This window comes from Myodes glareolus, chromosome X (genome assembly GCF_982192425.1).
Source record: "Myodes glareolus chromosome X, mMyoGla1.1, whole genome shotgun sequence".
Lineage (NCBI taxonomy): Eukaryota > Metazoa > Chordata > Mammalia > Rodentia > Cricetidae > Myodes > Myodes glareolus.
The window spans coordinates 54,850,759-54,922,152 of record NC_142053.1 but is presented as its reverse complement, the minus strand read 5'-3'; the positions used below and the strand labels follow the sequence as shown (position 1 = coordinate 54,922,152).

The 71,394-nt window shown below is 44.7% G+C and overlaps 1 protein-coding gene across 2 annotated transcripts; it reads left to right on the top strand.

Moving 5' to 3' along the window:
• The first annotated feature begins 16,756 nt into the window (after window positions 1-16,756).
• On the top strand, window positions 16,757-68,237 carry Drp2 (dystrophin related protein 2). Of its 2 annotated transcripts, XM_085684970.2 has the most exons (24): window positions 16,757-17,141; window positions 35,385-35,562; window positions 38,326-38,449; window positions 39,589-39,752; window positions 41,761-41,917; window positions 42,767-42,887; window positions 45,074-45,342; window positions 45,716-45,862; window positions 46,297-46,375; window positions 48,458-48,518; window positions 48,819-48,880; window positions 50,363-50,437; window positions 51,419-51,620; window positions 51,833-51,918; window positions 52,843-53,000; window positions 53,317-53,483; window positions 55,305-55,416; window positions 57,959-58,095; window positions 58,405-58,470; window positions 58,688-58,753; window positions 59,515-59,658; window positions 61,214-61,451; window positions 63,703-63,823; window positions 64,338-68,237. In XM_085684970.2, exons 2-24 carry the CDS (start codon window positions 35,495-35,497, stop codon window positions 64,460-64,462), a joined length of 2,949 nt encoding a protein of 982 aa, XP_085541096.1. In that variant the 5' UTR covers window positions 16,757-17,141; window positions 35,385-35,494; the 3' UTR covers window positions 64,463-68,237. The 2 variants fall into 2 exon arrangements, with proteins under 2 accessions (XP_085541096.1, XP_048273924.1); XM_048417967.3 differs by lacking the exon at window positions 38,326-38,449 and having other exon boundaries at window positions 16,758-17,141.
• The last annotated feature ends 3,157 nt before the right edge of the window (window positions 68,238-71,394 follow it).

The window sequence follows — 71,394 nt, the reverse complement described above, 5'->3', positions numbered from 1 at the left end:
AGGCTAGGCCAGTCATCATCCTGTCATGGAGTGTGGGGCTCTAATTATCTATATACAGCCAACAGCTAATGGGAAGGAGAGAAAGTAGTCAGTGTTTTAGTCACTGGTAAGGCCCCATTGCTTCTGTAAACATGTCCTCACCCATGCTACTGTATGCAACTCTAATGAAACTCACTGAGTCTCGTAGACACACACAAAAAAAAAACGGCAGAAGGGGAGCTGGTTGAAAAGAGGAAAAGGAATGGCAAAGGTGGGAAGAAAGCAAGAGGGAGCAGAGGCCCGTGAATGTGATTGAAATGCTTCCTACCCATAAATGAAAATGTCATGATGAAACCGGTTAGTATGTATAATTAATGCATTTCAATCAAAACATTAAAAAAAAACTGTGTCCAAATAACTTTTTTTCTCTTTATAAGTTAACTATCTCAAACAATTAGTTACAGCAACGTGAAGCTTACTAACACAGAAACAACCTCTCCTGGTCTGCTCTTTATTTTCAAAGCAAAACACTGCAGCAAATCGGTTGTCGGATTGTAAAGATTCTCTGAAGGCATGCGCAGTTATCAGCATTATCTCCACTTGTTAGGGTGTATTCATGCAAAGAGGTGTACTGGGAACGATTCGGGTAACAGAGATTAGCAAGGGGCCATTGAGGAGCTGCTAAAGTGAGATTCGCTTGTTTTTTGGTAAGAAGATTGCATTTCAGGTTTATTAGTTATAATGTACTTTAAAATTACAAGGCACTTTGTAGCCAATTTTCAGTGCAGCTGTACAAATTGACATGGACTTAAAAGTAATGAGGCCAGGCTGGAGCAAGCCAGCCAGTGAGTAGAAAGTATAGCTAGCCACTGAAATGAGAAAATGATAAATAAACCTTGGAGCCCAGCACAGTATTTTTCTGAGCATCTCATTTAGTGCTCTTCTATATCTATTTTCCAGAAGGCCTTGGTTTCCTAGGGAAGCTGGGCAGAGTCGTGAAAATCTGAGCTGTTTTATGGCATGTGGGGGCCGCTGTGCAGTGCACTGCTGAGCAGGGGCAGCTTTGCCCCAACACTCCTTGGTTCTGCCATGGCCTTACCATACTGCTCTTGGCACTCTCCTTTGTGCTGTAGTTAAGGAATAGAGCTCTTCTTTCCCTGTCAGTCAGGGACGGTATTAGCCGTCCTTGAGTTTTGATTTGCTGGGGCTGTCTGGATGGCTTATCGGTTAAGCTTATAGAGGACCCAGGTTCGATTCCCTGCACCCACAACTGTCTGTAACTCCTGTCCTAAACGATCTGATGTCCTCTTCTGGTCTCCGCCCGCGCCATGTACACATATGGTGCACAAGCTTACATTCAGGGAAGACACCCATACCCATGAAAATAAGAAAACAAAACAAAACAAAAAAATTGGCTCGGTGTTTAGAAATGTTTTATCACAAATGAGGTCCTTCCTGATGTGTTGTCAGGCCCTACCAACCTAATAATTCAGCTGGTCCATATTGTAGATGGCCTAATAGGCAGATCAGTCACATGTTCAGAAATCCATCTATATACTCTAATTAAAGACTACCCCCTCCAAAAAAGAATTGCTATTTGATATCTCATAAAGGAAAGGGTTAACTGTAGTATAAAAGATAGATCCTGTATATTGATTATAGAAAAACTAGGAATTTTATGCTTGCTGGTGAGGGTATAAGTGGTACAAACACTGCTCAAAAACCTAGCAATTCTCAACATAGACTTATCATATAACTCAGAAATTCTTTTCCTTCTTTTCTTCTTCTTTTCCATTTTAAACGCTAGTGATGGGACCCAGGGCCTGACACATGACAGACAATTGCTCTGCCACTGAGCTACATCTCTAGCCCTCATCTGTTCTTTTCTTTAAGGCAGGGTCTCACTGCGTAGCTCTGGCTGGTTTGGAAATGACTGTGTGAACCAGGCTAATCTTGAACTCGCAGAGATCCATCTGCCTGCTCTTCTGGGGTAACAAGTATGCACGCCCATGCTCAGTTAATTGATAATTCTGAATTCTTTTCTTATGTATAGACTTGAAAAAAAAGTGAAAACAATATTCTCAGCACTTCGGAGGTTGAAGCAGAAAGGTGGTGAGTTCAAGGCCAACCTAATTTACATAGAAAAACCCTGTTAGCAAAATAGTGGAACCATGTGTCCACACAAAACTTGTACATGCATGTTTGTCATAACTGATGAAAGGATGAGTAAAATGTGGTCTACTCAGGCTATTCCTATTGGTGTTGGTTGCCCATCCAAAATTAATGGTAGACTCCTGTTGCTGAAAACAGTGCTCAGTTTGCTTACAGGACACAGAGAGATGAAGCTGTACTGACCTGGAGGTTTCCTCCCTGCTGCCTAGTTATCACACTGCTGTAGGACCCAGGGGGAGTTTTAAGTAACCAAAAGTCTTATCCCCTGTGAACTACATACAATAACAACCAGCCTGCTGAGATATGCCCATGGATAGAATAGTGGCACAAATGTAGGGGCAACCAACAGCTTCTGAGTATTTAAGGCTTGCTCCAAAGTAGAGAACTTATGGGTGATCCTATAAATCTGACCAAGAACTCATGGTGGAAAAGGTCCTAGACCCTAGGTGAGAGCTTGTTACTATTGTTCTGCTAATCAAACATGGTCTCAAGCTGTCTTCTGATTACTTGTCATTTTAGAATTCTACTTTTATTAGTTGGTGTGGTGGAGGCAGGAAGATTGCCATAGCATTTGTGTACAGGTCAGAGGACAACTTGGGGCAGGCAGTTCTCTCCTTCTACCATGTGGATTCTGGGGCTCAAATTCAGGTCATCAGGCTTGGCAGCAGGTACCTTTACCTGATGAGTCATCTTACCAGCCCCCTCCAACACTCCATTAAAATCTTTATATTTAAGTCATTCTTCCAAATCCCTAGGTTAGGAGAGAATTAAGGAAGAGGAGGCAGAAAGAATGCAAGAACCAGAAGATGGGGAGGACCTGCTACGAAGCAGAGACTTTTGGATATGACCTGGTCAATGAGCTCAAGGACGTAGTACAGCTGTTGTCACATGAACACGATGGGGCTAGTCAACATCCACCAAGGAAGGAGGAAGGGAAGGGCTCATTAACATCATCAACAGTTATTGGTGGTGGGTGTAATGGGCGTCCCTTTCTTTAGTGGTGTAGCCACTGGTAAGTTGCCTGTACTCCTATCAATAACCTCCCGCTCATGCAGGCAGCTGTGTTTAAACACGGTAGGTCCTACAGAAAAGAAAGATATGGAAGGAGGAGAAGGACTTGTTGGAAATAAGAAAGGTTTCCGTGGGATAAGGAGTGAAATTAGACCAAGAAATAGTGAAAAGGATTAAAGTTCATTACATATGTGCATGAGACTGTCAAAGAATAAAAACAAAGAAAAAAATGTGGTATGGTCATACAATGGATTATTATTCAGCTGTAAAGGAATGAAATACCAATACCCTGGTACAACATGGAAGAATGTTGGCAACATTATGCTAAGTGAAAGAATACAGACACAAATGTTCACAATATGTATGATTCCATGCATGTAAAATGTCTGGAATGGGATACTCTATTGAGACATAAACTGAAATAGTGGCTGCCCAGAGCTCCAAGGAGTATGGAGGGCAAGGGAAAAGGACTGATGCTAGGTTTGGAGATTTTGGAGAGGGTGGTGGATGAAATGTTACAAAGTTGTGCAAACTAGAGCAAAAGAGGAGTCTTTCAGTGGGATATGCAGAATTTAGTATAATATATAAAAATACAGTACAGACTTAAAATAAAAATTTCCTAACACATGCTTTTTAAAAATGTACCAAATTTATTTTTAAAGAAAGTCTTATTTTATACTCAGACCTAGCACCATTACTCATTTGTATGAGGTATACCTCATTATAGTTTTGATCCTGTTTCTGCTGTGTGAAGTGTCATGTGACCCCTTACTGAAAGATTGCCCAGCCAGATAGATGCACTCTGGAGGCTCATCCAGGGGGATCTCTGCAAGTTTAAAGTCAGCTTGGTCTGCATTCCAGGTTGCTGTGGATTTCAGAGTGAGATCCTGTCCCCCCAAAAAATGAGCAAGATAGACAAGAGGGAGGGTGGAAGAAGGAGAGAGGGAGAGAGGGAGAGAGATGGAGCGGGAGGAAGGAAAGACTGGTGAATATGAAATCTCCTTTTTCTGTGACCTGGACCTCTTTCCCACTGATAGTTATTAATTTATAAAGATTTTTTTATCCACTCCGTTTAGTTTGTGTGTCAACTGAATTGAAAGTTTCATTTAAAAATTTCAAACAAACAGTTTGATTGTAGTGATGGTTGCCTAACCCTAAACACGGAGGAAGCCATTGAACTGTGTGGCGACAAGAAAGGATTGCAGTGCTAATTAAAAAGCGGGTTCTGATGTCTCTTTTAGGCTGTTTACAGGTTATATTATTTTAATTTGAACACTACATGGGTGTTTAGGCTTTGCACCGTTATCTCATTGTTGCTTGGAATTCCTAAATATTTTGACCTGAACCTGCCGTCTATCTGTGCAGTGTGCATATATATCACATTGGATCTTCCACTTTTGTTTGTTGTTATTGTTGTTGTTGTTGTTTTTCAAGACAAGGTTTCTCTGTAGCTTTGGAGCCTGTCCTGGAACTAGCTCTTGTAGACCATGCTGGCCTCCAACTCAGAGATCCGCCTGCCTCTGCCTCCTGAGTGCTGAGATTAAAAGCATGTGCCACCATGGCCTGGTCAGGTCTTCCCCTTTTGAAATCACTTGCTCTGTGTCTCAAGTCTGGTAATTTAAAGGTAAGTGAGAAACTAATGTGTGTGGTGTGTGCCCAGTGAAGGCAGCCCTTACATTTTGACAGGTGCCTTCACTGGAAGCAAGGGATTAGTCAGGAACTGCCGGCACTGTGGCAGGGCCAGTTGTGGGACGTAATTTTGATGAGTCAGCCTTCCTCAAGTTATACTCAGGAGGTACCTACTGACAGTCCACTCCTGTAACATGTATCTAAGGTTGAATCCAAGAATTCAATCGAAGGGCCAATGTGGTAGCTCTGAGTTTGGTCAGTTACTGGCAAGGCAGGAATGTGTGGAGCATCCTTTTATTACTGACAGTTTTTCAGGCTGCAGCTGTCACATTGGCTCTACATGTAGAGTTTGCTACTACATGTAAAAGACAGACATCTCTTGTCTTTTAGACCCAGTCTTGCTTATTTTCCCAAGGCAATGTCAGGTTTTAAAAGCATTCTAGAAAGGGTCCTTTACCAGTTGGTAACCAAGGCATTTGCTAGATGTCATGGCAGTGCATGCAATCAAGTGTGCCAAAAATAATAAAATGATGTCTTAGGACATGCCCCCCCCTAACATTATGAGCTTGCCTGGCAGTGGGCGAGAAATGAGAAAGAACATCAGCTTTGAAGTTAGATGGATTTGGAATGGACTCCAAGCTTGCCTTTCACATAACCTCGTGGAATTGCAGTTGCCTTCTGTGTAAAATTGGGGATAACAGTCCTTACCTCGCTGGAGCGCTGTAGGCATTCTGAAAGGTAGCAGATATCAAGTGCTTTATGCTGTGCTTGGCACAAAATATAATCCTCTAAAATATTAATCCCCTTCTCTCAAATGCTTGTGCCTGCCTTGCCTCATCCGCCTGAGCACTATGAAAGCACAAATCAATAGCAGTTCTGTGTGGCCCAGAGAGCCTGTAGCTCTCACTGAGTTGTACACCTTATCCTGGAAGCTCACACAGGAACGCACATATGTTTAACAGTCTGGGCTGAAAGGTGGATACTACGAAGGATGGTCTGAAACTGAATGCTTAGCGCTGTAGTTGAAGAACTATAGTATCTGATCCATGCTAGAAGTAGGGAGCTAAATACGTTCCTGGCATGCTCTCTTGGCTGCTACAATCTGCTGAGGGTCTTTGTGTCCTCTTCCGAGAGGGAAAGCGCCAGGACCTTGAAACAAAGGAAATAGTAACCTCTTATATTTGAAAAACACTTTATGATTTCATATAACTAGGTATATACCTACTCTTCTCTTGGATTGTCCACCTAATGAGTGAAGTAAACAGGGCAGCTATTACCTACTTTTTGGTGAAGGATCAAAAAATCCCAAGGCTCAAAAGGACTAACAGTAATTTCGTAATAAAATTGGAGTTAGAACCTTTGTCCTTTGACTGCTAATTCAGTGTTCTTTCTACCGCTTTAACTGTAGATTGAGTGGTTTGGGTCTAAAGAGAATATATTTGAGAACATAAATAGAACATACTATTTGGTTATGTAACATCCCAGCTGCTGGGTCTGGTTTAGCAGAAGAACAGGAAAAGCGGGTGGGAGGTAGCCAAGTGTGTAAAATGAGTTCAGCATCTTGAGATGTTCAGCAAACCCCAACGGAGTGCTTGGGGTACTGACTGGAATGTTAATTCACCCTTTAGTGTATTGTGGCTTTGCATTAGTCTTTACCAAATCCAGTGACAAAAGCAAGCCTTCTCAGCCTTGTGACACTGTCTTCCTAAACTTACAGTCACTCTCCCAACTTGTTGATTTCTTCCTCGATGCTATATATACTTGATGAAAATCCCTCCCTCCTGTGCATCTCACTCCTTCTCCCATTTCGATCCCTATTAATCTTGACTGTCCCAAGATGTTTTCCATCTCTCTGTTTCTCTGCAAGCCAATTTGATTTTTACTGCATGGGATTTCCATTCCTCGGAAAGAATTCCTTCTGTAAGAATAAAATATGTCAGGAGACATTTTGCAGATAATAAATGACAATTTACAATTATTTTTTGTCCACTGCAGTTTTAGTCCTACTTTTTCACTTTTCTGGCTTACCTGAGACCTGGGAGTTCTCTTCTCTGATGATATTTCTTCCCTCCAAAACTGGCTGTGTGTGGGAAGTGCGTGGCGTGTGTCAGGGGACTTTCTCTAGTGGGTGGCTATGCTTTCCACTTCCCAGACTACAGCAGTCAGCAAACTTCTCACTCTCTCATCTTTTCAGGCCACAAGGAAAGAGTGAGTAGCCATGAAGGTATTGAAGATAATAAAAAGAGATGGAGACAGAGAAGGGAATAGAGACAGGGAATGAGGGAAGCAGGAGAGTGGTATTTAGGGGTGATGCAGAGAGAATGTGTGAGGGCATGGGCATTGACAATAAAACACTGTGAGGTCAGGGATATTGATATCAAGGAAAAATGAATTTTGGTTTACCTGGAGATGATGGAAAAGACTAAGAAATTATGAGGAAGAGAAGTTTGCATAGGGACCATAGACCTATTCAGCAAAGAAAAGCAAGGATTTGCTTATACAAGTGCCTGGCATTGCCTGTTTAGGAAGAATAGAAATGATTTGAAGTAGTACTGTGGTAAAGTTGGTTATGGAGTCAATGAACAGGTCCATGGAATGGCAAAAAGGAATGGAAATAAACTACACTAACTTTCCCATGCCCAAAGGCCAAAAAAAAAAAAAAAACAAACACAAAACCCTACAGTCAAAGTTTATTTCGCCTTCAGACACTTAGCAAATAACCAGGTTAGGAAGAAATGTTAAGAAGAAAAGTAATACGAAGAAGAGCCATCCAGGGGACTAAGACACATTTTTCTATGATGGTGCTAAGTGCTAAGTGCCCATTTTTCCACCCTCAGCCCACTGCCCTGCTTTACACCCTCATCAGTTAGAAACTACAACTGCATCCCAAGCTCTTGGCCTTTTTCTCTTTTGGTACAGCCTTCACTCTGCTCACCATTCCATTGTGTTCATGTCTCATTAGCTACCTCACTTATTTGACTATGAACAACCTGAAAGTCATTTCATAATTTTTGGTATGGCCCTGTGGTGCAGCAGTGTATGGAAGGCCCTCAGTAACGGTTGTAACATGAGGGGGACTGTTTGTTGGGGGTTTTTCTGTCCTCCCACCAGGTCCCCACAATTGTTTAGTTCCAGAGAAAATCACCCACACAGAGGACTCCGTAAGTTATAAAGCTGATTGGCCCATTAGGTCAGGCTTCTTACTGGCTAACTCTCACATCTTGATTAACCCATTTTTCTGATCTATGTTAGCCATGTGGCTCAGTACCTTTGTCAGTGGGGCAGCTCACATCCTGCTGCTCTGGTGGTCTGGGAAGGAGTGGCGGAGGAATCAACTTCCTCCTCCCCAGAATTCTCCTGCTCTCCTTGCATCATTTCCACTTCCTGTCTGGTTTTCCTGCCTACACCTCCTGCCTGGCCAATCAGCATTTATTTAAACCATGATTGACAGAATACAGACAATTCTCCCGCACCACTTCCCCCTCTTTTTTTAAAAAGCAAAGAAAAATATCCATAGTCCATTTTTTGGGAATGTGGGCGCAGTATTCCAGGCTACTTCCTGCTGGTTGGGCACGCTGATAATCTTATGGGGACCTAAAGAAAATTTAGAGTTATGATCAAGTCCTGACTGAAGTATCCTGTGAGTCTTGATCATCTCAGGCAGCAGTCTTGAACCTGTTCTGGATGAAGAACTCAGACATCTGGGCCATCTATTCCTGCCGGAGATTTCTCAGGTGGTCTTCCTTGATCAAAGATGATTTTTCTTAACTCTGAATAAATCCAGAGCCTCTCATTTTCTGTGGAAACAAAAGCAAAATCTCTTCTCCAAAGTAACATACCTTTTGACTTCAATTTTGAAGTCAAGATATTTTCAAAATACCTATCTTCAACATTTATAAGCAAATATCTTTTAGCAGCTGTTGCTCCTTCCTCAGCATTTAAACAATTCAAAGAGAGCATAATAGCATACAGTATCAAGATTCTCTCTGTATTTTCCATCTTTACATGGCTTTATTTTAACCTCTATTTCTTTTATTTTTACTTTTAACTTTTGGCTTTTTGAGACAGGTTCTCTGTATATCTTTGTCATGGAATTCCCTCTGTAGACCAGGCTATCCTTGAACTCCCAGAGATCCATCTGTCTCTGCCTCTCCAGTGCTGGGATTAAAGGTGTGTACCACCACACCCAACTATTCTCTTTCTTTCTTTTTTATTTTAAGGCTTTAAACATTTTTTCAAGCCTGCATATATTTTTAACACACTGTAAACCATTTAGAGTTTTTTTTTTTACTCTTTGAATCTCTCCTTACTGTATACCTCTCTTTTTGTGACCACATGGGTCTTTAACTTGCTAAGGAATATGGTGAAGACAACACTGAAAAGCTCTTAAGGCATTTCAAGGTCCTTGCCAGGAAGCAAGCTGCAACATTGTATCCATCAGAACAGCCTGCTTGAAAGAGTCAGAGTTTTCCCTGGCAGGACGGCCCAGAAAGCCGGCATTTTAAAGCGGAGAGCTTTTTTCCTGCTTCAGCTGAGAACTGAAATGCTTTACTCTAGTCTTTCCCAAGCTTTCTCAGGCTTTCTGTGGATGCAGTTATCCACGTGGGCACCATTCTGTAACATGAACTGGCCTTGCAAGTTTGTGTTTTCTGTCCCCACCTGGTACCCCACAACCGGCAGGCCCCAGAGAAAATCAACCACACAGATCTCTATAAGTTATAATGCTGATTGACCCATTAAGTCAGGCTACTTACTAGCTAACTCTTACATCTTGATTAACCCATTTTTCTGATCTATGTTAGCCATGTGGCTCAGTACCTTTTTCAGTGGGGCAGCTCACATCCTGCTGCTTTGGTGATCTGGGAAGGAGTGGCGGAGGAATCAACTTCCTCCTCCCCAGAATTCTCCTGCTCTCCTTGCATCATTTCCACTTCCTGTCTGGTTTTCCTGCCTACACCTCCTGCCTGGCCAATCAGCGTTTTTTTAAAACATGATTGACAGAATACAGACAATTCTCCTGTACCAACTGGTTGTGTGAACAAAAGCCACTGGAAGTAATACTGCTAAAAACAAAATCTGATCATATTACCTTCTTTGGTGTAGGAAGTCCTTCTGTATAAATGTTGTTTTTATTGGTTAATGAGTAAAGCTGTTTTGGCCAGTGACTTGGCAGAATAGAGCTAGGCAGGAAAACTAAACGGAGTGCTGGGAGAAAGAAGGTGGAGTCAATGAGAAGCCATGTAGCCACCTACAGGAGACACCCGTGCCAGAACCTTGCTGGTAATCCACAGTCACCACAGTCACGTGGCAATACACAGATTAATAGAAATGGGTTAATTTAAGATGTAAGAGCTAGCCAATGACAAGCTAGAGCTGACAGGCTAAGCGGTGATTTAATTAATACAGTTTCTGTGAGATTATTTCTGGTCTGGAAAGCTGGGAACAAATAAACAGCCTCCCCCAACACTCCTTGCTAAAAATTCTTAATTCCTTTTTAGTATAGGTTTCCATTCCTTCTATGGCCCAATCTGTGTGCCTTCATAGCTTCAGCTCCTGCTGGAACCTTCTCCCTTTTCACACCTGCAGATCTATCTTAAACTTATGTACTTAACAAGCACTTGCAGTCCCTTAGCAAATCATGCTCTTTGGCATTTGTATTCTTATACACACCTTCTCTCTACCTGAAATGCCCTTCCTGCCCTTGTCTACCCTGTAAAGTATGGCTCAGTGATACTAGAGTGGGCATCACACATTTTCTTTTAGCTACTGATGTTGGGTAAAGTCAAAGCTTGTGTGTGGACATGTCCTTCTTTGTCCGATCACCTCAGAAATATAATTGACTAGGCTGTATGCTTGTTCTGCTTGCTCCAAATTTTTATTGAGGAAAGTAAGTTTTTGACATTCAAATGGCAAAGTGGACTTACTGTCCAGTTGTGGTGTGATGGTAAGCAAACAAGCTGTCTCCCCTGAAGCATAATTAGAGGCTCTTTTCATTCCAACTCCCCCGGCAAAACCAAAACCCTAAACCTTCCTTCAAATATCCCAAAAGATCAACAGCAGCAAGAAATGAGCCTTCACTGTCCTAGGAGACAACATAGTCTCCACAACTCCCAAGAACTAAGCAGGTAGCACAGGGAGAAGATGAGAGTAGTGGGCAGGGTAGGGATCATGGCAACCTGGGAAAGTCACCATAATATTTCCCCGTTTATACCCCAGTCACAGTATAAACCAAGTGATTGTTGGACCAGCTCAACTTGGCACTCCTCATTCCTAAGAATGATTCCTAAGGCCACTTATATCTCTAACCTACCAAAGAAGAAAAAATAGTTTGACTAGGTAAAATAGCTTGAGGGAAAGCATGGAAGATATAGAAGCTCTCCCTGGAATTTATCTGCCCTTGCCACACTTGTCTCAATGACTTACTAAGCGTGACACTGGATTAGACCTTGCATATAAGCATCATGGTTAATCGTGTAAGCATTTGCCAATGTGGTCTAAGTTAAGCCTTAGATTCATAATTTATTAGTTATGTGACCTTGGACTTGCTTGGGTTATTTCTTAATGTTACTGTGTCATAATACTCGTGCTGTAAAGTAGAAGTATTAATAAAAACTATTTGCTGTGAATAGTAACTGAACAAAACAATGCATATGGGTCATACCTCATTTATAGTAAATGCTTATTTAATTAATACTTAATTAATTAAATTATTTAATTAATATTATAAATATAATAATATTTATAATAATTACTATCATATAATTGCATCTTAGGTGTTCCCAGCTGTGATGGAAATATTGTCAATAGGATTGAGAATCACCTAGTATAATGGAAAAATTAAAAATGCTGCAGGATCTCCGGCAGTAGCAGGCAGCAGAAATGCTGCAGGTCCCCAAGCAGTGATAGTGGGTCATGTGGCGGCAGGCAGGGGGCAGCAGGTCCTGAGAGCAGCCAGTCCTAGGCAGGGACTGCAATGCTCCTGGTCTCTGGAAGGTGGCTGGTCTCTGGAAGGTGGCTGGCCATGCGCCAGCGGGTGAGAAACAGACGGATAAGCACGCCATTCAGAGTGAGGTTGGATATTTATATAGTGGTTATGGAAGGAAAGGAAAAAGAACAGAGAGGCGGGAGTGGGGGGGGAACCAAAGCTGCATCTCCAAGAAGGGGATTGAAAAGAGAGAACTCAGGCTGGAAGCTTAAGATCAGCCTGTCTCAGTAGATGGGGGAGGGAATGGGCGTGGCTTGTCCCTTAAAGAGACAGAGCAATCATTATACCTAGGAGACAAAACTCGGGATGTGCCTGTAAGGGAGTTTCTAAATGGGGCTAACTAAAGTGGGAAACTCAATCTTAAAGATGTAAATGATGCCATTTCATGGACTGGAATCCAGGACTGAATGTAAAGAGGAACGTGAATTGAGCAGCAGCATTCATTGCTCTCTGTTTCCTGATTGTGCATACAGTAAGATCCACTGCTTCACATCCCCTGCCATGATGGACTACATCCTTAAACTGTGAGTAAAAAACTCTTCCTTCCTTAATTATATTGATTTGTTTTGTCTAACAGGCTACCCACCAGCTACAGCACATGTGTGGAGCTCAGAGGACAATTTGAGTCAGTTCTCCCTTTCCACCATGTGACAAAACTTGTCCTGTGGAGATGCAGCACGCCTATCTACTCACCCCAGATAGGGAGTGTGGGACAGGCCAAAGTACAGACACCACCAAAGTCTAACTCGGACCCATGAGTTTTACTGGAGTTACTTACAGGAGCATGGATGAGGGTCACTTAGAGGCACAGAAATGATTCAAAGACAGCTGCATCACCAAAGCCCACACAAGAATGGGTAACAGCTCACAAAGCTGGGAACCTGGGAGCATGTCACACAGCCTGCAGGCAGCTCAGCAGGTTGAATAGCATCACCTCAGTTGTCCTAAACCTCTTCCAGGCAGTTCAACTGGGTTCTGCTTCTTCCAGGCAGGTGGTCTGATCTCAGTCTTCTTTGCAGCTCGGCTTGACTGAGTCTTCTGGACAGCTCAGCAGCTCTGCAATTCTTCTTTGCAGCTTGGCTAGGCTTACTCTGGCAGGGAGGGATCTAGTCAGTCTGTTCAGTTTTAGGGACTTCCTGAAGCTACTTAGCGTTGTTTATCCTTAAAGGGTTTTCCTGCATGCTGCAATGTTTCCATCTTGGAGGAAACTGTTATATAGCAGAGTCTCCAGACTGAATTTAGCTCATTGAACTTGGCTGCAGACACCTTTACCTGCTGAGCCATCTCCCCAGCCCTCTTCCTTCCTTAAGTGGCTATCATCAAATATTCTGTCACAGCAATGAAAAAAGCAAGACATCAGCCGATGGTGGCTTAGTGTTTTTTGTCTCATAGGAATCCTCTAAAGAGCAGGGAAAAAAAGATCCTTTCTGCTGTCCTAGCCTGTGAGAAAGAAATTTTGAGAAGCGTTTTGTTGCCCCCCTCAAGATACACTCTGTGGGTTTATTTTCCCTGAGATTGGCACTGTGCTTTTTTTTAAAAAAAGATTTATTTATTTTGTGTACAGTATTCTCAGTATTCTGTCTTAATGCAATCCAGAAGAGGGCACCAGCTCTCATTACAGATGGTTTTGAGCCACCATGTGGTTGCTGGGAATTGAACTCAGGACCTTTGGAAGAGCAGGCAGTGCTCTTAACTGCTGAGCCATCTCTCCAGCCCGGCACTGTACTTTTGTAGCCGCAGTCTGGATGCTTGCTTTAGAAACAGGAAAGAGACATGTAAAGGATTATTACAAGTGTTTCTTGTGACCTGGGCAAGTCCAAGTGCCATCAAAGTGAAGAGCATGCTCCCCATCAGGCTCCCTCATCTTCCTCCCTCCAGATCTTCTTTGAGATTTGTGGAGTTGCTAGTGAGGGGGTGCCAAGGGTCAGGAGTGAGTCAGGCTCCCTATCTGTGTATCTGCATTTTAGTCTATGTCCACAGCAGCCCACACACATTCTCAGAACGTTCCCTCTAGTCTCCATTCTAATTATCGCCTCTTCAGAGGCATTCCCAATCAGCTGTTTTGGTTTTGGGTTGGTTTTGGTTTTTCCAGGCAGGGTTTCTCTGTAGCTTTGGAGCCCGTCCTGCTCTATAGACCAGGCTGGCCTCAAGCTCACAAAGATCTGCCCGCCTCTGCCTCCTGAGTGCTGGGATTAAAGGTGTGTGCCACCACTGCCCAGCTTTCCCAGCCAGGTGTAAGGGACTGCTAAGGTTCAGGGTCAGAATGTAGTTGTAAATCCAGGACCAAGCATACAGTAAGGCCTGGGTGGCACTGGCTACCAGTTCTGTTGAAGATGAGCACATTGAAAAATTGGGCATGTTCTCAAAAACTCCTCCAGAGACCAGCCACTCATTTTGTTGATGGTAGTTTTTGTCTTAGTTTACATTCTATTCCTGTGGTAAAAGATCACAACCAAAAGGGAGGGGGGGTTGACATACATGACATAGGTCACAACCCTTTACCAGAGATGCCAAGGCTGGAACCTGGAGGCAGGGACTGAAGCAGAGACTGTAGAGGAACATGGCTTACTGGCTTTCTCTTCACGGTTCACCCAGCTTGCATTTTTATATAACCCAGGTTCACCTTCCTAGAGATGGCACTGCCCACAGTGGGCTGGGCCCTCCAACATCAATCATTAATTAAGAAAATGTCCCACAGACTTACCTACAGGCCAATCTGATGGAAGCAGTTCCTTAACTGACAGATGCTCCCCTTCCCAGATCACTCGAGCTCGTGCCGAGATGACAAAAGCCAACCACACAGGAACAAAAATTTCCCAGCACAGTGTGCGTCTGGGAGCTCCCGTGCATGTTTGTGTTTGGGGCAGGAGGTGGGGGTGGGTCCTGGTGTGGAGGTTAAAGGACAACCTCAAGGGTCCTTCTTTTCATTTCAGACAAGGTCTATCATTAACTTGGAACTTTACCGAGAGTGCAGGTCAGCTGGCCAGCAAGCTGCCTCTGCTGCCCATCTTGCCAACACGGCATTTAGTCCCTGGGTCTTTTTTACATGGTGCTTGGGAACCAAACTATGGTCCCCACACTTGTGAAGCAAGCACTCTACTAGCCAAGTCATCTCCCCAGCCCAGAAACCAGTGACATTTCTTGCACCTGGTTGGGGCCTGGTGTCTTTGTGGCTAAGAGCACTTACTGCTCTTTGCAGGGGACCCAGATCCAGTTCCCAGCACACACATGGTGGCCCATAACTGTCCCTAGTGACTCCACGTCCTCTCTGACTTCCACGGACACCAGACATACATACACATGGTGTGCATTCATTTATGTAAGCAAACCACTCACACACATTAAATAAAAATGAAAAACATTTTTAAAAGCTTCATGGAAGGGCAGTTAGTTCTCATTTTGTTTCCTTTGAAGAGATCAGGCCTTGTTTCTGGCCATTTGCTAAGCCAGTGACTTCAATGTTTAAAATCTCTTCCTAAAAAGCGTGCACACGCGCGCGCACGTGCGCGCACACACACACACTTTTTCCTAACAGAGGCTCTTGAATAATGATCATATTGAAAACATTCATAATTATAATATTGCACCACGTGACCGCAGATAATAATGAGCTTCTTCCCAAATTGCTAAACGGCTATAGCATTTCCACCAAGAAAAGATGCTAAGTTGGTGAGATGGTGCTATATTAATTAGCTGAGCATTTCTACAATGTAAATATAGATTAAAATAGCCAATTACACCCTACTGAATAAGCGCCATTACTATTTTCCAATTTAAATTATTTTAAAATATTTTTCTCAAGGCTTGGGATAAAGTTCAGTTGGTAATGCGGTTGGCTAGCAGACACAGGGCCCTAGATTTGTCCTCTGCCACAACACAAACCAACATGGTGCTGCAGGCCTCTAAAGGCAGCACCAGGAGGTGAAAGCAGAAGGATCAGAAATTCAAGGTCACCCTTAACTGCATAACAAGTTTGAGGTCAACCTGGGATACATAATATCGTGTCTCAAATAAAAAAAAAACTTTTGCCATTTAAAAAAAATCACAAAATAAAGAAAGTGCAACTCAATACATAATAATAATAAAACAGTGATTGTAGTCATTGTAATAGTTTTCAGTCCTTTAGACATACGAACACCAGTCCCAGATCCCACTAATTCAGAAGCGTTTTTCTGTTTTAAGTCCCACTGCCATCAGAGCACAGTTCCCATCCTCAGTGGAATTCAGTAACACCCCGAAGCATTCCCCTTCTCCCGTACAGTTCTCAGAAGCAGAGGGAGGAAGGAAGGGGTCTCTTTGCCAAGGCCTGGAGCTGAAAGGGCTTCGAGCCTTAGTCTCTTAGGGGTAAGAGGATGGCGGTGAGCATTTTCTGACTGCCTTTCCTCAACCACCCATTCATTGTTCATTCTCTCAACAAATCTGTGTTATGTGACCTGCTGTGTGCCGAGCCCTCAGTAAAGGAATGTCATGTCCTGCATCCAAATCTGTCGGGGTGTGGGCAACTTAAATCTTTCACAGTTAAAAGAGAGAGAGCCGGTGTGGATGAAATCAATGGCAGTAAGTGGGGAAGCCAGTGAGGTGCGCCAGGAAGGAGCTGTGTTCTCTCAAATCATTCAAAGTCCCCTTTTCTTTCCTTTACTTGTTGAGTTTCACACACTGAAGGGCTAAGAGGGAGTGACTCCAAGAGCTCAGAGGTCACTGGCAGACTGTGCTGTGCCCCAGACTGCACCTTGAGTATCAATAACAACTGTGAGACAAGAGTGTTTCAGAACACTCCCGGAACAGAAATTGAATCCTGGACTGGCTACTGTGGGGCCCCTGCCAGCTGCTGGCTCCAAAGTTGGTTTTGGCTCTGGGCTGGATATGTGGAAGTTGGGGGCCAGACACTTTGCTCAGCTCAGCAGCTCGTATTGATCTCCGGGGCTCTTTTGTCTCCTCCTCCCAGTGGAAGTCTCTCCTCCTTCTCCCCCTCTCCCCCTCTGCCTTTCAGGCTCTTCCGCTTTGCTCTTCTGCTTCTAATGAATTGAAAATCTCCGAGAGCTGCCACCACGGCTCTGGTACTTTGAGAAAACTGTCCTTGCTCTCTCGACATTCGTCCAGTCAAGGGTATCTTTGCCGGAGGTCGGAACGGTGCTGTTAGTACTGGTGATGATTGCATAGCAACACAGAGCTGCACCGAGAGGGGAGGAGGAGGAGAAGGAGAAGGAGGACAGGGAGGTGGGAGAGACAGAGGGAGAGTGTGCACACAGCAGCTGTCGGCATCCCTGTCTCAGGGACTTCTTTGCTGATTCACAGAGGCGGCTTAGCCCGGGCCTCCCAGTCTCCAAGCTACTCGCCTGCTTCACAGACCTGACGGAATCCGAAGGTAGGCCACAGAGCAATTATTCCCAAGCCTCGCCCTCGTTCAGCTGGCTGAAAGAAGGGACGCTTCAGGGCTAGCACTGTCTTAGGGGGTGTCGGTCCGCCTGTTCTTGTCCGCTTGCATGTGCCTTTGCGGGGAAACTTGCATTAAAAATGCTTCTAATGAAGTAGTCACTGATTGGATTCATAAAGGAGAAAGAAGATACGGAAGACTAGTAACTCAAGCCAATTTGAGCACTTGTGATCTAAAAGATGAGTAAGAGGAAGGTCCATGGTTTATTTCTTTGATAGGAATGGGGTGTTTATTTATTTAACTTAGATTTTTCGGGGGCATGCTTTTTGTCTAAGGGCAGGCTTACCAGTGAGAGGGAAGGCGTATGTGTGGAAAGCGCTTGCTGGGAAGAGGAGAGAGGCAATACTAGACCTCTAATTTTCTGTGCAAATGAGTGTTCTGGCCAGGACATAGGACACGGGAGTTCTTCCCTGAAGTAAACTGGACTCAGGCTTAGAGCCCCAGGTTAAGGGATCATAGCATCTCTGCACTGACTTCCTGACCCCCCTTCATTTTCCCTGATGCAATTTCCCCCATTGTCTGCTCTGTTTTCTGATTCCTTCATTGCCTCCTGTAACCGGCAGGCAGCCTTTACCTCTCTAGAGCATAGTTTTGAGTGATTTGACACAGAGCTTACTTCTCCAGAGTCCAACACCCCATTTCCTTCTATATTCCCTGCCTCTCCTAGCCCCAGGCTAAGTGCCCCAACCTGGTACGTGGGACTGAGACTGGATGGGTAAATGCTCTTTATCCTTCTTTTGATAGATAAGTGAGGACAGATCTCAGGGGCTCCAAACAGGTGAGGTAGCTGGGGGTGGGGAGAAGAGATCTCAGGAGCATCTCCTGTTAGCTGCTATTAAAGCATGACGTTTGCAGTCAGAAAGCGAACACACTTGTGTGCTTTCCTTTCCATTGTTCAGAAGAACAAAGGCATTAAACATCGCTATGTATACTTCGTTTCTAAATTAGAGGCCCCCAAGCCCCCCAAGTAAGTCACCTCCAAGAAAGTCTGGTGGAAGCCACACACCTCAGCATTCTTGGGCTGAGGTTTGGGTGGGGAGAAGGGTCCAAGGAATCTCAGTGCTGGAAGTTGAAATAAATGTCCTGTCCCTGAAGGAAGACGAAGCAGAGCTGCTCCTTCCCTGGGCAAGCAGGTCTCTCTACCTTGAAGTGCTGACCCCTGCCAACTCTTGATGTAGGAGATGAAGGCACAGAGGAAGAGACTTGTGCCTTCCAGATTAGGCCCTAGCTGAGTGGCTTTGAGCTGCCACCAGGGACACCGTTCACTCTGCTGTCACCTAAAAGAAGGGAGCTTGGCTTGAAGCAGCAAACTTAGGATAGGCCCAAAATCCAGGGGGGGGGGAGGAAGAAAACATTTAGGGTATGGTCCTTCCCATTGCTGATGCTCAGAAGTTTCTGGTGTTCGATCCGCCATTATACTGGGGAGGCTAGATCTCAAAACTGATCAAGAACATCCACTGAGAGAAACCCCACTCAGCGAATGTTACAGAACATTATCACAGTCTTCCCTTCAAGGGGAGTCTTACCCTTTTTTTAAAAATCTTTTTATTAACCTTTTAATTTATCTCAAGTGTGTGTGGAAAGAGGGGGCATGTGCCATGATTCATGTGGAGGTCAGAGGACAACTTGGCAAAAGTCAGCTCTGTTCCTTCCATCACGCAGGGCCCAGGGATCAAACTCAGGTCCTTAGGTTGGGCAGCAGGTGTCTTTACCCACTGAGCCATCTGACTAGTCCTTCCAAAGGATTCCAAACAGTGACAGCTAAAGTAGTAACAAAACCTTCCCAGGGCAACAGTTTTAGGAGAATATTAATAGATTCCGGTTTAAAGTGTGTGTCTGTGTGTGGGGGTAAAGCAATGTTTTGGAAATGCTTCTTAAAACTGAATTTTCCCCCTTGGAGTGTGACAATATACACAAACCATATTAAAGACTCTGAGGAGGACAGCTAAGAATACATCTGAATATTTTTTGACATAGGAAACACTTGAGCATTTTGCAGGGATGAGTTTAGCCATTGTTGCTAACTAACCAATTAATCAATCAGACAAACAAAGAAGCAAAAACTTGAAGGAAGCAGTCATCTGAAAACAAAAGTCTCTAAGACAATCTGCTCCAGCATTGTAGCTTCAAACGTGCAAACGCAAGAGTCTAACCAAATTGCTCTCCTTCCTATAGCTAATGAAAGGCTGAGAGATTCTCTCCTGATTTCCCCCTACTGCACCCAACTGCTAGGTCTCTGGTGGGGTCCCTCCTGTGGAACTGATCCCAGAAAAGAAAATGAAGAAGCTTTGAGGACTGATCTTCTAATTTTGAATGCAGCATCTATATTTATTACACTGCATTTAGTGTCTTGTTATATCTGAAAATGATCAGATTCCATTCGGCACGGGATTTGTTGAATCTGTAAAAGCACTATGTTATGAAATGTTTTGCACATTCAAAGCAGCATCAAGAATAATGTGATGTCCAGAAAGACATTACTAATAGTCAATTCTTTCATAATGTAAGCTCCCTCCCTCCACAGTGAATACTATCCTGGATGTAGTTTTTGTTACTCTGATTTATTCATACTTTAATTCTTTCTCTCTCTATGTGTGTGTGTGTGTGTGTGTATATAGATATAGTCGTATATGTGTATATATGTGTGTTTAAAAACATATGCTGCTCTTTATATTTTGTATCAATGGCATTCAATGTATGTATTATTCTACAACTTGTTTTTTATAGTCAATATTATACTTACAGAATCCTTCCATATTGTAATATATGGCTCGAATTCATTTATTTTTCAGTAATGTATTTATGAACCTCAGCAGAATTTATTTAGCACATTCTACTTCTGGTGGTTGAGACAACCTCCAGCTCGGAGCTATGACCACCAGGGCTTCTGTGTTCCTTCTTGGGTAGTTACGTTTAGGTGAATGCTTCCGTCAGGAAGATTATCTGGAATGAAATTGTCCACTCATAAAATATGAGCAGGAGCAGCTTTAAGACATAGTCTCAATTTCCTCTCCAAATTCGCTTACAATCTCACTAGTAGTAGGAAAATTCCAGCTTTATTGAGTTAATGAGCTCTTGGAATAAAATTCTCACCTATGACGATGTATCTTTAAGCCTTCGGGTGGGAAATAAATTTCATTTCTCAAAAGTGCTTGATAGGTCTTATCACAGGAATGCCTTTCCTTGTCAATTTCCACCTGTCAATTAAGGGTTGCTTAGATGATCTCACAGGTCTCTTCCTTTTTGACAGGTGAAGTTTCTTGGGCTTATTCATTATGTCAGGTGCATCAGAAGTAGAGACTTGGCTTTGGCTATGCTGCAGGAATTGATTTTAGGGGCACATACGTCATGTGTGCCTCCTTTCTTGCTGCCATGTTGTCTAGTAGAAAGGTCACGTCAGGAGAGGGAAGACGGTCGTGTCAGGTCAACCTCGGGCTGAGGCAAGGCGTCTGTAGCTGCAGGAAGACGTCCCATTCTGTTCTTCCCTACATTTGTCCACCTTAAAACTCCAGGTTTTTTTCTTCTGAGAATAATAAATGGTTTGTCAAAAGTGGGGGCGGGTAAAGAAAAAGAGAGAATTCCATTTATGCAGCTCCCCAGAAGTGGCAGTAAACAGTTTGGTGTATATTTGTCTAGACTTTCTTTCTGCACATATTCACACTTAGATTTATAATTGCACTTACAAAATTGGACTTTTATCAAGTGTAACATTCTAACAGATGTTTGCTTTGACCTAAAATGTATGTTTGGCATCTGTGGTGGTTAGTGTGGTTAGTCTAGCTTGACACAAGCTAGAGCTATGTTGGAGGAAGGAGCCTCCACTGAGGAAGTACCTCTGGAAGACTGGTCTGTGAGCAAGGCGGTGGGGAATTTTACTTACAAATGATTGATGTGGGCGAGTCCAACCCACTGTGGGCAGAGCACCCCTGGGCAGGGGGTCCTGTGTAAAAAAGAAGGCTGAGGAAGCTGTGAGGAGCAAGCCAGAAAGCACCATTTCTCCATGGCCTCCGCATCAGTTCCTGCCTCCAGGTTCCTTCCTTGAGTCCCTGCCCTGATACCTCACGAGAAGCTATGAGGTGAAATAAACCATTTCCTCCCCAGGTGGCTTTTGGTTATGGTGTTTATCACAGCAATAGAAAGCAAATTAAGATAGCATCGGATAAGTCTTTTTAGCAGCTCCCTCACAGTCTGTATGAGTAGCTGCAACGGAAAACATTTGAGTACTTGCTAAACACCAGAACGTAGGAAGTCACTGCTTGCAACCAAGTAAGGAGACATAGATCTCTTTCCCATGGCTGCTGACTTCTCTCCCGCAGCCCAAGGTGACATTGCCTGACCACCCTTCCTCTCACAGTGTGGCTTTTGTACTGGACAGCGTGGCAGTAAAAGAGGAGGCACACGCTCTGGGTCTTTTTGTTACCCTGTTCTGTAGCCCGAGCAGCTGAAGTACAATAAGGCTAGAGAGCCGGTGCAGATTTTCTCTAGTAAGTGGCAGAGCCAGATGCAGAGGCGAACATTCTGGCTCTGGGCCTATGCCCTTGCCCATTGTGCTGTGCCTCCTCTCAGGCACAGGCCACGGACCAGTTTCCTGTTGATGGAAATTTGACTCACTCGCATGATGTTTGCTCTCTCACAATACACTGTAGCAGACATCCTTCTCTAGCTCTCTCAGTCGGGCAAGTTTCTAACCGGCAGCTTTTAGGTGGAAAGAGTTTATTTGTTCATTTTAAAGTATTGATTGAGCGCTAGATATTGAGGAAGCTCTGAGCTCAAACCGAGAAGCTTGTCAGGCCAGAAATTTATTTCTAAGATATCCTGCAAAGGGCGTTTAAGTGCTTTGCAGGGTTTCTCAGCTTGATACTACCCCCGACAGACAGATTCACTGCATTCTGCTTTTGCTTGCTTGCGTGCGTGTGTGTGCATGTGCGTGCATGTGTGTGTGTGTGTGTGTGTGTGTGTGTGTGTGTGTGTGTGTGTGTGTAAAGTTGATTTGTCTGCTTTGTGTCCAGTCGTGTTTTTCTGTGATGGTTTCCTTTTGCTGTAAAGAGAGGCTTCTTTGATGAGGCCCACTCAACAGGAGGGGAATCATGCCCAGTACTGGAAACTGCGCCAACTTTTGGGGGCTAGTGAGGTCATGGACCTTGGAAAAGAATCTGCCACTGCCACTTTGGTAGACCAGCATAATTTCTTACTACATTCTAAAGCTATCCTTACACCCACAAATAAAGTATAGCTGCCGCCCTGTTACAAAGTACTGCAGGCAACTAACGGCTGCTAGGAGAAGGAAAATTACCCTCTCCAGGGATGTGCCCCTTTAGTGGATGTCCAACGCAGAGCGGTCAGCCCTGAAACTATATGCATACTAGCAACAGAAACAGACTTAGCGGGTTATATTTATGTATCTGTGTATACACAAACATACATTATGCAAAATACACATATGCTAATAAAACATTAAAAACAATACCACCACTTTGGAAAGTGGTTAGTTTAGATCATTAGGGTGAAGTTGTAATGCTTGAATCCTACTGGCACTGCTAGGGGAGGGAAGAATGAGGAGGAAGGAGAGAACATACATGTAGAGAGATGCAAAAGTCCTACCATGATGCGACACAGCCTGGACCAGTGTCGCACTGTTCGTTTGAATTCATAGCTTCTAAATCTGTGAACTAAATGCAATTTAAAATTGTTTAAAATAGTGGTTTTGTTTTCTGTTTTTAGTTTTTAAGACAGATTTCTCTACATAGTCTTAACTGACGTCGAGTTCACTATGTAGACCAGGTTCGCCCCAAACTGACAGAGATCCATCTGTCTCTGCTTCCCGAGTACTTGGATTAAGGGGGTGTGTTACCACACCCAGCCTAAAATACTGTTTTAAATTGAAATAGAATTACATCATTTCCTTCCTTCCTTCCTCCCTTCCTCCCTCAGCTCCTTTTAGCTCCTTTCCCTCGAACCCATCCTATGTTCACCCCCACGCTCTCGAGTTGATAGCTTCATTTGCTTTATTATTGTTACGTGTGTATGTGTGTATTTAATTTATGGCGTTTTCATACTTGCGCACAATGTATCCAGATCTCAAATGTGCACACACATGTGCACATCCATTACTCTTCCTCTCTCTTGTTCCCCTCCCTCTTTCATCTAATCCCCTTCATCTTTCCAACCAGCTCCCCTTCTCTGCTTGCTAGAGACCAGGGACAATAGTATCTCATAGTGTGATTTCTAGAATTTACAAAGACAACATCATGTAAGAGCGAAGAACTTGCATTCTTGGATAGAACTGCCCAAGGACAGATTTCAGCTCTTTGCCACATGGCTTCAGTAGGACTGAACAAATTACTTTCTGTCTGTGTGCCTGTTTTCTCATTGCATTTTGAAGACAATTACAATTGTTTTATAGGATTGATGTATATGTTAACATTTAGTTAACTCATATATATGTTATATATAATATATGTGATATATAGAATATGATTATGTGTGTATGTATTTGGTAGGTTATTTTCTCTTGAGATAAGGTCTCTCTGTGTAACCCAGGCTGTCCTTAGACCCATAATCCTCCTGTTGCACTCTTCAGGGTTTTTTTCCTTTTTTTTTTAGAAACAGGGTTTCTCTGTTTAACGTCCCTGGCTGCCCCAGAATTCACTCTGTAGACCAGGCTAACAGAGATCCGCCTGCCTCTGCCTCCAAAGTGTTGGGATTAAAGGCGTGTGCCACCACCGCCTGGCCAGACTCCTGATTTACAGGTATGCACCCCCATGCCTCGTCAGGAGATTTCTCTATTGTTGTTCATTTGGATATGGAAAAACTACCACATCGCTTTTTCCCGCAAAACAACTGAAGACCTTGTTTAGCTCTTTTCCTGTTGCTGGGATATGATACTCGGACAGAGGCTACAGAGATGGCTCAGCGGTTAAGAGCACTCGCTCCTCTTCCAAAAGATCCAAAAGCAATTCCCAGCACCCACATCAGGCAACTCCCTGTAACTCCAACTCCAGGAGATGCAATCCCTCTGGCCTCCAAGCACTAGGGCATGCCTACATACAGACACATAGCAAAAACAGATTAACCTTTTCACAAATATTTGGGGGACAGTAAGTGAAAGAGAAAAGAGTTTGTCATGGCTCACAGTTCAGGCATTACATCATAGTAAGAATGCCCATGTTAGTTTTTGTCATCTTGACACAAACCTAGATGTATCTGGAAAGAAAGAATCCTGGGGAAATTTCTCCATCAGATAGCCTATAGGAAGGTCTATAGGTCATTCTCTTAATTATTGAAGGGGGACAGCCCTTTGCAATGTGGGCAGTGCCACTCCTTGGCTGGAGGTCCTGGGTTGTATAAGAAAGCAGGCAGAGCAAGCCATGAGGAGCAAGCCAGTAAGCAGTGTTCCTCCATAGCCTCTGCCCCAGGTTCCTGCTTTGGTTTCCCTTGGTGGACTGTGATTCAGGATGTCTAACCTAAATAAGTCATTTTCTTCCCATACTGTGTTTGGTCACAGTACTTTACCAGAGCAATAGAGACCCTAACTAAGACAGCAGAGAAGTCAAGACCACGGGGGCCTGAAGCAGCTTCTCATATCACATCCAGAATTGCTACTCATATCACATCCAGAATCAGACAATAGGGAAGGGTGAACGCATGCTCAGTTCTCCTTTTCCATTTGATTCAGTCCAAGATTCTCCACACGAACAATGCCCACCCTAGTTAAAACAAGTCTTTTTGTGTTACACAGATTAACACAATGAAGGCAACCCCTCACAGACATTCTCAAAGCCTAGTCCTAGTCCTAATCTAGATAATTTTTCATTGCCTGCCAGGTGATTGTCCACAGTTAGCAATGATTGTCACAGACTTCCATGGCATCTTGAAGGGAAGTGGGGAGAAAGGACAAATAGCTGCTTTTGAATACTTAATATATTTACATGGTTAAAATTCAAAAAGTCCAAACAAATACTGAGTCTGAAATCCGGATTTCTAAGATGCACAGGTGGTTCAACAGTGAGGAGCACCTGTCTGACCTGCAGAGGATCTGGCTTCAGTCCCCAACACCCACATGGAGCTTTTTAAATTTTTTTTCCTTGTTTGTTTTGGTTTGGTTTGGTTTGGTTTTTTTTGAGACAGGATTTGTCTGTATAACAGCCCTGGCTGTCCTGGAACTCGCTCTGTAGACCAGGCTAATCTCAAACTCACAGAGATTCACCTGCTTCTGCCTCCTGAGTACTGGGATTAAAGGCGTGCGCCACCACCACCTGGCCCATATGGAGCTAACAATAGTCTGTAATTCCAGTTCCAGGGGATCTGATGTCCTCTTCTGACCTCCATGGTACATACATGCTACACATACATATATGCAGGCAGACACTCATACACATAAAAATATACAAAACCCATATTTCCTATTGATGACATGAGCTTTTTATGATGTGAATTATAGTTTCATTTTTCAGCCTGGTCTGTAATTACATGGAGATGTACTTATAATAATCAATATATTTTAAATCTATGCTCAATGTGCTTTTAAAAATACATGTACTGCTTGTTTTTTTTTTAAGGGAGAAAGTCCCAAAGGAGTGGGAGAGAAGACTTTCTCTCTACTAGCCATTCATTTCCCTTCTCCAATGGTAACCAATTATCTTATGTACTTCCAAAAGATATTTTATTACAAGTAGAAAGGCATTTTTTTCATTTTTTTGTGAGCAAATGCAGACTAAGCATCTTGGTTTCTTTCTTGTTTTTTACTGTATGAAAATGCATTGTAGCCGTGCACAGTGGAGCATGCCTATAATTTCAGCTACTTAGGATGCAGAGAAAGAAAGAGAAACAGTACCCCTCAGTCTCAAAAATGAAAATGCCCGAGGCTGGAGCTCTAAGGTAGACCACTAGCCTAGCATGCATGAAACCAAATCCCCAGTTACATGTGCATGCGCACACGCGTGTGCGCGCGCGCGCGCGCACACACACACACACACACACACACACACAAGCACACCATAGAGCAAAGAAATCAAGGGCCCTGGTTAGGTTCTGTTATGTTTCAGCATGCTCACCTGAAAATGAAATTCTAATTCTGCCTGGGAAAACCTTGCCAGATTATCCTAAAAAACCTTTTGTTTGCTTGCTTGCTTTTGTTTATTTCTTTGTTTGAGGCAGTCTCGCTCATCCCAGGCTGCCAGCTAAGTGCTATGTACTCGAGAATGACTGAAATCTCTATCCTCCTCTCTTCACCTTCTAATTGATGGAATTATAGGCATGGACCGCGGTGCCTGCCTTATGTGTAGATGATCTTGAAAGACAGTTTAGTGGGCTTCAAGTTCATGCTGTACAAAGTGTGGGAATAATAGTGTTTTGATGCCTGCCAATCTTAAACACTTATATTTGAAAGACTAGCAAAATAAGTCCTCAGCCATCATGCTCAGGAACCCACAGCAACTGTGGTTACCTACACAGACCTGCAAAAGATGGGGACTTCAACATTCAATCATAGGTGAAGGAGGGGCTCATGAGGCCCCACCCATCCTTGAGGAGTTCTTGACAGTTAGTGGTTGCTTGGGGGAGAAGGAATCACTGTCTTCAGTGTTGTTGTCTCTGCTTAGCTGCCCATGCTCCAGTAAATAACCTCCCATCTGCTTATGCAGACGCCCTAGTCTAACACACTGAGGTCCTCCAAACAACACAACACAAGACACAAACATAGGAGAATTTGTTGGGAGGAAGAGGGTGAGCTGGAGGGAGAGGAGAGCTATAGGGGAACGAGGATGATCAAAATATGTTATATACATGTATGAAATTGACAATGAATAATAAATCTGAGACATAAGGCTTAGAGCAGCGAATTGACTCAAGGCCATAGAATGAAACGTAAAACCAGAGGGTCCTAATACTGGGACCAGAAGGAATTAATATTCTTGTTTTGTTATGCTTTATTTATTGAGACATGGTTTCTTTACATAGCTCTGGCTGTCCTGGAACTGACATGGTGCACCTTCTTATGACGTTCTGGCCAGAACTCCAAATAAGAACTTTGGAAAAAAAAAAAAACCCTATCAACTGCTCGGAAATCATTTGCAACTATGCTAGACAGTAATCTTGAAACTTAACCATCACTTTACTTTTGCAGGATCCCATAAAGAGAACACAACCCCATGACAACGGGAAGCAATTCTAGAGGACTATGTCCCCTCTCCCAACAAAGTTTGTCCTCAGGGTTGAGAACACCATTTAGGGGTTGTTGATTATTACTTGTATCAGGTAGAGGGTTGGGGTGGAAACTATGTAGGTTCAGAAATAAAATAAAAAAGGGATCATAATAGTGGGTGATAGAGTGAATACTTGTGAACTATTATTTATGGATAATTTACATTGGTATAGTTTTTTGTATATTGATACAAGTTCAAATTATATTTGTTATTTCTGTTTACAATATTTGTTCACCTATACAAAGTTATTTTGACAGATTGTATACATGCATGTTTCTACCTTTGTTTAGGGTATTTTGTATATTGATACAAATTTTAGGATATATTTTCATATTGCATTATATATTATTCTTATCTCTGATCAAGATACTTATACATTGTTCACATTTTGAGGTCATTGTCCTCATTTGCTGCACATTTATTTACAGATTATTTAATATTCTGACATGAAGTCCTAGTCTTTAAGTTATATAGGTATTAAATATTATAGGCCAATAGTTGTTCTTGTTTGTTATGCATATAGTCAGATTAATTAGGTTCTTTAGATACATAAAGATTGTATTCTGCCTAGATAGGCAATCTTCAACCACTTCAAGGATCTGTAAAACATGGCATTTAAATAACTTAGGGTTCTGTTGGCATGAAACATGATGGCTCCTGACAGCACCAATCTATTCCCAAGAGAATGCTGAGACCAAAGACACTCCACTCGGAGTTTGTTTTCTTCTTGGCACAATTGGCCTTTGGGCAAGGAACTGCCCATGCCTCAACCTCTGACAAAGTACATGGTATCTGGACTAGATAAGCAGGACACAAGGAAAAGGACTGCCAAACCTTGCCAAGACAGGGTAAGATGGTTCTCAAAAATTCCCTGCCTCTAAAAATGATCTGTCAGTTACACTAGTTTAGCCAAAGTTGATTGCTTCAACATTGCAAATGAGAACTTGGGGTGATTGCTCAGGTAGCCAATTGTCTCTGTCATATACTGCTTGCTTTGGAAGCTACTTAATTGCACTTCCTGCCTACTCAAGTAATACATCTCCCTTCTCAGACCTTTGAAGGGGTTAAAGATTAGATAGTCATAGTTATCTTCCTCTTATGATTTAGCCAAGCTTATTTCCGATGCAAGACTTAGACTCTTTGGAATAGAATGTTTATTAAAACATTTGTCATGTGTTCCTTACTTAATATTGTTTATGTTGTTTGTAATTTTATACTTGATATCAGTTCCTATTGTATATAGTTTGGTATTTGGGTTTGGATCACTCTTGTTTAGATAATAGGAGGAGGTGATGGAGAAACCTTGTTAACCAATTATCTTTATGAGGTGGGACCAAGTTAGGCTATGGCTTTCTGGGACCTGGAGAAAAAACAGGCTTGCAGCCCAGATGCACTCTCTCTGTGGTTCCCTCGCTGCACAGCTGAGCTTGGATTTCTTGTTCCAGTTTCATGAGTTTTCCCCTTATAATAAATAAAATATAATTGTTTATCTTTTAATTAGCCTAGTTATTTCCTGAACCGAGATAACTTCTACATAATCCCAACACATTGGAGGTAAAAGCAGGAGAAATACAAGGTCTAAACTAGCTTGGGCAGCATATAAAAGCCCTGTCTCAAAAATAATCAACAACATTTTAGTTAAATGTTCAATTAGCCTGCAAGTTAATGAGTTCTGCTGTAGCATTTTTCTATGTGTCACTATATTTTATTCTAATTTACAGCCCTCCCTCATTGCCTCCATCCAATCCTTTGCTGATCCCTTTTCTGATAGGGGTTAAAATGAAATCACAAAGCAGTTTTCAGTGGAATTTCCCTAATGGCTGTGTTCATTTTTTCCCAAATATTTGTTAGCTTGTTTGTTTGTTTATAAGTCATATGTTGGGAGACTCGAGTACTGAAGTCATTCACTATTATTATATCAAGACCCACGTGGCCTTCTGTGCCCTTTAGTGTTTGGTTTTTTGATGTTGGGAGCCTTAATATTTATGCATGTGTATTTATGATTGTTATAGTCTCTTTATTATTATGTATGTATTTATATCTTCTGACTTAATTTGAAATCTTCATCCTCAGGTGCTAGACTAACTATGTCAGTTGTATTTTTGGCTTCCGTTCACTTCCGTTCACTTAATAAGCTGACTTCCATTCCTTGATGCATATGTGTTTTCCAGTCTGTTTCTTGATAATGCATAGTTAGATGAGTTAGATATAATATTTTATACCAGTCAGCTATTCTGCATTTCTTTGTTGATGAGCAAAGGTCACTTACATTTCAGATTATTATTGAGAGATTTTTAAAAATATGAATTCTTGTCATTTTATGGGTTTTTTTTTTGGTGGGGGATGCTTGATTATCACTTGCTCTTTTCTTTATCTTTTATTAGCACTAGAGGTTTGTTTGCTGGTTTTCTGTGTTGGCCACAATTGATTCTTTATTTTCCATTGTTCATCTGTTCCTCTCAGGAAGTTTGTTCTCTCCTGTGCTCTCGTGATTGAGACTTCCTGTTTCTGTTTCTCCTTTGTGTGTAGTATTCCTTTAAATATCGTCTACTAGGCCCTACACACAGTAGAGCACAATAGCACAAGAGTCAACCCCACTGGCGGAGGTGCGGGTGAGCCAGCCCCAAAGTTGCGGGCAAGGGAGAGATGCATCATTCCCCCCCCCCAATCAATGCCCAAGGCAGGTGAGAGAGCTGGCCCTGCCCTTCATCAGCTGCAGCACTCAAGAGAGTGGCCCTACACCACACCTGGGTAACACAGTAGAGCTGGGCCTGAAGGTGGAGGTGGAGAGCGGACCCTGAGGACATGAGAGCGGGAGAACTGGTCCTTTACTCGCTGCAAGTGTTGAACTCGCCAGGACAATGCAGGATTGCTGAGAGCTCACCCTGGTGGTGAAGACAGGGAAGAGCTGGTGGTCTGACGAATCTTCCAACTATCCAGGGCCAGAACCAGGGCTATGTGTTGGCCCACTACAACACCCACCCCATCTGTGATGTGTTGGGGCAAGTGAAGACACCAGTCCTTAAGATCCAACACTGAAGGATCTCCACGACAAAGGGCTACAGCAGGATAACCAAGAGGCGTTCCAGTGGGCCAGCATCAATTGTGTAGCAGAAACCAGAGGCCTCAAATCAGACCAAGGACTCTTTGCAATGAACACTTGCAAGTAAAGATGTATGGATAAAAGTGTTTACTGCGTGACTTCACTCGCTGTGTCACACTACAGCTTCCATGACAAGAATGATTTTTTTCCTTCTCTGTTTTTGTTTTTCTTTTTTCTCTTACATTTTATTTGTGTAGGGGGAGAGTGGAAGTTGCAAGGGCAGAGGGCGAATACAAAGGGATGGGGAAATTAATGGGATGGAGATGCATGATGTGAAAGACGACACAAAGAATACATAAAATTTATCTTCTGATCAGCGGTTAGTTTGTGCTTGAGCTGACTTAGTTTACAGTAGTCTTAAAATGTCCTTATTTCTCCATCAATTTTGAAATACAGCTTTGTGTTTGATGGGAGAGTCTTGGTTGGTTGTCACTTACATTCAGAACTTGAAATAGCTCGTCCTTCCTAACTTCCTTCTTCTTTGGTTAGTTTTAGGATTGTGATAAGAGACCTGATGTTTTTATGCTGTGTTTGCTTTTTAAGTAAGTGGTAGTTTTCCTTAAAGTTTTTAACATTATTTCTTTGTTTTGTATTTTTGACTTCTTGACTGTAGCATGCCATGGAGAGGATCTTACTTTGTCATGCCTATTTTGGGTTCCAAATGTCTTTGGAGTTTGAATTTATTACTCTAGATTTGGGAATTTTTATGCTGCTATTTTATTGATTAGATTCTCAGTGTGTGCTGTTTTTGTCTCAATTCCCATCCTATGGATTCTTGGGTTTGGTCTTTTGACCCAGAATTCTTGGAAGTTTTGGTCATGGTCATTTTTCTTTCTTTCCTTCTCTATCTCTTTCTTTCTTCCTTCCTTCCTTCCTCTCTCCCTCCCTCCCTCCCTCCTTCTCCCTCCCTCTCTACCTTCCTCTCTCCCTCCTTCCTTTCTTTCTTTCTTTCTTTCTTTCTTTCTTTCTTTCTTTCTTTCTTTGGTTTTTGAAACAGGGTTTCTCTGTGTAGCTCTGGCTGCCCTGGAAATTGCTGTGTAGACCAGGCTGGTCCTGAGTTCACAGAGATCTGCCTGCCTCTGCCTACTAAGTGCTGTGCACTTGACACCTGGATATTTATTTTCTTATTTCTTCTTATTAGTAGATGTAATGTTTTGTTAACCTTCTCTTTCATTCCTGATATTCTTTCATCTGCTCTGCTGAGTCTATTGGTGGTGTTTTTAAAATTATTTTTAAATTTTGAATTTATTGATTTTTCATTTCTAACATTTATATTATTAACTTTATTTATTTATTGTGGGGAAGAATTTTTGAGAGTAGTTTTTCTTCATCTACCGAATATTTCCCATTGCTCAAACACAGGTTATCAGTGGTACAAGCAACTTAACTCACTAAACTATCTCACTGGCCCTGTTTGTAACATTTCTATTTTACGTTCTCCTGTTTGTAAAATCTCAACTTCCTTGCTGAATTGTCCCTCCACGTTACTGACTTCCTTGTGTAGGTTTTAGATGAGGGCTATGTGCTTATTTGTAGCCTCTTTGGGGTCATCAATCAACCTTTGTCGTAAACTTTGAAAATCTTTCCCTAGCATTTACCAGTTTCCTTTATCTTTTAATTAAATAACTGAGGATCTGTGCCCTTTTGGATTTCTGTGATTAAATTTGCACATCTGTTGTCTGCCTATCTCTTCAGTTTTACTTGGCGATGTTTTGATTGCATAGCCTTCTTTGGAGGGCTCAGTTCCTAGGACAACACAGAGTGGAGAAAACCAAGTGCTTTTGGATGGGATTTCTGCTTCCCTTCCCCTCGTCAGAGAACCCCATGGCCGAAGCTTGTTCAGTTTAGAGTCCTCTGCACTCTCTCTGGCTTTACTGTTACTACCTTCCTGAGCTTCCAAAGTCCTTCCTCTCCTCTCTTTGAAACGCTCTGTTTTCAGTTATTCTTACGCTCCTCCTGGTCACGTGCACCCAGCTTCAGGTCCTCCAGATTACCTGCAACGTGCCAGGATTTCTTTTTCAAAGACAAAGCACTACATCTTTACATCTGCTACTGACTGTGGTCTCTGAGTTGTGCCGACACGGCAATTATTTTCAGATCCATTCTACTTCTTCTTTCACATTTTCAGGTTTTTCTGTACAGTGTGTCCGTGAAAGTTGAAGACGCAGCTCAGCGGTAAAGCTCTTGCCTAGCATTTAAAAGTCCCTGGGCCCTGTCCCCAGCACTGCTAGTAAATAAATAAATAAATAAATAAATAAATAAATAAATTTCAAGTGAAAAGGTTTTTTTTGTTTGTTTGGTTTTGTTTCAAGACAGGGTTACTCTGTGTAGCCCTGGCCATCCTGGAACATCTCTGTAGACCATGCTGGTCTCGAACTCACAGAGATCCACCTGTCTCTGCCTCCTTGCCTCCAGAGTGCTGGGATTAAAGGCGTGTGCCACCACCACCCAGCTCTCAAATGGAAAAATGTGTTAAGGGCTAGAAATGTGGTTCAGTGATATAGAGCTTGTCTAGTATGCTCAAGTCCCCAGATTCAGTTGCTAGCACCATAGAATTTTTTTTTATAATTTTAAGAACATGAATTATTTGTGAATTCAACAAAAATTAGAGCATTTCAACTAGAACTCACTATGTAGATCAGGCTGCTAGAGAGCTGCCCGTCTCCGCCTCCTAAATTCTGGGATTAAAGGTTGCATCACCACACCCAGTTCAATATGTTATATTTTATCTGAGTGACTGATACTTTTCTCTTGGTATTTAGTTGAGAAAATCAATTTTTTAGGCATCCTTTGGAGAATCTTTTTGTGGGTATAAAACTGTGTAGCTGTATAATTGCCAGGAATTTTTAGCTATAATAAGATGTCCTTCACACTACCAGCACCAGAATCTGTTAATAGCCCTCCATGTTGGAACCACGAACCCTTGAAGAAGCAGGTACTTGATGCATGAAGTCTATAGATGTCTAAATGTGTTAAGCGGTTTTCTCATTCCGTAAGTTCTAAAAGTACAGCTACTATTGTGGGTGTGAGTGGGTGAAGTGAGACTTTTTTTCATCTTAGGAAGGGACCTTTATATGTAAAATGTTGCGAACTGGTGGGATAGAGTCTAAAAATGGTCACTATTTAATCATCACTCCCAGGAATCAAAGATGATTGCTTCTTCCCCTTTGGAGGGCGGTTTGCTTTGGCCACACATTGAAAGAGGCCACCATTTTCATTTGCAACGTCATCCTTGCTGCTTATCCTCATGTTGTATACATTTATTAGACCCTCAATTGATTTGTACATCAAACGTTCTCAAAGTTCATCAGTCCTGATGTATAAAGCTAAATGTCTCCAGCACAATTGATTACGTAACATTGCCCTCACCTCTTACCACGCCAAATGGGTTCTTTTTCCCCGTATTCCTGCTCTTGCTGTTGGCAAAGTTACCCACCCAGCTCCCAAATTAGAAATTTTGACTCCTTCAGCTCCCTCATCTTTCACATCCAATTTGCCTTGGAGTCCCAAACAGTTTACCTCTTCAGTGTGCCTCAAAGCTTGCGGTCTGCTCGTGCATCCGGCCTACCTATTTATTCGAGACTAGTTTTCTCAGTGTGTCCTTCCTCTGGGAGAATCGCCACACAAGGCAAGCGGGGAAAATCTGGCCGTGTCATTCTGCTGCTTCAAATCGTCAGTGCCTCCTTCTTGTCTACGAGATAAAGGCTAGAATCTTTTGTTTGTCATTCAGGACATGGCCCAGTCAGGTGCCTATCTTCTTCTTTGTTCACAGTACACTTTTTATGTGCAGTTTGGAAAATTCTTTTTGGTTTTATCTTTTCTACTTAATGCAATCCCACTTCTTGCCCATGATTCATCTAGAGTACATTTTCTCTGGGGAAATTTTTTTGACATGACCAGGAAGGATTCTCCTTGTCCTCCTCTATTTCTTTCCTTCATCCCATCATTACTTCTAATATTAATGCACATAATTTATGCTCTTTATTGTCCCTATTTCTTTTCTCTGCATGGGAACTCCTTAGAGCCGGTACTGTCCTTTCCCCCTCTGGGTCTTCTAAACTCTAGCTATACTGAGCCCACTGTTACCTGAGTCTGCTTCACCTTGTTTGTGACATCACCCTTTAAATAGGGGTGTCAACAGTTAGTGCCCATCTTCCTTTCTCCCCTTTGCTACATAGGCAACTCTGCCTCCAATGCTCATCGCAAATGCATTCTCTTTGGTGTGTGTGTGTGTGTGTGCGCGCGCGCGCGTGCATGTGATTACAGGCAGATTCATGTGTATGTACAGAAGCATATGCATATATGCACACATTTGTATGGAAGCCAGAAGTCAACCTCAGGAGCCTTCTTTTTCCGTGACAGAGTCTCTCATTGGCCCCGAGCCCAGTAAGTATGCTAGGCTGGGTAGCTGCAATCCCCCAGTAATCTTCTGTTTCTCCTCCCCATTGTTAGGATTATAAACACATGCTACCATACCCAACACTTTTTAAAAGATTCATGTATTATGTATGCAGTGTTCTGCCTGCATGTCTGCCTGCAAGCCAGAAGAGGGCACCAGGTATGGTTATGGGTGGTTGTGAGCCACCATATGACTTCTGGGAATTGAACTCAGGTCCTGCTTCTCCAACCTATCTCATAGTCATTCATCTTTGTGTCCTCAACACATGGCAGAGGAGGTAACAATAGTACTTCCTTGGCTAGTAATTAATCTTTTATGACACTCAGTAGCCTGGGAAGAGCTAGTATATAAGTGGGTTATCTGTGGCTACTTACGTGCATAGCTGGCTGGCCCATACAGCTGTTAGGATGTGCTGACGTCTTTGGCTTTTTCTAGTCTTGTCTCTAAATCTCTCCATATTACTCTTCCAGGGGCTTGATGCTCAAGAGTTGGTCTACTGGCAACCCTCACCCTCCATGAGCCTTGGTGCTGATGCAACCTTTGGTCATGCAGGGATGCCCTTATACCCTCCCACGATGTCATGAGTGGCGTGGTGCGGACAGGTTTCATCACGGCAGCAGCCTCAGAAACACCTGTCCCCAGCCTCAGGTAAGGTCCATTAGAAAAAGAAATGCCTATGTAAACGGACTAAACGTGGGAATCTGTGTGAATCTATAGGATACTTTCTAAGGTGCAAGGAAACACATGTAAATGAAAACCCTTAGATAGCACAGATCCTCCTGCAGCCCGTCCCTTATCAGCCATGAGCTAGTTAATGGGGGGGGCATACAGCAAAGGAAGTTGTCAGGTTAGGCAATCCAAAGGCCCATTATGAATAATGAGGACCGATCCCATGTTAACCTTCTGAGAGTTAGAGGTCTGGGGAGGTCCCAAAAGAGCATGATACTTCAGGGCATGGCATAGGGCAGAGGGAGATTCTTCCCTGGCCTTGGGTTCTAGGTAGTGTTCTTTATAGTCTTCTGGTTTTTCTCTCTCTCTCATTTGGCTCATCATCTCAAGCCCCCAATCTTCTTTGCAGCTCCTGGTTCAGCCCTGCTTAGAATTTTCTCTTCTCAGTTAGGAGTCTGGTGATATTAGCGGTAGTGGCAGTGTGTGTCTCTGTGTGTGTATGTGTAACTGTCTGTCTGTCTGCCTTTTGTATATTGGTAGGTGGGTGAGAGGTAGTAATCTAGAGAGAGAACCCACCTTTCCTACAACGAGGAAGGAGATCCAGGGGAAACTGTCTGGGAACGAGGGAGACATAGGCACCACTCTGGGTTTCCGCACCATGCTTTGGGTTCTGGAGACTGTGGGCCATGAGGAAGCACAATGTATCCTACAGAGTACCAGACAGACTACCGTGCTAAGTCCTTTCTAGGGGCACAGGCAGCAGGTTCATCTGTAGGGTGACAGGAAAGAGGGAGAACAGTAATAGAGAGAGAATCCAGCTGTTAGGGAAATCAAATGGGGAAAACTAAGGAAAAGTCAAGATCCAGACAGGAATGGGGAGAAGGTCTTTGTTAGTCATTTTTGTTTTGCATTTAGTCAGAGAAAAATTCCTTCCTCTAATATATTCTGAAAGCCGAGTCAATTTAGAATCGCCCAGTAATCTACCTCTTCCTTGGAGTGCGGCTCTCATAGTGCTGTGGTATTGAGAAGCCCGAGTCTTTCCAAAAGGTGTCCTTTGCCCATTGTCTCCCAACAAGCTTCCTTACATGGGCAGAGCACATGGGGACTTGAGTGTGTGATTGTAAATGACACAGCACAGTCTGTCCTGCTTCGCTGTAGGTTTCCTTCCTTCCTGCGCTGTTATTGTCTCAAGGATTAGAGGTGTGGTAGAGAACCTGTGGATGTGGTGTGAGCAGCAGACATCTTAGCCACAAAATCCAGAAGGGGCAAGCAAGTGATAGGGAAGAAAGCAATTCCTATCCGTGATTTGCCAAGGAAATGTCCTTGGCCCTCGGCAGAGGGGAAATGAGGGGAGAACAATGCGGGAGCTGGGCCGGGATTAGGAAACTAAGAAGAAAGCGCTGAAGGGCATGAAAGGCTAACACTCATGGCGCCCAGCTCATTGTGTGTTCTTCCCCCAAACACAGCCAGGACAACTTGGTCACGGCTGGGTCACAAGGGGCTGTTTCCAACTCTGGGGCATTCCCAGTCCAAAGGACTTTGTGACACTGGCTTTAGCCCAGTTATCCTAACACAAGTGATGCCTGTAACTAGAAGCCACTCCCCGCTCTTGGCTTGTCCTCCCCTGCATCCCCCCCCCCCCTCCACCGCCCCGTCATCTCGCTTGGCTCCACTCGGGCCCCTAGAAAGGGTCAGGCAGCTGTTGCAGCTATTCCTGTAGGTGGCCCTCAGCACGGAAACAATGCGAAACCGTGGAAAGCCTAGAAGACTGTGGGAGATAAATGGGGATGGGAACAGAATGCTTTTTGGTATAAACATGGTGTTTTCCGAAAGTGCTCAGGGGTGGGGGCTGAGCTCCGGAATGTCAGCCTTTTTCCAGGCAAGTCTGCTAAAGAGGGAAACTAGGGGTCATTTCCAGTAGAGCCTCTACCCCTCCCTCAGTCAGTGCCTTAATGGAAAGGGCTTCCCTCAATCCTACCCAGTATAGCGCAGGTTGGCACAGGGGTGTCTCCATCCCTGGCTCTGTTCATGGGGCTGCTACAGTTCATTGTCCTCTTCCTCCATTAGAGAGGCTCAAAGGGATGCCCAGAGCCCATCAGTGTGTCCTCAGGGTACAGAGGTCCGCTGGTCATGGCTCTCCCTCTGCCCCTCCAAGGCAGGGCAAAGCACTCCCTTCTTTTCACAGTGGCCTCCAGGGAGTCTTCTGGCCTCTGCACTCATGGAAGATAATCAAATGCAGAGGGATTCTGCTACCCCAGCTTCCCAATGCAGACATTCTGTGACCCTGTCCCTAGGTGTGCCAAACACACTCCTCACTGCTTCTGAGGAGGCTCACTTAGTTGAGAGCAAGGCTTATTTCCCAAGCTCTTCCTCCATCAGTGTGCTTGGAGAAATTGCCTTCAAAAAGCTTATTGCTAAAGTTGTCTTATCTTTTTGGCCACTTCAGGGCAGAGCTGGGCTCAGAGGCAGTGAGTGCTTTGTGTCTTCCACAGAAAGGGAAAGTTAGTCAACAGGGGCTGCCCTCTCCATGCCTCTCCTCAGCACCATGGAATGCCCAGTCCCACTCCTGCCATCCATGCCAGCCTGGGAGCGAGCCGGAATTCCCCACAACAAAGCTCCGATTCACTGGGTAGGCTCTGACATGGCCGCCCCCTCCAGATTCCTGGGGGGTCAGTAAACAAACAGGGTAGCAGCCCCCCAGCCCGCCTCCTGACCTGGCTCAGCTCTGTCTGTCTCCCTAAGTGGGCTTGCTCAGAGCTCCTCAGGATTCTGCCTGTCTGCAGTCACTAGACACAGGGTCCAGACTCCCGCTGAGGGAAAGCCATGGAGCTCCGAGGTCCTGCCATGGACTCCTCCGGCAGCACAGGTAGGGTCAGCACTCAGGCTGTAGTGTGACTGAGTTCTCAGCTTGCCCCCCAAAACTTGGCAGTTCCCCCCTCACTTTCCTTTCATGGTGTGGTTGTGAACTGGGGCTTTACTGGGGTGGTTAGTATCCTAAATCGCCTGAAGAGTCTTGTAAGAAGTATGATTTTAAGGCAGAGAGGAGAATCGGGGAGTCCCAGCCTCTAGGAGGGCCAGCTAGGTAGGCAAACGCAGGTAGACCTTCAGGCAAGCTTGCTAGTCTTCCTGGGTAGGTGGATCAGGTAAAGATCCCTTCCTGCAATGCCCGCTGGCTGGGCATTTCGGGCTCTATGCTCATAATGGGCGATTTGGTCGAGGATCCCCTAGACCCCTAGTATTCTCACTGGGTCTCGCCAGTGCCCAGGCCAGCAACAGCTGAGAATCCCAGCTCCAGCTTAGCGAGCTTCCTGACCTGGCCTCTCGGCTGCCGACCCTGGTCAGAGTCCTTTTTAGCGCAAAATCCAGAATGTTCCTTTTTATCTGTCTCAGTTCATATTTACCTTCCTGACCAGTGCCCTTTTGGAAGATTTCCGGGCTTCTTGACTGTGGTTTGTAGTGTGGGTTAAAACTGAGGGAAGGTGACTTCAAAGACCAAGACCCTTCGGAAAACAGGATACAGGGAATGGGTCACTTCCTTTGCCTTATCCGCCTTTTCTCCGAATCTTTGTGGGACAGCCCCTCAGCTACATTTTCTGGAAGACTGGGTAAAGTGTGAGCTCCTGTGGACTGAGGCTGTAGCTCTGTGTGAATGCTATGCTTGTTCATGTTTGGAGAAATCTCACCAGCTTTATAGTGGATGAGGAGCCCATTTGCACAGTCATCCTGGCAAAATTTCTAGCCGCACCGGGGGTGGGAGGGGTAGCGAAGGAAACAGTACTGGGCACTTCTGTGCCTATGCCAAGAGAAGACCTTCCAGTGGGTGGGACCCTAGAGTCCTTCTGCAGTTCACCCCTTGATTACACACCCACACAAAGTGGGATAGGATTTCTGAACCCTGGGACCAAACTTTCTCTCATCTTGTTCCCTTGCGTCCCACACTTAGCTTAGCACAGAACAGGGCATGGAAAAGTCCAGGGACCTCAGACTTTTTGTGTTTCTGTCCAGGTTAGAGCTGCGGTCACCATCCCTGTACCTCCTTGGGATGGTGCCAGGGACCCCTGCCTAAGTCCAAAGCTCTTGAACGGGTCTGTTGGAGCCATTGGCCACCTGGAACCATCAGCCATGAATCTGTGTTGGAATGAAATAAAAAAGAAGTCCCACAACCTGCGGTAAGGATTAACCCCGAGAAACACTTAATTTAGGGATTGACGGGGACCGTATTGGGCTCCTTTTGTTGCTGCAGCTCCCATGCCCTCCCCCAATCAGCCTGACTAGCGATTTCTTTCCATCTTTCTCTGGCACCTGAGGAAGAATCCTGGGTTAGAAGTAAGGACATTTCTATCTTAACCTGCTTTTTATGTGTCATCTTGGACAAGTTGCTCAAGTTCTCTGAATTTTAGCTTCCGCTCGGTTTGGTTTTGTCTGGAGATTGCAGCTCTGGCCGGCTTGGCACACTCTGTAGAGTGTAGGCTGGCCTTGAACCTAGACATCGCCTTTCCTTTATCTTTCCAGTGCTCGGCTTATAGGCCAGCACCACTACTCCTGGCTTTGTTCTGCTGTTTCTTAAGAAAATGAAATAAATGGAGGGATAAATACCTGTCCTCCCTACCTCGCAGCGTTGTCATGAACACCCAAATAACATGGGAAAATGCTTTCTAAACCTAAAAGGGTTGATATGTAAATAAAAATGAAGCAATTGTCCCCTCCTCTCCTTCCTCATGACTGTCCAGCTATGGAGGGTTTCATCTGTGTACTCCCACCCCTTTCTCGTATTTTGTTTTATTTATTTATTTGTTTATTTAGATACAGGGTGTATCCCAGACTGCCCTTAAAGTCACTACATAGCAGAGGACCTAGAGCCTGTATTCCTCCTGTTTCCACCATCCTAGTATTCAGATTACAGGCATAAACTACCATGTTCAGTTTACATGGTCACAGAAATCAAACTTCGCGTCCGCTAACAAGCCCTCTACTGAATGAGCTGCCTCTCCAGCCCACTTGTGTGTCTTTGTACCCTCTTCTCCCATCATGGCTTAGCAGCTTGGGCAGGTGCAACTCAGTAAGACCCTAAAGGCAATTTCTATATGCTGCTCTCTTTCTGCCCTGCTGTGTATGTCTCGTTCTTTCCAAACCTCCATTTCCTACCACCAAAGCCCAAAGGCGTGGCTTCCGGGGGTCTGTGATGAGGTGGGGCAGTGTTGAAAAGCTGGAAGAAAGCAGACTGTGGTGCCAGGTAGACGTGTTTCCGATCACAGAGCTGTGTGCCAGGTAGACGTGTTTCTGATCATAGATCTGTGTGCCAGATAGACCTGTTTCCAATCACAGTGCTGTGTGCCAGGTAAACGTGTTTCCAATCACAGAGCTGTGTGCCAGGTAGGCCTGTTTCCAATCACGGAGCTGTGTCAGTCACTTAAGTCTGAGTTATGAACATCTTTGGAAATAACAATGCCCACCCCATAAGATTGTTGAAAGAATTAGTTGACACCATAATTTAGAAATCCAGGAAGCAGTGGATAAAGATAGTTGTTAGTGCCAACTAAGAGGAATGGGGTTAACAACTGTATCAGGCCTTGACCAGCCTCGAACTTCTTATCATTAGACCTTAGCTTATATCTCATTTGGTAGTCGGGGGCAAACAGATATGTGATTATAGAATACATTTTTTTCTTCTGTATTTCCAACCTGTAGCCAGTGATTTTTTTTTGTCATCTTTTGAGCCTCTTTGGGCTGGTGAGATTCGCATGCATCCTTGCTGCTGTTTGTGCCCGTATTCAGTCGTCCATCCCGCCCTTCCCACCAACTGCATTCTCTCCTGGGCAGAGCATCCTATGTGGCTGAGCAGATTCGGATTTGTCAGGGCAAGACGGTGGCCAGATTGCTATCACCTCTAATTTCCTTGCTCAGTTTCTCACCCTTCCTGGCGTGGTGCTGGACTTTCAGTTGAAGTGACCAACATCCACAAAGTGATGGTTTAAACCATTTTCATATAGGACAGCTCCCAACTACTGTGGTGGGACCTCAGGAACGTTCATCAGTAGATACAAGGAGGAGGGGCTCCTGGGGCTCCTTCCACTGCAGCTTGAGCAGGTTCCTTTGAATCCATGTTGTATATTAAAGGTAGAATAGATTTTGTTACTTAAAAAGTGATTGAATCGCTGGTCTTACTGCTCCACGCAGCGCTCGCCTAGAGGCCTTCTCAGACCACAGTGGGAAGCTTCAGCTCCCGCTCCAGGAGATTATTGACTGGCTCAGTCAAAAGGATGAGGAGCTGTCGACTCAGCTGCCCCTGCAAGGGGATGTGACCCTGGTACAACAGGAGAAGGAGACCCACGCGGTAGGTCGGACTCCTGGAGGTGTGCTGTGGAGCCTCTCAGCAGGAAATGCCCTTCCCACTACCCTGACAGACAGGCCCTCAGTTCTCCTCAGACACCTAAAGCAGTAGGTGATGGTCCGCAGTCCTAGTCTGGGGCCCACACTCCATCCGCAGAGTGCGCCACGTCTTGTCATCCAATTTAAACCTGCCTTGATTCACAAGGAGAACATGGACAAATAAGCATAATATGACGTTTAAAATGCAAAATACAAAACTAGAGATCTCAGTTCCGTAAAGTGTATGTAGCTGTGTGTGCATGTACAGAGCTGGCTCAGGGGAAAGTACAGCAAAACGTTAACACTGTCTAGCTCTAGGTGACAAAACTGTGAGTCTCTTTCATTTTGTAATACTCTGTAAGTTTTAGATTATAGTTTTACATTTTATAGTTTTCTGAACTTTAAAATATTCCTGTGACATCACCTCTATAATGAGAAAACGATCAATATCCCTTGGTTCTGTTTGTTTCTGAGACAAGATTTTACTACTTAGGCTTCGCTAGCCTCTTACTATGTAGCTCAGACTGGACTCAAACTAATTACAAAAGCCAAGCTGGACTCACAATGAGTCTTCCAGAAAGCTGAGATCAACTCTACGTTTCTTCTCCTCTATGGCATAGCCAGACTCATTGCACACTAGATAGTCTTCCTAGCCTATAGGGCAGATTGATACTCTCTCCCCCGCCCTGGGTAACCCTAAAATACCTAGTAATGCCACAGGACCAAGTTATTTTGAGAAGAAAGGTTGTTGATACAAGACAAAATGGAAGTGATTGAAAGGTTTTCTTTTCTGGTTGGCTGCAAACCTTCCCAGGCCTTTATGGAAGAGGTCAAGTCTAAGGGCCCCTATATCTACTCCGTGCTGGAATCGGCTCAGGCTTTCCTGTCCCAGCACCCGTTTGAGGAATTAGAGGAGCCTCATTCTGAGAGCAAAGGTAGGTGGCCTTGCTGTCTTCCCCCGCTTCTTCTTGAGTGGTAAGTACTACTAAGCAAACACTTTGTGCCTTTCGCCGGTTCCTTTCTCAGCCGCTACTTAGGAAGGTGGTTTTTCCTGTGAGTCCAAAGTCAAAAAGGGGTAAGAGTCGCAGCTGTAAGAAAGCGGAAAGAACCGGAAGCAGGTCTCCCCAGCATGTGTGCCAAAGCTGTATGCGCTCTTCGGAGTATCATATGTGGCCTTGCAATGAGATATTAGGGAGGGAGGGAGGAAGGGAGGGAGGAAGGGAGGGAGGAAGGGAGGGAGGAAGGGAGGAAGGCAGGGAGGGAGGGAGGAAGGGAGGGAGGGAGGGAGGGAGGGAGGGAGGGAGGGAAGGAAGAAAGGAAGGAAGGAAGGAAGGAAAGAAGAAAGAAAGAAAGAAAGAAAGAAAGAAAGGAAGGAAGGAAGGAAGAAAGGAAGAAAGAAAGAAAGAAAGGAAGAAAGAAAGAAAGAAAGGAAGGAAGAAAGGAAGGAAGGAAGAAAAACCTCAAGTGAATTAAAGCAACTTAGGGAATGAGAGGACTATATCCTTGTATCCTTTCGGAACATTGTTTGTCCCCTGAATGACAACCCAGGACTGTACTTATACCCATGTGGATTTGCACCTTTGTCTTCACATTTGCAGAAGATGCTAATGAATAAATGTAGCATAAATTGAAAACATTAGGGAAAATATCTGATTTATTCCAACATAGAGGGACATTGGCAATGCTGGTATCAGCCAGCAAACACAAAGCAATCTTAAAGTCGAAGATGTTAGGTAATGATGACCTTTGAGATGAAAATTGATTGTGGCTTGTCAATACTGACTCTGATGACTTCTACCTGACTCCATAGGGAGGGACATTTTCCATCCTGATTTCAAAAAACTGCCAATGTGGCATCCATGGAAATTAAGTTTGAGTGGCAGTCTAGCAAACCCCTCCAGGGAGAATCCTTAGCCCGGCCACACAAAGTGAATAGACCAGAAAGAAGCCTTCATTAGTGGAGTTGTTTGTAGAGTCTGTTCACAGGCTCGGTTGATTTCTGGTCTCGGTTAGAACATAACTTGCCGTTCAATGGGCCTCAACTAGGGCAAGCTCCATAGAGAATAAGGCAAGTTCACGTAACTTGGGACTATAGACTCTGAGTCTTCTTCCAGCAGGAAGTCTGAGGGCCCAGGAGGAAACCTAAAACTGAGGAGTCCGAGTAGAAAAGCTTGGCACGTTATACCAGATTCCTGGGCTGGGGCTGCCTTTCTTTGGATTTTGGTGAACAGCAGACACCAGCGCCTCAATCATCCCCTGAGGGTGTGTGAATAGGACCGGATGCTTTACCTCACCACACCTCTTAAAATGTGTTCCTCATTATTTACCTTACCATTTAAAAAACAAGAAAACCTTAATGCAAAAGTGGGAGGGAACTGAAATGGCTTCATGTGGCAGTAGGAGTCACGAAACAACACATGATAAAACTGCATAGAACTAAATTCACACACACACACACACACACACACACTTGCACAAAAATAGGTACAGGTAAAACGAGGGAACTCTGAACAGAATTGACAGATTATATCAGTGCCCAAACCCTGGCTGTGACATGATAGTGTCGGTTTACAGACATTGCCATTTCGGTAAAGGGTGGTGCAGGAAATAACGATGGTTTTTCTTATAACCAAAAGCTAATTTATAATAATCTCAAGATAAACAGTTTAATTAAAAAAATCACTGAATGTGGGCCAGTGAGATGACTCTGTTGTTAAAGGTGCTTGTCCAAAAGCCTGACAACCTGAGTTAGAGCCCTGGGATCCACTTGGTAGAAAGAGAAAGGCAACTTCAGCACACTGACTTCTGACCTCCACACAGGCGTGTAGAAAACACACACACACACACACACACGAAAAGACGAAATAAATATGTATATGCATAGATACATAAGAAAATTAGTAAGAATTTAAATTTGTGAATATACAAAAGGAGCTCAGCCATGGAAATATATATATGTATGTAAATATGAATATCCATATACAAACAGGCATACACTGATGTCCCCAACCCTACATTACAGGCAAGTGTGCACATTTATAAAGGGATGACTTTGCCTTAGTCTTTCTCTAGGTTGCCTCTGTCAAGATAGCTTGACTTTGCTTCCTGATTGTACTCACAGATAACTCCCCCAGACAGCGAATTCAGAATCTTAGCCGCTTTGTGTGGAAGCAGGCAACAGTGGCCAGTGAACTGTGGGAGAAGCTGACAGCTCGCTGTGTGGACCAGCATCGCCACATTGAGCATACTCTGGAACATCTATTGGAGATCCAAGGCACAATGGAGGAATTGAGCAGTACTCTGACCCAAGCAGAGGGAGTCCGAGCCACTTGGGAGCCCATTGGGGATCTCTTCATTGATTCCCTCCCAGAGCATATCCAAGCCATCAAGGTATGTAGGTCTGCTTCCCGGACTACAGTCCTTGCTGAGCGACTTGAAGTCCTTTCACAGCACCAATTCTCCTTCTGCTGAGTCTTGTTGGTCTGGACCGCAGCTGACCGTCTTTTAGTTCTGGGCTAGATTGGGGGCTAGTTCGTCTGTCACCACCTCTGTGCTCTGTTTTCTCTTTCCCTGCTTTTCTGAAATGAACAGAAGCAAAGGGTAAAGCTAGCGAGCACTCGTATCTTAGTCTATTGCACAAACAGCCAAGTAGCTGGGTGATGGGGTTGAGACTCGAGCTCTTTATGGGAAGGGCCGGTGAATGAGTAATGTGTCCTCTTTCCTACTCTCTGTCTGCTGTGGTACTTGGGTTCTGGCTTTCTAGCTATTCAAAGAAGAATTCTCTCCTGTGAAAGATGGAGTGAAGTTAGTGAATGACTTGGCCCACCAGCTTGCCATTTCTGATGTACACTTGTCAATGGAGAATTCAAGAGCTCTGGAACAGATCAACATGCGGTGGAAACAGCTCCAGGTAGAGGAGCCTCCTGAAATGAGCTTTGGGGAGGCTTCTTGGTATGGACAGGCTTTGGGGGGAAGTGTACGCAGGCCCAAAGGATACCATGGGTTTGGAAGTGAAGCCTACACAGAAAAAGAATAGTAGAGAATTAGGAGTCAAGAAATAAACTTCTCAACCTCTAATTTGCAGGAAGTGGTTGAACTAGAAGAATGAGAGGAGCTTGTCTAGATTTCAGTCCACTGGTTAGACTGGGGAGAATTACCATGGCTCAGAACTAGCGAGGCTCTTCCCCGATCCTTGTCAATGCGAGAGGAGGATGGGAGTTGGGTGGCTGTGCGGGAACTGGACCAGGAGAAAGGGCAGCCTGTGAGGGAGCTCATAAAGATTCTTGGAGGCGCCTGCAGATTCCACACTGAATGGCTGGAAGTAACCCACTGTTCTTTCCCCAGGCGTCAGTGGCTGAGAGGCTTAAGCAGCTCCAGGATGCCCACCGGGACTTTGGGCCTGGGTCACAGCACTTCCTCTCCAGTACGTGAGACAAACTAGACTTCGTGTAGCAGAACCTCAGCCATTTGACAAGAGAATCTGCTGTTGTCCACTAGGGGGCTGATGGGAGCTCAGTATATCTCGGCATCCAAGAAGCAATAAGGCAAAGACTGTGTAGCCTGATGTACAAAGAGCAGCCTCCCCAGTCGGAGAGAGCTGAGTCTTACTCTAAGAGCTGTACAAATCTGACAAAATAAGGTGTAATCTTTTTGAACCTCACCTTTCCCATCTGAAGAGGGGAAGATTTACTAGTTCTTTAGGTTTTAAATATTAAATAAGGTTATTTGTGCAACAGCTAAACACTGTAAACCTGGTACTTTTCTGGGCACAGAGGCCATGCTTGTGGGGAAAAGCACACAGACAGGAACCTTAGATTTGGACAGCTTGCATTCTAGTGGAGGAAACAGGTCATAGGTGAATCAATAAACAAGTGTAAAAGAAATCTGTGGTGAGTGATATGGAAAATATGGCCAAAGCTAGGAAGGCAGGCCTAAGGAGGAGTAGACTTAAAGGAAAGAGCCGCTGAAGAGGTCCCAAGTGGAGGGTGACAGTCTTATCGTCCTAAAGGCAATGAGAGAATAAAGCATGTGTCTAGTAGGAAGAGCTCTCATTGAGAAGGTGGAAGTTTTACAGAGTTCTAAGGGCAATGAAGGAATAACCACATGGATTGCTAAAGGAGCCCATGAGGCAGAAATGCAAGGCCCTGAAAACAGAGGGTCCAGAGGTGTGCTGAGGAGAAGCCCGGAGAACTCTGGAGAAAAATGCAGAAGACAGACCAGAGAAGTGGTGCAGTAGGCCTCATGGGCAAAAATTAAGACCTTGAGATTTTATTCCAGGTGGAACAGAAAATTTGTGATAGGGTTTGAGGAGTGGGGTGACATGATCTGACTTCCATCTCAGTGTGATGTTCAGGATATATTGTCGGGGGCCAGAGTGAGAACAGAGAGAGCTCTCGAAATGTGCTGTATGACAGTCCATGTGAAAGGTGACGCTGGCCTAGACCACGGAGGTAGGAACGGAGGTGGCAAGAATATACAAAAGGGAAAGTTAGATGTCCGTACAAGGCATAGCATCTGGTGTGTAGAATGAGCACGATAAACGTGGTTGGAACTATTGTGTGTGGTTCCACAGAGCTATATCTTCAGAGGATTCTTATATTCAGAAAAATTGCACTGAGTGAGCAGGTAAGCCAGGTGAGCTGTGCCTCCCCGTTAAGATCTCAGTGATAGAGACAGAGGGTTGAAAGAGATCTTTATAAAAGAGAGATGGGCAGTACCACCCACCCCCAGATCTGAGAGGGTTGGCCTTCTAAGCGAAAGGCTTTAAGCCTCCTGACATACTTGTATTTCATAGCCACAGGGGCAGTCCAGTGACCTGCAGCTGGATAGGTGAAAAGATAGTCTGCTTAAGGTGAATATTAGGGTTATATTCCAGCCCCACGTCTGCTTGAAAAGGGCATCAGTGACAACCTCTTCCCCTTCTCTTGCCCCAACATCAAGGAGCAAAGTATGTTTCTTCTAAGTGTCCCTCCCTGGGAGCTGTTAACACTTGAAAATGAATGTTACTTCCTTTTCTGTTTAACTACCTTTGGGGAAGGGTAGAGCATAAGAATGGCCAAGATGGTGGTGCACACCTTTAATCCCAACACTCAGGAGGCAGAGGCAGGTTGATCTCTGTGAGTTCGAGACCAGCCTTGTCTACAGAGTGAGTTCCAGGACAGACAGGGTTGTTGCACAGAGAAAGTCTGTCTCTGGGGGAAGAAAGGGGAGGCAATATGAACTGGAGAGGTGGCTCAGCAGCTAAGAGTACTTCCTTTTGCAAAGGACAGAGGTTCAGTTCCCAGCCCTCACATGGCAGGGCCTAGCCACCTCTAAGTCCAGTTCCAAGGGATCTAATGCCCTCTTCTGGCCTCTGTGGCACCAAGCACACAAGTGGTGCACACTCATTCATACATGCAGGCAAAGCAGTCACATAAAATGAATTCATCTAATTAAGAAATTTAAGAGTGGTCAGGATGCTTGGAGAATACTAGTGGCCAGCTTTTTTTCTCTTGTCTTTTGCCAGCTTCTGTCCAGGTTCCCTGGGAAAGAGCAATTTCTCCCAATAAAGTCCCCTACTACATCAAGTGAGTGATCATCAGAACCAGGAGCCGGTCAGTCACCTGCCTGTCCCCTCCATCACCCGCCTTTTGCTCTCCTAACTCTGTGCCTTGAAATTCCCTTGTGTAGTCTAATGCTTCCTCCAACTTGTCAGAAGTGCTTAAGGTTCTGCCTGGTTGATGGTGAACTCTGGTGTATTAGGATCTTCAGAGTTCATCGTTGCTTTGTGCAGCTGCTTGCAACCCACCCTTCACTGACTAATGGGTGTGTGCCTGCAAAGAGTGTTGGGAATGTGATGTTGGTGCTATTGACGCTTTTGTTTGCAGCCACCAGGCTCAGACCACGTGCTGGGACCATCCCAAGATGACTGAGTTATACCAAACCCTAGGTGAGAATGCAAGCTTCCTATATTGGGTGGGAATGCGTACAGTTATCTTTGTCCTATACACCATCAATGTGTGAGTGGATGAAGAACATGTACCAATGCACAAAATGGAACAATACTCTTTAGTCTTAAAACAATACCATTTGGACGATATGGATAAGGCCAAAGAATGGTATGCTAACTGAAATAAGGGCTTGAAAAGAAGATCAAACCCTGCATGATCCCACTTATATAAGGAATTTAAGATAGTCAGATTCATGGACTCAGAGAGGAGAATGGTGGCTGTCAGAGGCTAGGGAAGGAGGAAACAAAGAGGTAAATGATCATAGGCCACAGTTTCAATTATGCCACAAGAATCAGTCCTAGGGATCTGCTATATGATGTAGTGAATATAGTTAATAGTGCTATTTTCCTCTATCAAAGTGTAAGAGAATAATCTTTTATTAAGTGTTCTTACCAGCAACACACCACTACTTGTAGTAAGGTTGATAAATAAGAAGATGGGAGGAAACTTTGGTAACATGGATAGGTTTATGACACAGATTGTAGTGATAGCTTTATGCTGTATACTTATCACCAAACTTAAATACATGCCTGCTTTCTAATTGCCACTTTACATGTTGCTTCTTGCATGTCCACTGTACTACAGTAAGGTCATTTTTAAAAGGGTAGAACAGCTCCTCTGAGTCTTCCTCTACAGCATAGTCTCCGTATTCGCCTGAGTCAGTTTAGCATCATTAGGGAGCTAGTCTTGAAGACATGAATTCCAATCTGATTTGAAAGGTAGTCTCTGGTCTGCAATGATGAGACTCACTCCTACCTTGTCTTTGCTTACGAGGAGAAATAGAGCGTATGTCACAAGTTTATCTACGTGGCTACAGTTAGAATGCTTTCACTGCTATAGTGAATACCTTTGGATATAGCCTTTCTTTACCCACTATATTGCTGGCAGACATGTGAGTCCCTAGTTTAGAGTGAATATGTACAACGCTGCAGAAGATTTCCTGTAGGGCTTCTGGTACATGTGTGCAGGACTTTTTCCAGGGCATGCTTTTAGTATGTAGGTAATAACATTATTTTAACATGTTACATTAATCTTCTTCAAAAGCTGAAATAGGCGAGGAACTATCAGCGGGCAATAATTCCTTAGCAAGGGTCAGATTTGATATTAATTTTATGTTTTTATTTTATTAAATCTAGGAAAGAATTGCTTTCTGAAATGTGTATATGTTGGATCATGATATAAAATCCATTTCTTATTGTGAGCCTTAGTAAAGAAGTGTTCGCATATCACTTCTGTGGAATGTAGCTGCTCTGACGGCAGGCTAGATGTGCCCCACTGTACTGGGTAACACCAAGCTGTGTTCCTGCTGGCCACACGAGAGCACACTTTTACTAACAACCATTACTCCTGCACCTCATGGTTGACATTTGGTCTTCGTTACACTTCTCTGGTCTAAGTGAGTCTCTTTCTGCGCTTTGCAGCCGATCTGAACAACATCAAGTTCTCAGCTTATCGGACGGCCATGAAGCTCCGCAGAGTCCAGAAGGCCCTGCGCCGTATGTCCTCAGTTGTGCTTCCTCGTGCCTTTCACCCTTGTACCCCTCTTCCTCGTCTGGCTACCTCTTGCTATTTGCATCCCACCCTGGCCCGAGTCATTGGTTGCTTTGATGGCAACTCTCCAAATACTGGCACATATTGGCTGTGAAAACATGATCTTCCCATTGACCCTAAGCCCCAGCCTTGTTTTCAAAGTAACCCCACAGCAATCTGGTTCCTAGTCCTTTTTTCCTAGCCAGCTTAGGTAACTGATTTGCAGCAGACAGGGTCTGCTTCATGATTTGCTATCTGGGGATTATTAGATATAGCAAGAGAAGGGTTAAAAGCGAGTGTCTGTAGTTGGTCGTCAGCATGCTGCGGATGTCCTGTCCCTTCTGGCCTTGCCAGGAGTCACTTAAACTGCCTGTCCCAGGTGTCTAGTTAGACATCACAGGTAATCAAAATATTTTCCTAGTGTATGTCACATTCACTCAGTCATGCATGACCCTGGGCAAGCAGGACTAAGCTTCCTAAACAGGGCTCATGAACAAACCTGTATTCAGATGAAATTGATGTTGGGCTGAGGGTTGAGCTCAGGGATAGAGGACCCATTATGAGTGAGACCAGGGCATCAGTCCTTTGTCCCTCTGAAATTAGTTTAAAAGACAAGAAAAAAAACTTTTGCAGACAGAGAAACTTAAACTGGGATGTGATCCCCTGGGTTAGTACAACATAGGAGGTGCGCTCATTCATATCTCGCCATTTTCTCAAAACTGGTGTGAAAGAACTGATATACACAGAGATGTGCTACATTTGGGGTGACCTCTTGTCGCCTTGTTCTTCCATGGGATGGGGGAAGTCATGGCAAAGGATAAGTTTATGGCATATCTGCGAGTGATTGGTCTGGAGTTGGTACCAGATTTGGTGATACCAGGGCCTTGCCTCAGCGGTTTGCTGCTTCTTCTTGGGGCTGTATTTTCCGTCTCTTCCTTCCTTTCTAGTGGACCTGGTAACTTTGACTACAGCTCTGGAGATCTTCAATGAGCACGATCTGCAGGCCAGTGAACATGTGATGGACGTGGTGGAGGTCATTCACTGTCTGACCGCCTTGTATGAGCGACTGGAGGAGGAGAGAGGCATCCTAGTCAACGTGCCCCTGTGTGTAGACATGAGCCTGAACTGGCTTCTCAATGTTTTCGATAGGTAAAAGCTTTGGGCCCAGAAACCATCTCCCGAATCAATACAATGGGGTTTGTCCACTGGTTGTGGTGGGAAGGGCTTGCTCCCATGGTGTACTCGGATCGGTTCAGCTTAGGGCATGGTTGACTGCTGGGTCAGATCAGTGAGGGAAAAGACTGCCAAGATACCCACCCTTTACATATTTTCATGGTCGCCATCTCTTCCTTTAAACCTAGTGGCCGCAGTGGGAAGATGAGAGCATTGTCCTTTAAGACTGGCATCGCGTGCCTGTGTGGCACCGAAGTGAAAGAAAAACTTCAGTGTGAGTGTAACTCCAGCATCCGCAGTGATGTTGGTGGGGGGAGGAGTATTGCAGAGGAGGCAGGAGGGAGACCAGAAAATAGCCTGAATTTTTGGTTTTGGACTCTGCAGAGGAGTGCTCACACTACCTGGTGATGCGAGCCCGCCTGTGTATTTTCTAGGCCTTAGGTGAGGTTCAAAGCAATGGATGATATGGCCAGATGGGGGTTGTTGGCTTGGTCTAGAGGAGATCCTGGAAGAGCTGTCCTATCTTGAGTGTGGGGAAAGCTGCCTAGTGCGTGTTCCCACACCCCAGGAGGCATCCGCTTCCCTAGTACTGTAACATCTGTGCCCGGTACTGTGTTACTTAGCGCTCTTTTTCTTTCTTTCTTTCTTTCTTTCTTTCTTTCTTTCTTTCTTTCTTTCTTCCCTCCTTCCTTCCTTCCTTTCTTTCCTTCTTTCTTTCCCTATCTCTTTCTCTCTCTCTCTCTCCCTCCCTCCCTCCCCTCACACACACACAGACCTCCTTTCCTCTCTCTTTTCTTTCTTTCTTTCTCTTTCTTCCCCCATCTCTTTCTCTCCCCCCTCCTTCCCATCAATATCTATCTGTCAGTTTCTGTCTCCTTTCTGTTCTCCTCCTGTGTTCTACCTCTTCATCACTCTCTCCTCTGTTCTCTCCCTTTCTGTCCCTTTCCTCCTCCCTTCCTCTCCCAGTGATGCTGCCCTATTTGTGTCTGTCTAGTTCCCCTACCCAAAACTCAGGAATGTTCTTTTTAGAACCCTTAAAGTTGAGATTGGAGGTGAATTTCTGGATTTTCTGGTTTCAAATATCATTAGTTCAGCAATGTGCTTTTTCTCTTTCTTCCTTTTCCGGCTCTTCCTCCTCACACCATTCTTTGGCCATTCCTAAATTGGGGCTGGCTATTGTTGATGATGGGCCCAGCAGACCTCTTCAGCCAAGTGGCCAATTCAGGCAGCCAGTGTGACCAACGCCATCTTGGTGCCCTGCTTCATGAAGCCATTCAAGTGCCCCGTCAGCTGGGCGAAGTGGCAGCGTTTGGGGGCAGCAATGTGGAGCCCAGTGTCCGTAGTTGCTTTCGTTTTGTAAGTATGGAGCTGTAGACTCGAGAAAGGGATGCGAGACGAAAGGGATGGTGAGAGTGGAAGGGGGGAACCAGCATCTCATGCTGCCAAGTGCTCCGAGGTAAAGGAGCTTTGTTGAGATGGGACAACAGAACGAATGGCTCTCTGGAGTCTGGTGCTGGAGTCCTGCAAGGAAGGCTGTCCGTTAAGATAAGGCAGAGGGTGAACAGGCTTCTGGATGCGGTGCTGGTTCCCCTGATTCACTAAGAATTGCCTGGCATGCAAGCAGCGTGGTACTTGAACCCAGTCATATCCACTGGATTTCTTATTCCTCTAGAGCACCGGCAAGCCAGTCATTGAAGCTTCCGAGTTCCTAGAGTGGGTCAACTTGGAGCCGCAGTCTATGGTGTGGCTGGCCGTTCTGCACCGGGTCACCATCGCTGAGCAAGTAAAGCATCAGACCAAGTGCTCTATCTGTAGGCAGTGCCCCATCAAGGGGTTCAGGTATGGGACTGAACACCTGCTGGGATGAGAAAAATGCCATGGGTGCATCAATGGCTACAAAACGGCGTTAGTTGATGATTATATTTTACAGTCTGTCTATGCTGTGTTATTGGTGTATTATTGTAAGGGTTTTATTAAAAATGTATAACTTCTAAGAAGTTAGAAAGAAAGTATTTTTGTTCTAGTTGTAATACAAAGTACTACAGGTTTTTTGAAATATATAGTAAATGTTATTTTAAAAAAAAAAACTATGTACCAAATGTTGAGTCAGCAAATATTACACTACTAACTGCAGAGAAAGAATGGGAAAAAAGAACCCAAATTTAGACTATTTGTAATATAAATATTCCCATCACAAATGAACAACAGGTTACGTGCAAAAGATCCCAGTGAAGAACTGGAAAGAGACATTCATGTGTGCATAGTTTATAGCATTTCTACCATGCAGATGAAGTTCACAAAATCTAAAAATGTTCCCTGATCTAAAAAATCTGAGGGACTGGAGAGATGGCTGTGAAGTTAAGAGCAATGGCTGCCCCTCCAGCGGTCCCAAGTTCAATCCTGCAACACCCACATGTTGGCTCATAACCATCTATAATAGGATCCAGTGCCCTCTTCTGGTGTGCAGATGTACACACAGACAAAGCACGCATACACATAAAATACGTAATAAATAAATCTTTAAAAATCTGGCATCTGTTGGCAATACCCCATCAAGAATTTCTGGGTTAGCAGACACTCTGCCAGCAAAACCTGAGCAAACACGGCAAGCATTTCTCACAGAAGAGACCCAATCAGTGCCAAAGATGTAAATGGTCTCATAGGTGTAAACGACCAGCAGCTATGTAGCTGCAGATGGCTACAAATGCAGCCTCACACAAGATCATAAAACCCCAAAGTTCATGAGCTATGAACGGCATCAATGGCAATAGGTTACAGTGTCGAGAGACTGCAGTGCGCCTTAGTGCATCCCACAGCCAAGCTTAGGGGATGAAACACGATTGAAATTCATTTGAAGTTCCCCTGATTATAACCCAGTCCTTCCTCTGCAAAGCTAACTGAGCTCATAAAATGCCTAAAGTTTGTCAGTACGCTGTTGAGGACAGAACCCAGGGTCTTGGGCATGCTAGGCAAGCAATGAGGACCGGTCTCAATCCAGTCAGCCTTTTAGCTCTTTAGACTACTAGCATACAACTGTCCCTGCAAACACTGTGCTTTTTCTAACTTGAGGGAACTAGAACCAGAGGGGAAACACGACTTCCCAAGATAGCCTGGCTCTTTAGCTGTAAACAGAGATAGATACTGGATTGTTGGAGTCTAGGCATTTCGTTCTTTGCTGCTGCTAGGACCGGGGGAGTTTAGCTAGCCTTTACCCGAAGATGGGAAGGACTGTTCTGTGTTCTGTCATAATATAAGTAGAGCTATTATAGAAAACCTTTGAAAACAACCTTCAGCCAACTTAAGCACAGCTAATGAATAAACTGCCTTCATAGTGGAGGTCTGACTTCTCCAGGGTAGGGAGGATACATAGGGGCATCCTTGTTTAGAAAGCTACCACAGTGACATGTTTACTCCTCCCGGCCCCCTTTTGACTCTGGATGAAGCAATGCCCCTTCCCATATTTCCTGGGATCTGGGACTTGACGTTTCATTGGGGATTGATGGTCTGTGGAATAAGGCTATTTCACAGGTTGAGAATTTCACACAGCTAGGTATAGCAGGCTGTGCCCCACTCCCTTCTGTATGCGTATCTGAATGAGGAAATGGTGAGGTCCCTGTGGTTCACTGGATTGTCTTTGTGACCGCATCTTTTCTCCCCCAGGTACCGGAGCCTGAAACAGTTTAACGTGGATATCTGTCAGACCTGCTTCTTGACAGGCAGGGCCAGCAAAGGCAACAAGCTCCACTATCCCATCATGGAGTATTACACGCCGGTATGCAGCCTCTGCGCCAGGTGGGGGGGGTGGGCACCTCTCAGACACTAGGTGGGAGGGGTGGGCACCTCTCTGACACTAGGCTTTTGTCCTCTGCACCAGGTGGGAGGGGTGGGCACCTCTCAGACACTAGGTGGGAGGGGTGGACATCTCTCTGACACTAGGCTTTGGTCCTCTGCGCCAGGTGGGAGGGGTGGGCACCTCTCAGACACTAGGCTTTGGTCCTCTTTGTGTAGCATTGGCACATGCCAGCTCTCCTGTGGAAGATTCCCCAAACAGTAGGAATTCACTGGTTTGGGGGATTCAGGCCCCAATAGTCTTCCATCATAGCTTTCCTGTCACTAGGGCCGCAGTTGACTGAGGGCCCTCTTAGCCCTTTAATTGTCATTAGCTGATTCGCTGCAGAAATAATGTCCCAAGGGGAAAAAAAGCGCAAGGTGGTTCCAGGTACCCCCTCCTCTCCTCATGTGAGTTTTTCCTGGCCAGCTTCTTGTATGGCTTCTGTACTGAATCACTGGGTCTTTTCTTACTACTTTGTAATTTTGTTTTGTTGGGTTTTTTTTTCCTACTCCCTTGACAATACCAAAGCCTGTGCTCAAATTGCTCAGTCAATTAAAAGGAAAAAAAGATAAGATAGGTTTTTAACCTGCACTCACAAATTGTCCCAGGTTTCCACGGGAAGCCTTCCCTTCGCAGCTGCCCGAGCAGCTCCCTCCGCGCCTGTGAGCTCTGCCACAGGGTTCCTACTTGTGCAGGCTCTTGAGCTTCTTCCCTTGATGTCCTTGAGAGTTTCGTTTGTAATTTTATGCATCTGGGTGCTTTGCCCACATGTCTGTCTGTGGACCACTTGCATGCCTGGTGCCTGAAGAGGCCAGGAGAGGGTGTCAGGTCCCTCAGAACTGGAGTGAAAAAACAAGGTGGGCTGCCGTGTGGGTACTGGGACTCGAACTGCAGCATCTGAACCTGCAGCGTTCTTAAGTTCAGAGCCATCTCTCCAGTACCACCCTCAGTGTCTGTACACATTTCTGTTCCCTTAGATTCTGGGACTCGAACTGCAGCCTCTGAACCTGCAGCGTTCTTAAGTTCAGAGCCATCTCTCCAGTACCACCCTCAGTGTCTGTACACATTTCTGTTCCCTTAGATTCATCCAGAAGCCCAGGCCCACTCTCACTGACTCTCTCTCCCACCCACTGCTCTGTTTTCAACCTATTTCTATATAATCCACTTTCCTAAGGTGTTATCTTCAAATTGTTTTAGCACAGGAATGTGTGAGCCAGTGGGAGTAGGGGCCACGCCCTTTAATTCTGCTTTATTATCACTTACACACAACATTATAAAGGGCAAACAGAAAACTAGGTAGAAGAGGTAAGCTGACAATCCTCTGCCTCCTGTTCAGCTCCTCCATTCCTGGAATTTATAGAAAAGGGGCAGCACAATGGTGCAGCACGTAAAGGCACTTTCTGCCAAGCCTGAAGTTGATTCCTAGAATATACATGGCGGAAGAAGAGAACCAACGCTTGCGTGTTGTCTTCTGAGCTCCACTTACATATCATAGTGTGTGCAAGTGCACGCATGCACACACAAAGTAAATAAACAAAATTTCAAATTTTATAAAAAAATTACAAAAAATTTTATATGATAATTTTATTTTTTGAGGAGTTCATGAATGAGCAGTGCATCTACATACTGTACCCCACCAAAATGCATGCTCTCTTCTTTAACTGTTACATGTATATACATGTGTGCATACATACATATGCACACACATGTATACAATATACCTATGTATGCACGCACATATATACAGCCTACTGAGTCCATTTAGCTTCGCTAGTGTGCACACGTGTCCAGGGATGAGCGATGTGGGAGCTTGTCCCTGGAGAAGAATGGTTCTTTTTCTCCCAGCGGGCATCCACCCCTTGTAGCTCTTCATGCAGGGGTGGGGCCATGTGGAGTTTCCATCTGTGTTGGCATGTCAGCTGGTGTTGTCACTATTACAGAGCTCCACAACTGGTCAAAGTGTAGATAATAAATGACTGTGGGCTGCCCAGCTCCAACTGGCTGATCTTCAACACCAACCCTGCACCTAAGATTAGGGACAATCACAGAAAGGGGCATGGGAAGATTGTGCGAGCCAGAAGTCCAGGACAGCTGCTGTGAGCGCGTCTTCTCTGTTTGGCAGCAAAGAACCCATGAGCTTTCAACAATATTGAAACCCGACCAAGCCCAGCATAATGACAAAAAGTGATATCTTAAAATGTAGCGATTGCATGCTTCCTGCAAAAACTTCCAACTCTGCAGACAGAGGCGTCTAAAGTTTCAGATGAAAATCTTCCTTTCTCCTCACCCTGGCCCTCACCCCTCCAGTCTACCTTCCTAGAGTTCTGAGTTTAGGGTATGGTCTTACAGACGTTTGGAGAGAGGGGTATGGTAGGCACAAACAATGTTGGGATACCAGTCACATTCTGGACTCCAGTGGAAGAGTCACACCTCATAGTGTGGAAGCCTCCAGGGTGAGTCCCTCGGTCCTGTCTTCCTGCAGACCACATCCAGTGAAAACATGAGGGACTTCGCCACGACCTTAAAGAATAAATTCCGCTCAAAGCAGTATTTCAGCAAACACCCTCAGCGAGGCTATCTGCCTGTGCAGTCAGTGCTGGAGACTGAGTGCAGTGAGACGTGAGTACTGGTGGCCTCGCGGAGGCTGTGGGTGGCCTCGCTGAGGATGCGGGTGACCTCATGCAGCTCACTTATGCTGCGAAGGGGCTGAGTCCCCAATGAGCTGGAGAAAGTTTCCAAGTGAAAGTCCTTAGCAAACAAGGCAGTTCAGCTTGGGTCTGACTTAGCCTCTGGCCTGAGAAATAGAGGAGGATTCATCAGCGCTCTGCATCGGATTACCATCTTGGCAGGGGAGGGGTGGTTGTGCTGATGAGACAGACAGACTTTCAGTTGCCTCTGGTCCTTTTAATCTTTGCTGTTTTTCCCCAGACCGGCTTCTTCCCCGATGTTGCCACATGCGGACACACACTCTCGAATTGAGCATTTCGCCAGCAGGTACCACCGCCTTTCAGTGGGAGTTGGGATGGGGACTGTAGGAAGTCCAAGGGCAAGGAGACTTGTAATGAACCAGGGAAGATGCAGAGTGGTGGCCAGTGGTGGTCGGTGGGGGGCCGCCCCCGAAGCCAGTTATCCTATTGCGCCATTAGATTGCTGGAGATGGAGGCAGGCCCCACATCCTGCTTTTTCTCTTACTGTGGCTCTTTCTTTCTAGGCTTGCTGAGATGGAAAGTCAAAATTGTTCCTTTTTTAATGACAGCCTGTCCCCGGATGACAGCATGTGAGTTTCTACAGCTGCTAATTTTCCAGAAATAGCTGTCCTTGGGATCCTTCTGCCACTGTTTGAGAATGGGAGGCTGGTGGCTAGGGTCCTTGATTCTCCGAGGAAGGAAAGCTGCTTCCTGACTACACTGTTTAGTAAGAGAGGCAATTTTCCATCTGTCAAGCCCCTTCTATCACAAGATCCCATCCTTCCATGCCCAACTTGGAGTGGGGGAGCCCCTATCTGAAGTTACAGAAAGGAGCTGTTATCTCATGCTCAAGATACAAAACCCCATCTAATGCTACCCCAACCCTAGGAGAAGGCAGAGACTCAATTGAAGTCTGCCCTAAGGGAGCTCTGATGCTTTAGCACCTTGCATCTTTAAAGGAGCTTACCTTGCCTGTAAAGAAGGCCCAGGGACAGCTGACTACATGGGACAATTTGGTCCTGTCGGGGACTCAGATTCTTCTGGGGGGGGTGAGAAAGAAAGGGGACATCGAAATGGTAACAGCACAGAAAGAGAACTGATTTTCTTATCACCCTTGAGATGATCTCAGAAGCATCAGCATCCTGGAAATATCTTCCAGTCCTCTCTCAGATGCTGCCTCTTTCAACTTCCAAAGCCTGAACTTGAGGCCTGGCTTTTTTTATGTGACTTCAAAGTGGATGGGTCGGCATAGCTTTTCTGGGGGCTGAGCCAGGATCTGAGCACTGGCTCCCTGACTTGCATCTGTGTTCAACACGTGGTCACCTCCTTTCCTCTCCTTACACCCATGCAGAGATGAGGACCAGTACCTGTTGCGACACTCCAGCCCCATCACGGACAGGGAGCCAGCATTCGGACAGCAGGCTCCGTGCGGCATGGGGACAGAAAGCAAAGGAGAGCTAGAAAAGATCCTAGCCCATTTAGAAGATGAGAACCGGTAGGTGTGGCCAGGGCATAAATTTGTGTGGCGCCAGAGGCTGGTGCCTTGAGTTTCAACCTTGATACTTCATGTGTTATACAACCTGGATCAGGTCATTTACATCCTACGATCTTCCATTTTCTTGTCTGTATGATAGGGATAATGATACCAGTTTCCCAGGGTTACTTTGAGGATCAGATGTAGTAAAACCCTGACTTTTCCAAGTACCCACTAGATACAGGCGGAGAGAACCCTAGAAGAACGCAGAAGAGAATATAACCTGTCCTTGCTCTCAAAGAACTTTCTGTACTAAAACTTGAAAGAACTACTTGGTCCCAGGGGCTTGTGACAGTACATACAGCATTCCCGAACCAGAAGAGACAAAGTACCAGGGATGGCATTAATCTCACAGAGGAAGAGGCTCGAGGAAAGTTGACAGCTCTTGGAGGGAGGGAAGTAACAACTGCAGGGCCTCTTGAAGCAGAGTCCTGTGGGAGCACTGTGCACAGGAGTACATTGCAAAGCTTGGGAAGCCGCAAGTCCTGACTCCTTGGTGTGTGGGGCCTGAGGTTCTGTTTCTAACTAGCTGTCAGGGGCTATTAGTGTCCCCGGTCCACACACCCCCCTCGGAGTGACAAGCCTTAGAACAGTGTGCCTCGAGGGGTGGAGTGCAGGTGAGAACTGGCTGGCAAAGTGTGTGGTCACCAGTCCAGGAAAGACATGCACACAAATAGACAGGAGGCGTTTCGAAACTTTTCTCGCACACTTGTCATGATCAGGATCAAGCACGTGGTTAGTGGTCCATCACACCGAACAGGCTAGAAATCGCTTCGAGTGTTGGAGAGCCTGTGCTGCAGGGGATGGCAGTGTTGTGAACTGTGAACAGTTGTGAGCATTAGGACATCATGTCATTATACGGTGGTGTGAACTAAAATCCCTGCTTCCTCACCAGGGGTGGTCTGGAGAACTGCTCCATTAAAGCAGTGGGGAGCCGGTGCTGGGAAATGCTAGCAAGAGTGACTCTGTTTGCCCAAACAGCAGGAAGTAGTGGGCCTAAAAGTAGGCTATCTCTTTGGAGGGTTTCCTCGACCCATTGTGAGCACTCGAAGCAGGTCAAATGTGGGGGTGCTGTAGAGAGAAGCAGGTCAGATGGGGGGGCTGGACTGTAGAGAGAAGAAGCAGGATAGGTGTTCTCTTTATGTATGCTGTCTTCCCTTAGAATCTAAAAGTCTATAAGTGGAGTAGGTAAGCCATTGGCACTAATGCCTCTTTTATTTGCAGAACATGTCTGTGCCTGCTTTTGAAGGTCAAAATTAATTCCCAAAGCATTAAAGCCCTAAGACATTTCTTATGTGAAATGTCAGCTCACTGCTCTGAGGCCTCAGGATGGCAGAGTAAATGTCAAATGGGCTGGAGAGGAAATGGCTGTGGCCCTCTCAAGCAGAACATTGCCAGGGATTGGGTTAGGAGGGCCCAGTGACCCCTCACACCTGGGAAAGGGGGGCCCTGTGGAATCTGGATAGCCAGTTGACCCTGTTAAAGCCCTAGGTCTTGGCTTCCATGTCCATGGCAGGATTCTCCAGGGAGAGCTGAGGCGCCTGAAATGGCAACACGAGGAAGCAGCGGAGGCGCCCACTCTGACCGAGGGCTCCAGTGAAGCAACTCCGGACCACCGCAATGAGGAGCTCCTGGCTGAAGCCAGGATCCTGCGGCAGCACAAGAGCCGCCTGGAGACACGCATGCAGATCCTTGAAGACCACAACAAGCAGCTGGAGTCTCAGCTGCAGCGCCTGAGGGAGCTGCTCTTGCAGGTGAGGCTGGGGATACAGAAGCAGGGCGGCCCCTGACTCAGGAGGAGGGCGTGGAGAGATGGGGGTGCAGCAGAGAAAAGAGAAAACACCCCTTGACTGCGGCAGTCAGGTGACTTCTTGGGATGAGCTGACGGGCAACCGGGATGAAGGGATGAAGAAGGAAATGGGCGGTATGGCTACATCCTCTCCCCATTCTCTTCCACACCACCTCTGTTGTGAGTCCCAAGCTACCTCCGGCCTGGAGGCAGAGGAAGGACTTTTAAGGACTTTCTAGTTCCCAGCCCATTGGAATCGGGTATTAAAAGAACTCACTTCAAAAACCCATCTGAGACAAAGGGGCTCAGCTAGTAAAGCACCAAACACAAGGGCCCCGGCTGGATTAGCAAAGGCCATGTTTAAAAGAAAAGGCCAGATGTGGTAACACACACGTGGAATCGCCGTGCCAGGGACGTGGATTACCGGGGCTTGTGGGCCAGCCTAGCCTACTGGGTGAGTTTCAGGCCCATGAAAGACGTGTCTCTTAAAACAAAGAAAAGAAAGGTGGATAATACCTGAGGAATGACACCCAAATTCGTTCTCTGGCCTCCACATGCATGGCCGTCCATGTACACTCACGCACGCACACACGCCAATGCACAATCCAAAATGTGGCATTTTCAGGTTTGGACATGCTTGGCAAGAGAAATATATTACCATAAAGGGCTTCCTTTTTGTCTTCCTTTTTGTCAGGCAGCTCTGGGGTCAGACAGCCTGGGTTTGAATATAGTTGCTGTCAGCCAGTAGGGGTGCTGAGAAAGTTCTATAACCATATTTGGCCCCAGTTCTCTTGTCTGTAAAACAGAGGTAGTGATAATTCCAGCTCAGTTGTTAAGTGAGACAAGCAACAGAGCTGAAGAGATGGCTCTGCAGTTAAGAATGCTCAGCTCTTCCAGAGGACCAGAGTTGAGCTGCCCAGCACCCATGTAGTGCAGCTCACAACCAGGGGTAACTCCAGGTCCAAGGGATCAGACACCTTCTTCTGACCTCTGGAAGTACCTGCACATCTGTGCCATACACTCACAGATGCATATGCAAAAATAAAAGATAAAAAATAAATCTTTTTAAAAAAAGGACCAGCAAGATGGCTCAGCTAATAAAGTCCTCGCCACACAGGCCTGGCAACCTGAGTTCAATCCCTGAAACCCACATAACGGCTGAGAGAACCAACTCCACGAAGTTCTCCTATGACCTACACATATGCCCCAAAGCATATACGAATCTCCACACAGCACACACATACACCTAGTAATAGTAATAATAGTAATTTTAAAAGTAATACCACCAACATCATAGGATTTTAATCATGCTAAAAATCAAATAATGTTCCAGCAGTGGTGGCACACACCTTTAATCCCAGCACTTGGGAGGCAGAGGCAGGTGGATCTCAGCAAGTTCCAGGCCAGCCTGGTCTACAAAAGCGAGTTCCAGGACAACCACAGCCAGGACTACACAGAAACCCTGTTTTGAAAACCAAAACACACACCCCCAAAATTAAATAGTGCGTGTTGCATAATTCAGGAAGATACCAGGAATATAGTACACTCATCATATATGTTAGCTGTCATTGTCATCATATGCGACAGTGGTACCCCATCTCTGTATTATCCTAGGAATAGCCTCTTTTTCTTGACCAATTTTTAAGTTCACATTTATAGGAATATTTTCATCATGGCCTCTTTGTACATTTGTGCGATTATACTTTGTTCTCCCCCGATTGCCCTCATGCCCCTTCTCCAGCTAATTCCCTTCCTTCTCCCCCCCATCAGTCCCCCATTCTGCCTTTTTATGGTATGTATTTCATTGCCCTCTCTGGTTCAGGGGACAGTATTTAATGAATTCCTTGAGTTTCCTAACATATACTGTTATGTCATGAGCTTAGAATCAGGTATACAGCGATGAAACTCCAGAGAAAATTGGACTCTAAATGGCTTAATTATAATTGAAATGGCAGCAAGAGACCTTTAGGTGCAGTGCTGTTCTTATAAGAACCAGGAGCCTTTGACTCGTGTTGTTAAAGGAAGAATTTAGCTGATACCTGGACCATCTAAGAGGTTTCCTAAAGGGGAAAGTCCTGGTTTATGGCACTATGAAAAGCTTCTTAGAGACCCAGGGCATAAGGATAGGCATGGGGTCTCTAAGGTCCCTTTCAAACTCGGGAGTCTATGAGGTCAGAAAGGCAAAGCCACTGAAATCCTGTCTTAACTCTTGCTAGCCACCTACTGAATCCGATGGCAATGGCTCTGCAGGCTCATCCCTGGCTTCCTCGCCACACCAGTCAGAAGGCGGTCATCCCCGGGAGAAGGGCCAGACTACCCCAGACACTGAGGCAGCAGGTAAGTTCCCCCATCTAGCCCCTTCTTCCAGTGATTTGTCCTACTTTAGATTGCCTGCCCAAAGTTTTGCTAGGGCTGAGACTAGAGTTGTGTATAATTGATTTCTTAACTGTCTCATATGCATCTTCTAAAAAAACTGTCTAGCGAGCGACTCCTACATGCTAGTCTTCTGATCGGGAGGGTGAGAGTACTCTGGACCTGCTATTCAGACAACAACAGCCTACTTCAGCCTCTTGGCTTCCTTTTTTTGGTTTTGTTTTTCGAGACAGGGTTTCTCTGTGTAGCCCTAATATGTCCTGGAACTCGCTCTGTAGAGCAGGATGGCCTCGAACTCACAGAGATCCTCCTGCCTCTGTCTCCCAAGTGCTGGGATGAAAAACCTTGTGCCACCACCACCTGGCTGGCTTCCTTCTTTTTTTGTTGAATTTATTTATTTTGTGTGCAGTGGCGTTTTACCTACATGCATGTAAGGCAATCTTGAGTAATCTTTCCCAATATTTCTCTTCCAACTTAGATGACGTGGGGTCAAAGAGCCAGGATGTCAGCCTGTGCTTAGAAGACATCATGGAGAAACTCCGTCATGCCTTCCCCAGTGTGCGAAGCTCCGATGTGACTGCCAATACCTTGATGGCCTCTTGATGGAGTCAGATCCCCATCCCGTAGTCCATTTCCTTTCCTGATTCTTGTCAATGCCTTCCCTCAACCTTTGCCCAACTTTTCCAGTACCCACTGGCCCCATATTCCTCAACCAGAGCTATTTGGACCTGGGGCAGCAGCAGGGATCCAATGGTATGTGAGATGAGGTGGAGATGTGGGAAGACAGGCATGCTTCCTCTAGAAATGTTCCCGTTAATCCTTTAGAGCGAGGCTATCCCTCATGCTATCCTGCTGTTGCAGTCCAGGCAAAGGCAAATTGCACTTCTCGTCCAGATGAGGAGCAGAGAATGACCTTGTAGAGCTAAGCAATGCCCACTGGTCCCTTTCCTTCCTCTGTGGAATCATGGAGGGGAAAGTCTAATGGCCCCAGGGTGTCTGCATTATGGAAACCTGGAGGGGTTAGTTCTACTCCCTGGCCCAATCGAAAGAGGCAAACAGGTATCTCTGAGACACCCCTCCAGAGTGCCCCTTAAGGAAATCTGGGCCGTGTCTGTCCTGTTACTTCAGTGACAGAGCATATGTCTCACCTTGCAGATTCTACCTACATGTTTCTCAGTGAAATACCTTCAGTTCCCCCCGCCACAGTACCTATCAGACTCCTCTGAGGGGGACAATTCATTGTGGACATGTTTCCACCCTATATTTGGAAACATCAAAGAAATACTTGTGGGTTTCTATTTCCCCCCTGATCCTCCTGTTTCCTGAAGATCTTGCCATCCCAAGAGGCTCTTTAAGAGGCTCTGGAGCCCATCTGAAACCTCTCTTTGGTCTTCCAAGTCTGTCCTCACAGATCCGGGGCAGGAGGGGCAGCCTCTTCAACAAGGATACCTTGCTCGCTCTCTCCTTGGGTGAGAAAGGAAAAGAAACCCTCTATCCTTGGGGAGTGTGAGCCTGCCACTCTCCAGGCCATAACCATTTGGTAGCATAGGCTGGATTAGGTGAGGTGGCTCTTTGCCCTCAGCTGTTCACTGGAAAGTTACAACTGACCAGCCTGAATAGTGGTCCCTGCCTAAACTTGAATCTGAAAATGGGCTCCACTCCACCCAGATAGCACCAATGTCTTCCTGTGCATAAAACTGTTGCTAACTCTGAAATGTGAACCCAGTCCTCAAAATGAACTAACTTTTCTTAGACTGTATATACCATGATTCCTTTGTCCAGCAACTGTTCAAAATAGAATATGGGGGTGAGACGAGCTGGGGAACTTGGAACAGAGACAGAACCCACTTGGGCTCCTTTCTAGAGGAGCGCTTCCTCCCCCTGAATCTTGCCGCTGACTAAATTTTGAGTTTATCCATGCACCCGTATCTATTCTACATATCTACCATCCATCCGTGCTCCCCCAGCCTCACTCACACATTAAATTCTAATACTTCTTGAAGAATTAGTGCCCTGCCTTGCTCTCTGTTAGCCTCAGTCTCTGGCTGGGAAGATAGAGCCACGCTGGCTGTGCCCCTAGGATGTTTCTCTCCCTTAATATTTGAGGTGAGCTGACCTTAAGACCAAAGCGATGGAAGTCTGTGGCCACAGAGCATTCTGTTCTCTTCACTAATTCCAAATTTCGTTCCATGGAGACTTGGGAAATTTTGTTTCTGACTACTCTCACAATGATTCAGGAACCAAAGTAGAGCCCACCCCACCTCTACCCACTACACACAGAAAAGAAGGAACGAAAGGAGTCGGCTGGTCTATGTCAGGCTAAGACAGAATACATCCCATGGTCCCCTGAGCTCCTAAGGTCTGGCTTATGGCCTTACAGAATGCAGAGGTTGTCACCAACCTCTGATGATTGGAGTTCTGTGATATAAACCAAGTCATGGCCAACATACAGAACTGCTAGGAACCTGGTCTGATGTATTCTGGGGGAGACAGAGCAGGGGCTTGACTGAAGTCAAGATTGCATTCTCCCCCAACCACGCCACAGATTCAGGGGTCCAATTTCATGTCTGGAGGTCTCTGGGCTAGAGATTCTGCTTATCTGGTGAGCATTTGGTAAACAAGCATCCAACACAGAGCCAGGTCATCATCAGAAGGAGGCATCTTTGTCGCGGCCTAGATTGTGGGCGGCACACAGATCATTTTGTTGTGGAACAGGAGACTTGGGAACTACCAAGTGTGTGCCTCCCTAGGGCTTAGGAGCGCGGATGCTATGGGATAATCTTTTGTGAGGAGAGTCCTTTCTTTAGCCTCCACCCCACTTGAGAGCTCTTAGGCTGCTGAGGGTCTGTGACAGTGGCCTTGAACTGGACTTGGGAGAAAAGATGTTGATCTTGTTATGTAGGATTTGTGCTGGAGGTAGACCGGAGCAGCAGGTCAAGGTTGGAGCCTCACTAAGGGAGTCACTGGCACTTTGCCGTCTTGTGTTTACCTGCAATGCCTGAGGTGAGTGTCTTGCTCAAGGGTCCAGTAGCAGTCACTGCTGCATGCATAGGCAATTGCCATGCAGTGATGGAAATGGCCCCTTGGACCGTGTGAATCCACACTGGGGTTGAATTTAGCAAAAATGTCTTCTATGCTTTGGGGTAAGTTGAGTGTTGTAACTCCTAAAGGAGTCATGTGTAACATACGGCCCTAGACTGGAAGATAGCGAATGAGTCACTGGGTTAGTAGCCTAAGGAGAACCTTCTGACTGAGGAGATTAGGATCAGTGATGAGGAACGTGTTTACTGGACTGGTTATCTGATAGTGTAGGCCATTTCCTCTGGACGGAATTCGATAGAGAACGACAAGCCAACGGGCGGACAGCTGTGCTTTCGGTGCCAGCAGGGGAGCTTCACAGTGATTGGCAATTGTTCTGGAAGGCTGACTGGCTGGAAGACATAAGACTGTGGTACAAAGTTCCCTGGAGAGTTTTCCACCCAGGGGGAAATGTGCCTTTCTCTTCAGAATGTAGAGGATGGCTCTCCATGTTTCTCTCAAGGCCTAGAGTGAGCCAGTGTTTCCCTGTGGAGATGACTGAGCTTTCAGGTGTTTTGTGAATGGGTCTAGCAGACCACAATCGCTAAAAAGAAAATAAGGGGAAAGGCAGAGGCCAAGCCTGGGAGATCTTTACCACCAGATTTAGTTTTAAGGAGTACATTTGTTTCCTGGGGTATGTGTTTTAAAAGGGTTTGGGAGGGTTCCATGTCCAGCTTCAGGCTAGAGCATTTTTGAACTCACATTTTCAGTGGCAGAGTTGTGGCCTTTGGGGACCATTTTCTGTCAGTAATTCCATCCAATTTCCCTGGATACTGTTGACAGATAACCAGCGAAGTTGCTGTCTTTTTAGGAACAGTCCTGGGAGAGAAGCTGGAGGGATTACCCTAAGACTGTGGCAATGTACCTCCTCAATCAGTGGGCCTCCCTGTAGAAGCCTGGTACTTGGAACAAAGAAATACTTCTCACTGTTTAATGCATGCGACTGTGGGGGGAGGGAAAGCCTCAAGGCCGGGGCTCCTTTCCCAGTGTCCATCTCCTCCTTTAGTGGCCATATTTGGAAGGAGACCTGCCACACATCCTTGCTGTTCCCAAGGCAGTTTTCTGGGCAGACAGAAGTCTTGTGCTATTGTTTCCTGGCTGCAAGAACGAATCAAAAGGATGAAAATTAGGGAGGGGATTGGAGAGGAGGTGTCAAGGATGGCATGCAACTGTGTGAAAGTTTGGGATGAAGGGTTGGGACTAGGAGCAAATGGGTTAGCTTCAGTTGCCACTCACTGTGGTGCTTTCCCCATTTTATCCTTGAATTCTGCTTTAAAAAGAATAAATTTGTATTTGTTTACCTTGCTTCCTCTGGTTCTTCTCTCCAGTTAAGACATTCTGCCCTCTTCCAGTATTTCAGGATGGAAAGAGCAAAGCATAGGTCAAGAAGCCACAGGGACACTGCCAAAGAGGCCACAGTTACCTCTATTCATGGTCCCTTCAAGTTTCCCCTTCCAAAAGAAGAGCTTGCTTCACAGGATAAGTAATGCTTTCTAAATTTTCTCATTGATCTGAGATTTTCTAGCAGGTGAAACAATATGAGAAAAATCAAGGCTACTGCTGTGAGTTTCTATGAAAGCATATTTATGTATATATATTCAGTTTATTCTGAATACATAAGATATATATACGTGTTTATACATAGATAGATAGATAGATAGATAGATAGATATAGATATATGTTGTGCCCAGATTATGATCCCCAGAGAGAGACTACCAGAGAGGACCAGACTGTAATAAGCAAGGTTTAATCAGCATAATACAAACATGTTTGGAACCCCTAGCTACTAACCCCGTTATAGTGAGGTAGAGAGAGGAGTTTTATCTCCTCTGTGGGGTAAGCTTTTAAAGACATAACTACAAAGAGGCTTTTTGAAGATGCTTTGTCACGGATGCAAGGACTTTTGCTCTATCCCATTTTGCTAAGTCAGCTTTTTTCTTTTTTTTAGAGCAAGGTCACTGTTTCTGAGTTAGGCCATCTTTATCAGCCTGTACCAGGTGGCTGTCTGGACTGAGCCAAGTGTCCTTGTGCTCGGAATCTCCCGGGTGGGAGAGGGGAAGGCCACTATCTTCCTGGGAAAACATTCTGCTAGGAAATTTCTTCTCACCCCTTTGAGAATAAGGGGTGAGGGTCCTACATTTCCCACTCCTCTTGGTCCTAAGGCTCAGCTCAATCATGAGCTGATTTTGCTAACTTTGGCCAAATTGTCTCTTACAATTACAGAGTCTTTTATTTTTTTTTCTTTTTGACTTAGCATTTTAACCAGGGATTATTGGACGATGTATTCTTTTAACTGCTTCTACCTGACTTTGGGGGGTTGTTGTCAAGGGTTAACAAAGGTGAAATGCTAGTCAAAAAGAGAAAATTTTAGGAACATTTGGTTTGTGGACTTTGTTGAAGAGCCAGGGAGCATTTATATCAGCTAGTCTGGTCTACATCAGTTTTTAGCAAATCCACGGTCCACAGTCATTGGGAGCAGGTTGTAGTCAGCAATTAATGTTTGTTTATGTCTGACAACCAAGGGGAAACCTGTTGAGACAAATTTAAACTAGGAACAGAAGTTAATACATTTGAAACTTTTAGGCCCATATTAAAATCTATATTATAGAAATAGCAAATAACAGATATCTATAAAACAGTAAAAATAGACTCATACCTTTGAGTCCCAGCAAAAACACAGAAAATCCTGAGCTTGTAACCCAAACAGTATGTAGTCATTGCTCTATTGTTTATTAGAACTATCTTAAATTACTTTTTAGACCCTTAATGTTTATGAACTTTTATATCCTCAGACCTTTATATATAATGAGCTAACAAGCTGGCTATAGCTTTGTGGAAGGATCTGGATATCCTTTTTGCTCTTAAACTGATATTATAGCTGGCCTAGCCATTAATACAATCAGAGATCTTAGAAGGATAAATAAATTATACTTAAGTACAGACAAAACAGAAAAATGACAGAGACCAGCCCATATACAGTCATACCCAGGTCTCCATAGCATTGGAGGCAGCAGTATCAGAACAGCAGGCTTTACCAGGCCCAAAGGGTGATTGGTTTCTGTGGAAGAGGGACATGGAAAAGACTGACCTAATTTTGTCTAGGCAAAAGTGGTGCAATCAATTCTCCAAGGTCCTACTGTTTGTCCATGGTCTGGACCGGGTCCTGGCAGCCAGTGTTGCATTGGGGGTCATCTTACCCAGTGGTCAGCGTCATCATTATCCAGGTGGAGACATCGTGGTGTCCCATAGTCTTCTTTGGAGACCTTGGGTCACTGTTAGGATCTTAGAGTCTCTGTCTGATACAAGCTTTTTAAACATTATTTTAAATGTCATATTCCATAGATCTCTGAAGTATTTAGGGCTGTCCAGGTATCTCTGATTAGACAGACTTTATTTTAAATTACTTGTTTTAAGCTTTAAAACATATCTAAGGGACTAAATAAGCCTTATCCCTGCACTTACATTAGTACTTTGAGGATGACTGATTGTTAACTTGTATTTTTAACAGACCAGAACTATATACCATATTTTTTTCAGATTGAACCTTTAAATTAATGATTTTAGAAAAGACAATGAAACTAAAATCTAAACATTAGCTGACGCTTTTCTTTTGGTGACTATCACCTGGCCTTGGTGTTTTTCTTTGTAACTGTTTTTTTCTTTGGGAGTCTAGTCGCAGCTATTCCCGGTGGTAACTGACATTCTTGTATATCAATAAGGAAGAGCAGAAAACAGTTTTAACATTATCTATATCAAAAAACATCCAAATTTTTTGCGAACCCGAATCTAATGACCAGAGCTCAGAGAAAAATTACAAGTACAAAACTTATAATTACCAAAGACTAATTTTTTAACAAATATATAATTTCCTTAAGAAATAAGCATAACCTTTTAACAAGACAAACAAGTTTTTTTTAAAAAAAAAAACAGAATTAACTGTTAAACATTTAGGTACAAGAAATTAAAGCAGACATCTTCTGGCCTTTTATAATTTTTTATACCTTTTGTGACTTTTTATATACCTTTTCTAATTTTTAGGTCTGGCTCTTTCTATCTTTATTTTATTGGTTAAGACAGACATTTTTAGACAAACTTCTTTTTTCTTTATTATTTTAGTCTCCGGCCTTTTTTTGCTTTTTAGATAATATAAAAACCTCTATTAAAAACTTTTTTAGACAATATGCAAATTTTTAACAAAGTCTTTTTCTGTGATTTTATCCATCAGAACAGTGCATAAAACAAAAGCAGAAATATGTATCTTAATCAAAGGTGATAAGTATTTGTAACCCATATATTTTTTTTTCTGTGGAAACAAAAGCATTTTCAAACATAATGCATCTTTGACATTTATTTTAAAATTAACACTTTTAAAAGTTACAGGTTGGTATGATTTAAAACTTCTTATAAGCAGTATCAGGAAAGAAAGAGTTAAGAGACCTTGAGTGTTATGACAGTG

Coding starts and splice junctions, on each gene's coding strand:
- Drp2 (XM_085684970.2), top strand. CDS start 35,495: ATGAGTGGCGTGGTGCGGACAGGTTTCATCACGGCAGCAGCCTCAGAA. Junction 53,484..55,304: donor TGCCCCATCAAGGGGTTCAG/GTATGGGACTGA, acceptor TTTCTCCCCCAG/GTACCGGAGCCTGAAACAGT. Junction 63,824..64,337: donor CCCAGACACTGAGGCAGCAG/GTAAGTTCCCCC, acceptor CTTCCAACTTAG/ATGACGTGGGGTCAAAGAGC.